The following is a 72,089-nucleotide window of genomic DNA, read 5'->3' as shown; positions in this document are numbered from 1 at the left end:
TCCCTGGATCAACTTGTACTACGAGCTATCCATCATATCCCTGTTTTTCCTCACTTGCTAAAAGCCATCCAAACCCTTCTTAAAGCTATCTCATGTATCAGCTATCATGACTGATTTAGGGAGAGAATTCCACATCTTCACAGCTCTCACTGTAAAAAAACACTTCTGAATATTTAAACGGAACCTCCTTTCTTCTATTAAGAATTTGTATTTTTTAATGCAATGACCAGTCAATGACCTTTGTGGTTTATCTATTCTAGCAACTTAATTGTTTTATGTGGTTACCAATTATGCATTGCCCAAATATCTGAAAGAATTATGGCACTCGTGGGTACCAGAATTTCTGTACATGGGGGCAGTCCACATAGTAATAAATGCCCAACTTGAGAAAGGTTAATGTAAATGTAAAAATGTGGGCTTTGCCTAATTTTTTGTCCAAAATAAGACCTGTCAATGCAGATTTCCATTAACACATGGGGAATTGTTTATTGTCTCTATGTGGTCTCTTGTCTATTTCTACCTTTATTGATAGGGAAATATGTAAGAATTCAAATAGATGGTTGCCCAGTTAGTAAACATGTACATCTATAAATACCCTTGTAATAAATTACATCTACCCTTGTAATAAATTACATCTATAAATACCCTTTCTTAAAAGGGACCCGTCAACCAAAAAAATATTCAAAATCCTATTTTGTCACATTAGTCAAGCAAAGTGAACTTTAATTACACTATATAAATTATTTGAATCTTGTTTCCTTCAATCTGGAAATTCATAATTGTAGCAAGCAGGCAGAAGCCATTTTGTGGATACTGTTATTAAGGCAAGTCTTGCATCATCTCAGAATCTTGTTTGTGCACCAGAATGGGGGACCCAATGTCCATCCCCATGCCCTGGCTACACAATTAAATGGTGAAGAGAACAGGGGAATGTGTGGAGGGCAGTGCCATCTGGGAAATGCTAAATGGAAAGTGAAAGTAATTGTCTGCCCCGCCTCTATGCCTAAGTAATAGAGGAGGGGGAAGACAATATTTGATTGACAGCTGAGATTTTTACATTTGTTTACAACAGCTATGAATGCTTTGATAAAAAATAGAAATTGGATTTTACATTTAATTTGAAAGGATTTTTATTATACAGCTTTTGTGTCTGGATGACAGGTCCACTTTAAAAACATATAAACTTTATCCAGTCTTTGAAGCATTTTGCAGTAGTGTTGTATTGATGTAAGGAGGAGGCCTGTAGTAAACTATTAAATGGTATTAACATAAACTTAATAACAAGTATCATGCATTTTTTGACTGAAAATGTCACAATACCCAGCAGTTAAGATACCAGGATCAGTTACATATTTCAAGAAAAGAGAGAAGTTCCATTGGGGAGTTTTGAAAAAGTAATGAACTACAACAGCCACCGGCAAAACTACCCATATTTGACTCTTTTAAATGAATCCAAGAATAGAAAATAGCAGACGAGAAAGCACCTCAACATCCATAAAGTAAAAAATATGTTTATGTTGAGGTCTTAAATGTAACAAAGTAATTAAGGAGAAAAAGAAAAGAGTAAAGTTTCCTTTTCCTAAAGTTAATTGGTTTTTTTAAATGTATTAAAAGAAATTGTTTCGAAACAATTGATGGGAAATGAATCAAATAGGGACAAAAGCATTTAATATGAACCAGTAATGAATATGGTCCACTGTGACTGACAAAATATCTTTCAAGGACTAATATGTAATACCTTTAGGATAATAAGGTTTTTTCATTCACCAAACACAAAAGAGAATACTTTTATTTGAATCAAACTATAAAATACAATTATCTTTCCTAGGTGTATCGCTTAATTTACCTTTCATTCATATAAAAATGATAAAGGGAGGTACATTTATCAAAGATCCAATTTCGAATTCATGTGAGTTTATAAAAACTACCCAGTGGTGGAACTACCAGGGGTGCAAATGGGGCAGCTGCACATGGGTTCATGCCCCTGGCCCTCTCTTGTGTCTCCTTTCTTCAGTGGAAGGAATGCTTGACCCAGGTGAGTGTCCCAAAATCCCTTGGCATGCCCTCAGTGTCATCTGCAGCAGCAGCACAGGGAGAACTACTATCGCTGCTACTGCTGCCTGCCTGCAATGAGTATGGGCATGGAAGGCGAGGAGCGAAGAGCAGTGGCACATCCCATCACAGCTGCAGGGGGCACCAGTCATTATTGCGCATTATGGTGGCTCCGACTGCCTAAAATGTGTGGGGAATGCCCCCCATTTACCAACCCCAGCTTTTTTTGTATGGGATCAACTGGATAGGAGTGATTTGACTGCCAAGGAATACACAGCGGGGTAGCTAGGGTGGGGGACATGGGCTCCATTTCTTTTATCCGCGGGGCTGATGGTGGACGCTGCTCTCCCTTCGCCTCATCACTATAGTCTAATGTTTTCATCAGTGGGGCCCAGGGGCCCTCGGGCACCCACAGTGCCTCCCCCATGAACGTTCTGCCCTGAGCCATATGACAGAAGAAGAGAGGACAATTATCATGACAGTGATGGACCGACAGGAGGAGGAGAAGGAAGATGTTCATGCTAAAGTAAGGGCACATTTATACAGTATACATTAAATGGACAAGTGTATGGCAGGAGGGTGACATTACATTCAATAGGAGATGCAGCAATTGACTGCTATTGGCTGGTCTACTCTTAACACATTGAGTGCCAGCCCAGGGCTACAAGGTGCTTAGGTACATGGCTCATGTTATGTGAAATCCCTGCCATCCACATCACTTAATATAAGTTCTGGGGGGTTTATACATGGAATTGTCATGTGCCATCATGATATAAGTTCTGGGGGTGTTTATACAAAGAATGGCTACCATGTTATCTTGCTATGAGTTCTGGGTTTCTTTATACATGGAATTGCCATGGTGCCATCTTGCTTTGAGTTCTCGGGGTACTTATACATAGAATTGCCACTGTGTTCATTCTGCTAAGTGTTTTATGGGCATTCTAAATTAAATTGCATCAGTTGCTTTTTTTCAGAACACTTAGATACTTTAGAAAGAGCTAAAATAGATGCTTAGCCATCTATATATTCAAAGTGGGCATGGTCTAACTTTATTCAGGCTCTCTGCAATTCATATTCCAATATTTCATTAAAATCAATTCATAGTTGCTAGGTTAATTTGGTCACTAACAACCAGACTGCTGAAATTGCAAACTGGAGAGCTGCTGAATAAAAAGCTAATTAAGCAAACCATAAATAAAAAATTAAAAAAAAAATAAAAATAAAAAAACAGTTGAAAATCACTCTGTGCACCATATAAAGTTAATGTAAAGGTGAAAAACTCCTTTAATGCTGCACTGATTACCCCTTGTCATTAGTGATGGGCGAATTTGGGGCGTTTCGGTTCGCTGAAAAATTTGTGAATTTACTGCAAAATTTGCGAAATTGCGAAAAATTTACGAAACACATTGAAGTCAATGCTTAAAAATTATTTTGACGTGGGTCAACTTTGACGTGAGTGACAATTTTGACGCGAGCGCCAATTTTTATACGCATGGTCCAAATGCATTAAAGTCAATGAGCACCTGAATAATTTTTTTCAATGTGGCGGATTTTTCGCCATCGAATAGTTGCCGCATTTTCGTGAATTGATTCACTTGCAGCGAAATGCGGAAATTAGCCGCAAATTCGTGTCTGCTGAATTTATTTGACCATCACTATTTCCTTTTACTCTGTGATAATAAAACAGTTCCTTGTACTTTATCCAAACTAAGATATAATGAATCTTTATTGGAAGCAAAACCCACTTGCTGGGTTTATTTAATGTTTATCCGGAAAACCCCAGGTCCTTAGCATTCTGGATAACTGACCTCATACCTGTATTATAATCAAATGAAAACTGTACCCTTCTGAATCATTTATTCTTTGTATGCGTACGCCAATTTTTTTTTGACGGAGCAGATTTTTCACCGGCACATTGTCGCCACATAATCAGGAATTGATTAGATTGCAGTGAAATTTCGCTGCAAATTTGCGAAACGGCGAAAAATTTGCGAAACGGTGCTGGCATCTCGTTTTTTGGACGCCGGTGAAAATTTGCCAGCAAAAATGCATCGGCGTCCAAAGAAACAGACCCCGAGAATTTTCAAGGGAGTCTCGCTAATTTATTTGCCAGCGGCGAATCACAGGAATTTGCCGTGAATTTGCGTCTTGCAAATAAATTTGCCCATCACTACTTGTCATTAAAGCAGTAAAAAATGTATTTCAGACTCTTGTGCTTATATCCTTTGAGTATGGGACCTGTTATCCAGAATGCTCAGGACCGGGGCATTAGAAAAGTCTATTAGAAAATCACATAAACATTAAATAAATCCAATCGGCTGGTTTTGCTTTCAATAAGGGTCAATTATATCTTAGTTTGGATCAAGTACAACGTAGTGTTTTATTATTACACAGAAAAAGGAAATCATTTTTTAAAAGCTGAATTATTTGATTATAATGGAGTCTATGGGAGACTGTGTTCCAGTCCAATGCACGAGGGGGGGGCTGGTTGGTGTCGCAGAGTGGGGGCCTAGTTGTAAATTTATGTACCAGGGCCCTTAGGGGTCTATTTACACCACTGAAACTCCCCTAAACACCCATAAATCCGAAAATTAAACCAATCAGAATTTATTAAAAAAACACATTTTTTACTCGGATGAATGAAATTGACCTGAAAACTCCAATCCAATTCAAATCAAACTCATTTCGAATTTCAAAAACTCAATTTGAGTTTTTTCTCTGAAAAAAATACGAATGTCAGGAAGGCTGCAACTAACTCAATATTTATCCCTTGATCTCTCCCATTGACTTAAACAGCAATTCGGCAGGTTTTAGGTGGCGAATAGTCGAATTTGAGTTCTTAAAGGTCAGATTTTTAGGCTAATTCCAGTGCAGACCACAGAAACTTTCAGATATGATAGGGAACTCTCCCATTGATTTTTATACAACCTGGGCAGGCCTGTGATGTCAGGTTTTCAGGCATAGAGGAGGGGGCACCAGAATGGGGGACCCGATGTCCATCCCCATGCCCTGGCTACACAATTAAATGGTGAAGAGAACAGGGGAAAGTGTGGAGAGCAGTGACATCTAGGAAATGCTAAATGGAAAGTGAAAGTAATTGTCTGCCCCACCTACATGCCTAAGGCATAGAGGAGGGGCAGACAATATTTGATTGACAGCTGAGATTTTTTAAATGAGCTATGAATGCTTTAATAAAAAATAGAAATTAGATTTCACGTTTAACTTGAAAAGGACTTTTATTATACAGCTTTTAGGTGTAACAGAAACAGAAACTTCCAGATGTGATAGTGACCTCTCCCATTGACATATATATAACTTTGTCAGGTCTGAGATGGCAGATTTGCAGATTCTGACTTTTGTACAGTAGCGGGCTTTAATAAATCTCAAAAAACTCAAGTTTTATTAAAAAAACCTGAAACTAGAGGTTTGCTCCAAAAATCCAGACCGGAGTTTAGTAAATAACCATCTCAATGTTGCCTTTCTAGGGGGCAATGTTTGTGTCTTTTAGAATTTACAGTACAGTACAGTACAGTAGTGTCATTGTATAGTGTTGCTTGTCCCAGTCTGATTGACCCCAGTGGAGAATACCTCTATATTAGTAACCTATAATAGCCAGGTAAATTAAAGGGCCAGTGACATTTAATTCATGTATGCCTTTGCACAAAGCAAAATATGTTTAGTGACTGTAAGTTAAGAAAGGTCAGTTACAGTTTACTCTGTATTTATTTAATATCTTACATTAAAAGGCTAAATTAAAGTTTATTTAGTGGATCTTTTTTTTTTACTATGTGTATCTGCTATTCTTATTTTTCTCAACTTCATTAAGTTGTTAAAAGGTGAGTATGCCTGGAAGATTTAATTTTCTCTAGCTCAACTTCAAAGGTTCTCTATAGTATCCTTCAGGAGTGGAAGTCTGGAAGCTTCTTAACTTGCTTTTGATGCTTTCATTTAATGAGAACAATTCACAGGAGATACAAAACCTACAAAGCATCAAATGTGCCTTATTGATGTCAAGAGCTGAATGCAAAAATGTAACATATTCCCCTTTCATCAAATGTTTCATCTTTAAAGCAGACAATTCAATTTTAACATCTGTGTGATGTTTATAAAAATTATCATTCATTCTGTATGTTACAGGTAAAAAGGGTCATGTGCAAATGTAACATTTGCAAAACCTCTGTTATTTAGGTCACATGTAAAATTGCAAAGACTTATTAAGAATACCTAGGAGCAAAAGGCACAAGCAATCTTTGAGAGAACCCAGATTAAGTTTGTGACAAACAACCTTGGCAATCTTCTACATGATCAGGCTATTGAAAAGTAGAAAAACTTCAGCATCTAAAAGAGATTAATGTTTTTCTTTAATTCAAAACTTCATTCAGGTAAAATGATGAAGAGGTTTTCTTGGCATGAAACCCTGCTTGATTAATAAACTCATGCAGGGCTTCGTTAAAGATTGCACATACCTAAAGGCACTGCAATCTTTAATTGGCCCACCAATTCTCAGTACTCAGGATAGTTACGAATGTTTATTTAACACTCACCAAATATGCACAAGAAACTACCGAGCACTCTTTCAGAGAAAGGCTGGACTCCATAATAGAACTTGACTCTGAATATAGCCCTTAGGAACTGTGCGTTCCCAATGAACATCAGGATGCGGCCTGAAGGTATTTTTAGTACCCAGACCTCGTTTATGAAGCAAAACTCAGAGAAAAGGCTATTCAAATAAGTGAGGTCATTTATTAGACAAAGAAAAACAAGACAAGAGTTTTGCCTAGGAAGTTGCCACAATCACACCACAGTGTAGTATTTAAGTGTGACAGGAAAACTTCCCAAAGACACTCCTCTTACAAAAAGCTTTTATACCTTTTTACAGAGCATTTACCATAAGAGCAAAGGGTACACGGATATACCATACATGTCAAAAGCCTCCTTCTATATTAGTATACATTATATGTAAGCTTACTATAGTAAATATTGCAATACCTGTTACACCATTTCCCTGATTCCAACATACACAAACCATAAAATATATGTCTGCTAGTTTGAGACAGGATGGGTGTTTGCAGTTCTGAAGCAACACTTCTGTATCTCACTGTTGTTTGACTTCTGTCTTGACCTTTGGTCAGTATGCCATTGTATGATTATCTGAGACCACCATCTCCCCCCCTTTCACCTATTTGCCTTGGGTTCAGCTTCTGGGTATCAGAGTGGGGCTCTTAAGACTTGATATTTGATTTATATTATTGTACCCTGTATACCAGCTGTTACCCGCCTCTGATAGGGTGTTCTCATTATTTTATTGTCAATATCATTATTTTATTGGCAGGCCGGGCTGCAAGCAGCTAACATTTTGCCTAGCCATAAATCTGGGCCTGGAAATGACACTATAAATATTACATGTGAGAAATTATCAGCAGCACAGAAACAAACAGAACTCTTGACTAAGGTTGAAAAAGAGGGCTGAAACAATTTGGTTTTTTTGCAACTCACTTACAATGGTTGTTGCTATGGCTTAGGTGTGCTAAGCTCTATCAGATAATAATTCTCTAAATCAGTGGTCCCCAACCTTTTTTACCCATGAGCCACATTCAAATGTAAAAAGAGTTGGGGAACAACACAAGCATGAAAAATTCCCTTGGGGTGCCAAATAAGGGCTGTGATTGGCTATATGGTAGTCACTGTGTGGACTGGCAGCCTACAAGTGGCTCTACTTGGTACTATACTTAGTTTTTATGCAATTAAAATGTGCTTCCAGGCCTGGAATTCAAAAATAGGCACCTGCTTTGAGGACACTGACAGCAACATCCAAGGGGTTGGAGAGCAACTAGTGATGGGCGAATTTATTCGCCAGGCGCAAATTCGCGGCGAATTTGCGCGATTCGCAGCCAGCGAATAAATTCGCAAAACGCCTGCGAAAATTCGCGTCAAAAATTTGCCGGCGTCAAAATTTTTTTTCCGAAAAACGCCCGTTTCGCGAATTTTTCCCCGTTTCGCGAATTTCGCGCGAAATTCGTGAATTCGCCCATCACTAAGAGCAACGTGTTGCTCACAAGCTACTGCTTGGATCACTGCTCTAAATACTACAGTGACAACTCTCAGGACCCATTTTGGGGATTCAAAGCCAAAATATTTTTATATGCTATACAGCTTGGGATACATATGCTATACAGCTGGGATACAATGATAAAAAGGAATACAATGGATTACTGTTCCCGTAGGGGTTGGAATGAAAACATGTGCACTAAAAAGTGTCTAATATTCTTGATCTAGGATATAGGTCCAGAATGATCAAGGGTACAAAGACATTTGAAATGTAATCATCTTTGTCAGTAAATTTAGCAACCTTGTCCCTCAAAAACATATGGATGGTGTTTAGCTTAACACCTATAACTGAAGGAGTAATGCCACACTCTTTATTTTTATACTCCAAAACTGTACCCCCCTAATTTTTGCAAGATATTCCAGAGTTACAGAGCTACAGCTTCCAGAACTCAATACTAGCTTAGCACATGCTAAGTCCTACTAAATACAAAACACACCTATAGCACCCTTATATGTTTCAGGGTGCGAGCTGTTAAACAATTGCTTTATACAGTATAAATAAATACTGTAGCTTGCCACAGAAGTGATTAAAGATCCTTTAACTGAACCAATGGTTGTGAAAATATGAATTCATGGTAAGAATGGATTAAAAGATAACTGATAAATTATCCCACTGAATTCATATTTGTATACTTTTATACAATAATCAATAATGTGAGAGATGTAAAAAAAAAAAATAATGAAAATGACTGATGTGTACATCCTTGAAATGTTATATTCAATTATTCTTAAAGATAACTAATTCCTTCTGGGGAAGCCACACACTGAACTTTAGCCACTGGTATTATGCATCTTGTCATTGTGCTACACAAGAAGAAGAGTCTCTATTCCAAGAGAATAAAAACAGATAGTGGCATAAAAAGTGAAAAGTGCAATCCAAGATCTTTTGAAAGTAACCTCTTAATAAATGTATCACTAATATTAATTTCAAAAATAACACTATGACACCTAACAACAATATAGATAATTTTTTGACAAAAGTAATTAAATAAAAATATAATTCAGTAATAGAAAAAAAAAAAAAGACTTTATAAAAGACTTGCAAGTTGATGCACGGAGCACATATTTCACAGGCAACCTAAAGAAAGTAGCTGCTATCGTAATGTTGTAAAAATTATATACACTATCTTAAATACCATCTAGTTGGTTTGGCGACTTATTGGGCTTTATATGGGTTCTTCTACTGCCCTGTCCTGACTGAAAATGGGGCAGATATCTATCAGGTTTGAATATCCCATCAGGCATGAACCAAACTGGCACACTGATCTAATCACTGGTCTGGTGGGGGGGGGGCAAAAGATCAGATCATACCTATTTGGCCCAATATGTTGTTGCTCAAATTGGGTTTTGGATCTTAATGTTCATATAAGTCACTCCTGTCAATGAAACACCATTATATAGTGTAACCCTTCCTCAACCACTCTGTAGAATAGGATGTACACTCTCTTAAATAACCTATTCATAATCCAGGGCCTGAACTCCCTTTGCTATGTGTAAGGTTCTGGGAACTGGGATTTTTAAGGCAATGCCTCCACTTAGTGGGCACTGAGGAATTACACCTCAGTACCTCACTAGGACAAACCACACAAGTGCAACAAACAGATATAACTTTTGAAGTTTATATGAATTGAAGAAATGAAAAGTGCAATCACAACAATTTACCGATTCCCTGTTCTAAATCCAACCCTGGTACAGTCTTCACCAGGACACATTTTCTCCACTCCAAGTGGAAAAAGACCATCTCGCAGTACAGTCCCTTCCCCCTTTAACTTCTCCATGCAGCTCTACCTACCCCAAAGTACCTCTCTCTTTGGACAAGGCAGTTGCTCCCACGTCTCAGACACACAGACAAGACCTGTCCTCATTCAGGGGACTCACACAATGGAAAAGGCTCCCACAGCTTCTACTTAGAAACTTCTCGTCAATCAGCTGAGCTCTGAGCATCCAAGCTGAGCACATAAAGCCTTGAGCAGCTCCTTTGAGTGTCTGTTGGCAATACCAGGCAGCCCTCTTCTTTTCTCTGCTGCCTCTAGGCTCCAGACCTCTCCTCCAGATTGAGTTCCACACAATACTCAGGTCCCAATATCCTCAGTTCACCAAGGGCCTCGTCACCCTTGGGGCCTTTCCTTTACTGGGCCCCAGGATCCCAGCAGCATACACTCCCACCTTGAGTAAAAGGCAAAGGAGGTAGAGCATATGGTGCTTCGCCTTTATAAAGACTTATATAAGAGTGACACCTTCCGGCCAAATCGGAGAATGTCAAGGGCACACTTCAATTTGGAGAAACACTCCCTCTCCCATCTCTAACAGAGGCCCAACTCTGGTCACACCAGATGATGCAAGAACTTACCATGATGGTCTAGCGGGGGTGTGACAGGGACCTTGCTCTTGATATTTGCCTTGAGACCTTATTGCCTGTGTGCTTTGACCTGGGCTGTTCCTTGACTTGCTAACTGCTCCTCCCTCCTATACATATATGTTTGGTTCCCTTGCTTTTCCAGAACTCTCTCCCTGGTTCTCCTGCAATAAGAGCTGGCAGCAATCTGAGTAGCAGAAGGCTCCACCCAAAGCCAAACGTGGCTACAAAAGGCAGAAGAGCAGAAATCTTGGAGTTAGTTCTGGGTTTGGGATACCGATTGTTACAGAGGATTTCCAACCAGTAGGAGATTACAACATAGGGAACGTTAACCCTATGGACCCCTATAATAGTTTTGGAAATGTTTTGGAAATTCATGTCATTGATATGGGCTTCATTGAATTTAAATAGATGCCATATTATATGGTTAGAGAGCTATATAAATGTTGTTATCACACATCAGGCTGAATAGGTATATTTTTACTTACTGCAAGTTGCAAGTGATTTTTTAGAACTCATTCTCAATAGGAAAATGGGTGTGGTTGGGTCAGTCAAGTGCATCCATGAAACTACAGTACCTTAATCTGTATCTATAAAATCTGTTTCTACATTGTATTTGCTAAGTGTGCCTCTTCAACTTCAATGGTGTGGGTCTTAGTCAATGGTGATGTGCTATTATTCTGTCCCAACACCTTCTTATACTAAGAACTGATCTTTATCTGCAAGAATTTGTTCTTAGGTATTATTCATATCCTTTTAATTATTTTTTTATATAAACATTGTATTTGGACTTCATTTCTCTTGTGTAATATTTTTTCTATGATTATCTGGTAACAGCTGTTCTCCCACAGTCAATCTTTTTATGTCTCATAATTTCCTGTGATGATAAACAAGCACCTGCAGTATATTAGTGAGAAATTATTTTAGCTTTCGCATATCCGTCCATCTGCTTCTATCTCACTGCTTTAGCAGACAGGCATTATGTAGCGTCTAAGGAAACAATATATTATATAAAAAAAAAAGTTAGCTAATTAATGTTCTAAAAAATGCAAATAAAAAACTGAATGCAAAACTTATACAGCACTTTAAGTCTAATGATGGGATTTCTGTATATGACTGGAGGTACAGTACTATGGCAAAATATGTTTGCTTTTTTCTTAGGTTTGCTGTCACTCCAGATATGTACAGATGTCATGCCACACCATCCAGTTACCAATTCAACCTTTTTTTTGTTCTGAAACTTCTTTTAACTTTTTTTTCTATATCTGTTTCTTCAGAGATCTAGAAAATGCTGAGTTGAACAAGTTTTTTAAATATATTTTCTATTGCATAAATTTTCATCGATATACAGTACTACAGGATAATATCACATATTATTGGGTACTGGGTATATATTAGACACAAGTGCCAATTAATAAATCAAATAAGAAAGACAAAAGTAAAAATAAATCCTTTAAATATACTTTTATTATTACTGAATATTATAACAAATTTACTGCTGAATGTTAATAGTAAAATTGATAAGTGATTTATGGTTCTCTCTCTCTCTCTCTCTCTCTCTCTCTCACTCTCTCTCTCTCTCTCTCTCTCTCTCTCTCTCCCCCATTTCATTCAGTTTTGAGAACATAGTTTAATCCTAACAAGTGAGTGGCCTAAATTATAACATAACCCTGCAAAGCTTTTGATTTGCTTACACAAAGAAAGTTAATCTCTTATATTTATACTTTTTCTTACCCCCTACCTTTGAAATACTTATTTGTGATGAAGATACATGCCTTAAAATATGTTTTTTAAAGTTTAGAATGATTTTTGTGTTGCAACTGATAAGTCAATAGATTAAGTGAATGGTGAATGAAGGATTCACATGAAGGTGCATTAACCAAATGCCGGATATGAGTACTGTGATATTGTGATAGCCACTGTGTTTAGGCCTAGGGCATATGGATATGTAAAATGTCCTTATAGCCTGGGCAAGAAGGGTTTAAAGTAAAGACAATGTTAAATAATTTGTGGCTTTATTAGGTTATTCATTAGTCACTAAATGTATTTGACAAATAGGTGATGTAACCAACCAGCTTTTACCACAAGATTTTTTTGAAACACCTGTTTTTTGTTGAATCTTTTGACATGATCATCTTTTAATTTCACACATGAAACTTTCAAAATTACTAAGGGTGTCATAAGTTGAGTACCTCTCTGTATTATATTTCTATAAATGCATTTTTAGCCTCAATTTAAACCAGAAACAACTTTGTGTTATATTAAGCCTTGTTAAAGTATTAGTCAGAAATAGGAAGTAAACAGCTGACTTATAAATTATTTTTTAAAAAAGGAGATACATTAATAATAAAAGGCAAAATAACCATTCCAGCACTGCTGCTTGAACCTAGAGTATGGTTTCATCAAACTGAACACTATTAAGGGAAGCACATTTGTTCATACCTGTGAATGTCCTGCATGCAAAGTGAACCCATCATTGAAAAATATATTCAGGAAATATTTGATTTAAACTTCCAAAATTGTGACCTCTTCAAAAACGGAATATACTTTACACAATGATCTTTAATGTGCCTTAAAGAAGGGTTAGTGATGGGCGAATCTAACCCGTTTAACTTTGGCAACAATGTGTGAAACGGCAAAAATGTTGTCACATTAAAGTCAATCGGTGGTTTTTTCGTGAGACAATTTTTCAAACTGCACAACACTCATCCCTACAAGTGATATTGTTTTCATACAACATGGCCAAAGAACATAATCTTGGCTAAATTTGTGTACTTAACAGTCCTATGCTGATGAAGTAGGTTTACACAAAAATAATTATTATATTTTAACAAAAAAACCCCGAAAATCTTGAATATCTCTCAATTATCAGCAAGACAAGAAAGGAAATAACAAGATTATTTGAAAAATGCATCCTAAGCCTAAAATATGTCTACAAAAGTCTGCAGTAATTTTTGTTTTGATTTTTTTACCACTTTTCTCTTACTAATTCTTTAGAAGACAATCACATCAATGTAACATTATTTTGCTAGTTCCAGCAATTTCCCAAAACCAGCAATTCCAACAGGTTTAAAGAAAACAAAAGCTTTTTAATTTCCTGGATAGTTATAGAGGATTAATCTGATTCCATCAAACAACTGCATTGCAAAAGCCAGGATCTCTCTTTCTTTGTTGTGCAGCTCAACATTGGATGATTACAAGAATATTATTCTGTGTGTTGCTAGGAAAGAAAATAACCACCTCTGACTGATTCAAAAGATATAATTTCCCTTTGTGGAAGATAAGTCTATGCCATCTGTTTGAGAGAAATAAACAGAACTGGTAAGGATGGGTATTAAATGTATTTTAGCATCTGTATATTTTAAGTTTCACAGTCAGGAACTCAAATCCCAAAATTAAAAACATGCACATATAATGTACTGTACATATGTCATTGCAAACACGTAATTGTGGGATGATCATGGAACACCTAAAATTACATCTAACATAGACCAAATAGTGGTTAAAGATATAATGATCTTATACCAATTTCACACCACTCCACTATTGGAAAGAAATCCTGGTACTGTTCACACCAGGATGATATGAGACAGGGATTCTAAAATAGAATGCAAAAGAAGAGCACACATAGAACAGTATTATCTTAAGTAATTCAAAATAGTAGTAGTAGTAGTAGTAGTAGTAGTGGTAGTAGTAGTAAAGAGCCACGTATTTGCCATGTATTTGAAATGGTTCCTGGAGAAGATGCTTCAATAGAGCCAACACTATGACACTTTTCAAGATTACTGTTTTCGGCTATATTCTCATACTGATACATATAATAGTATTTATTCTTTGCCCTATAGTTTCCCTTCAGTCATTCACCAAGTGATACATTAAAAATATAAAGCAAAATATAGTATAACATTGGTTTAATAAATGTTAAAATCACCATAAAGGTAGTATCCAATGTGTCAGACTTCTCTGGAACCAGGAAGGAGTCTCCGGTGGAGTCGGAAATCACACTGCTCCAAAACCATCACGTTTTGAGGCCTCCCTTGACCGCTTCCACAGGGTGGATGTGGGAATTTGTGTGATTACCACACCCACCCTAAGAAAGAGGTAGAGGGAGGGTTTTGGAGACAAAATTTGCCCAAGTGCAGTGACCCATGGCAACCAATTTAAACAGGTTACCAATAAAAGCTACCAGCTGGTTGGTTGCCTTTGATAATAAGAACTGTAGCAAATTTACACCTTATATTACATAAAACCTTAAGCACCATTCAACCCATAAGGTGCTAAGCTATTCAGTCTTTTTATCCATATTGCTTATTTTTGCAGGAGTAGCTTCTCAGTGTTTTCCAGTCTTGTATGATATGTTTTTACTTACAGCATTAGTTATTGTTACTTTGATTGATTATGCTCTAATTCATGGAATGTACTGCTTGTGGTAAATATTTAAAAGTTTTCACCAAAATGTATTGGAGTCAATGTGAAGGTGAAACTACATTGCAGTTAAGGTAAATTTGCAATACCATATACTGTACATTTCCCTACCTTGCTAGGTTTCGTAGAAAACCTGTGTCAGACTGAATGCCGTTCCGTAGTTGGAAAAGGAAGACCTTACACAGTATTTGTGCTGATTACGAAGCCTTGCTTTTACTTCTTTATCTGGCACAGCCTGGTTGTTTTTTGTGGCAGCTGTTAGGAGAGTCACCTTTACAAATTATATTTTCACAAAGATATTTCTAATAAAGTATTTTTGTATTTGTGTTGTTCAACTGGATTGGATTTGGAAACAAGTCATATAAGAAAGAATATCCATTGACTCCAATGCATTTGCCAAAAGACATAACACAGAGTAAATTACCATTGATTCCTATACATTTGTTGTGGAAAAAAGAAATGAGAAAAAATGCCCTTTGACTTCAATGCATTCGTCATTGGAAAAAATGCCCATGGACTCCAGTGCATGTGGCTTTAGCAATTCGTGAATTTCTTTGGCAAAGCAAAATGGAGCAGTTTGGCTCAACACTAAATGAGACCCAAGAACAACATTTTATCACAAGATGTAACAATTTAAGGAATCAGCATCACAACACTATAAGTTTTTACAATACATTAATATTTCAAGCATGAGGGCAAACATAGCATAATCAATATACACAGTAGCAAAGATTTAAAGTTCCAAGTGTTATTACTAAAATCAACTGAATACAACTATTAACAGATTACTTATACTCAAATAGTAAAAAATAGACTGCTCTGCCAAAGTATGAAAGCATTAATGCATATAATTTATGACCAACATAAACTAAAGCTCTCCTTGAAAAACTCTCTAGGTCGCATATGACTTTTCGTATTCTCAAAAAACCTTCACTTAATCCCAGCTCTCCCACCAACTATCCTCCAGTTTCCCTTCTTCCATTTACATTCAAATTGCTGGAAAGGCTTGTTAACAGCAGCATCTCACTCACAACTCACTTCTCGACCCCTTTTAATCTGGTTTCCTCAAGGCTCTGTTCTTAGCCCTCTACTGTTCTCGCTCTATACTACTTTTTTTTAGCTAGGAAAACTTATAGTCGTTTGGACTTCAAACACCCAACTCTACTTGTCTACTCCTGATTTCTCTCCATCTGTCCTTTCCCAAGTTACAGACTGCCTCTCTGCTGTCTCCTCCTGGATGTCACAGTCCCACCTGAAACTGAATCTTTCAAAAACAGAACTGATTATATTTCCACCAAGATCTTCCTTGAATATCACTCACAGTAAACAACACCACCTTTCATTTGACCACACAGGCACGCTGCCTAGGAGTTATCCTAGATTTACAGCTGTATTTTCACCACATATCCAAACACTTGCAAAATCTTGTCGTATTTAGCTGCTTAAAATTGTCGAATAAGACTATATCTCAGTTCACAAGTTGCCTTTCCCAACGCCAATCTGTTCTAAATGCTGCTGCTAGACTCATTCATCTATCTCACCACTGAACATCAACTGCTCCCATATACATGTCCCTTCACTGGCACCCAATCTCCTCTAGAATCAAAAGCAAACTAATCACATTTACATTCAATGCCCTTAACAGTGAAGCCCCTCTATATATTTCATCTCTGATCTCCAAATACACTCCTTCACGCAACCTTTGCTCTGCTTCTGACCTTTGCCTCACTTATCCTCTCATCACTTTGCCCAATCTCATCTACAAGACTTCTCTCAGGCCTCTGCTTTTCTTGGAACTCTCAGCCTTGAGCTGTCAGACTTTATCGTTCTTTCGAAACTTTCAAATGCTCCTTAAAAACCCATCTGCTTATTCAATGTACCTTAATTAATCAATCATTGTTGTATGATAAATCACAAAATTGTTTCTAAAATCCTAATGTCTCAATTGTACCCTAACCTTTAGTTTGTAAACGCTCACATGTAGGGCCCTCTAATCCTCTTGTACTCTGAAAATCCTTATTCACTATTTATAAACTAAGGTAAAGCACTGCATAACTTGTCATCACTATATAAATAAATGATAATGATGATGATGTTGATGATAATTGTTACTTTGCAGATAAAAGTTAAGTTAAATGTTAGTCATTATTAAGTACTCTTTCCCACATTCTTTATCAGAATGCTGCATTTTCTTATTCATTCTTGCATTCTTTCTCAAAGACAGGAGAGCTCATTTTTAATCAGATGTCAAACATTTGCCTTTTACTGCCCACAATTGATTGGAATTCATTAGAGATTCATTATGTTCCATATGTCATTTGCTATTGATAATCTTTACCTCAATTTACTCTGGTTTTTGTCATCAAAATTATATTAAACTCCCATAATTTCACAGAAGTCTTGTCTTTAATAATTTATGTGTGTTGTACAATGTTAACTGCCGTGCACATACATTAATCTCTGACATTGCTGTTAAGTGATGTGAGTCTGTCCTGGGTTTAATGGGACCAGGTATTATTCGATATTCATGAAGTTAGAGAAAGGGGACCTGTGATAATCATTGCTTTCTAAAGGGCATATAGGTAATTTTAACATCTCACACGCTATTCTTATTCTGCTGAAAAAGTGCCTGAATGATGTTTTTATGATCATATGATCAGCTACAAGCAGTTTTTAATATAATGTATAAAATTGTTGTACAGGTATGGGATCCATTATCCGGAAACCTGTTATCCGGAAAGTTTGAAGTACAGCATGACTCATAGGCTCCATTTTATCCAAAAAAAAAAAATCTCCTTTTAATGATGGGCAAATCTATGGCATTTTGCTTCACCAAAAATTTGTGAATTTACTGCAAAATCAGTGAAATGGCGAAAAATTTACGAAACACATTGAAGTCAATGGGGGTAAAAATAATTTTGATGTGTCTCAATTTTGACGTGAGTGACAATTTTGACGCAAGCGCCAATTTTTATAGGTGTGACTATTTGGCCCAAGTACATTAGCAAGTCAATGGGCATCTGAATAATTTTTTTTCGATGCGGCGGATTTTTCGCCATCTAATAGTTGCCGCATTTTTGCGAATTGATTCGCTTGCAGCGAAATGCAGAAATTAGCCGCAAATTCGTGTCTGCTGAATTTATTCGCCCATCACTATTTCCTATTATCCTGTAATGATAAAACAGTTCCTTGTACTTTATCCAAACTAAGATATAATGAATCATTATTGGAAGCAAAACCCACTTGCTGGGTTTATTTAATATTTATCCGGAAAACCCCAGGTCCTGAGCATTCTGGATAACTGGCCTCATACCTGTATTATAATCAAATGAAAACTGTACCCTTCTGAATCATTTATTCTTTTTATGCGCACGCCAATTTTTTTTTGACGCAGCAGATTTTTCGCCGCCACATTATCGCCACATATTCACAAATTTATTTGATTGCAGCAAAATGCGGAGATTAGCCGCAAATTCATGTCTGGCGAATTTATTGGCACATCACTTTTTTTACTCTGTAATAATAAAACAGTTCCTTGTACTTTATCCAAACTAAGGTATAATGAATCCTTATTGGGTTTATTAAGGTCGTCATGATTCCTTGTTAAATTAAAAGGTAGTGTTTTCAGTATGACATTACAAATGGTAAACATTGCAGTTTATGCAGAAAAAGGAACATATTTTTGTCCGTTGTTTAAAAAAAAAAAAAAAACAGGTGAGGTGACAGATGTGATGGATGAACTAAGATAACATTGAATATGCAATATTATAGAATTTACTACTCAACTGCTGCATATCATCCATGGAGGTTTTGACCACTGGGATACCATTAATATGTCAAGTACTGTATTTGCAGTGGAAGCATTCATACTGATGACATAATTGCTTACACTTGGAAGATCCTGTGAATGAACAGTTACTTTAACAAATGAACTAATGGTCACAGCGAAGGTGAAAATAAATGAATGGAGCTATTATATGGTAGTATACATAACAACAATTTCTGCAGCGTCTTTATTGTATGTTTTGGTCCTATTTCTGTGTATTTAATTTCCTACTCCACCCTAGCTGCAGGGGTTATTTTAGGTCTATACCTGGTCCTATACAATGATATTAACATTAAAGGGCAGTATATTGATTTTTCAACATTAGTGCAATGAATAGGGATTACCGTATATACTCGCGTATAAGCCGAGTTTTTCAGCACCCAAAATGTGCTGAAAAACTCGACCTCGGCTTATACGCGGGTCATACGCACATACTGTAGCCAATCCCTCACCGGATACTGTAGCCAATCCCTCACCGGATACGAGGCTCCTTCTGCGGCCCCAACACACCTCCCTCTCCCATAGCGCATCAGGACTCTGTGACTGACTGTCACGATCGCCGCCCGGAGCAGGTCCAGGAGCTCCGGGCGGCGCGTCCTTCCCTGCCGGCGTCCTTCCAAAATGGCGGCGCCCATGGCCGCCACGTGGGTAGAGGCGCCGGCGCCGCAACCCACGTGGCGGCCATGGGCGCCGCCATTTTGGGAGCGATGCCGGCAGGGAAGGACGCGCCGCCCGGAGCTCCTGGACCTGCTCCGGGCGGCGATCGTGACAGTCAGTCACAGAGTCCTGACCATATTCAGGCATGGAGGTAGCAGGACCAGGGCCCTTTTGTATAAAGTGTTGTGTTATTTCCCAGCACCCACTGCTAGCCCTGTATTCTATATGGATTATCTTCTCCCTACAGGAACCAGCATGGCAGCACCAACTGCTAAACAGGGGCTTATTTATAATAATGGCATTATTGGACCCCCTTCCCCCATCCAGGCCATATTCTCCTAGAAGAGTTTGTGACCAAAATAAGCAGAGGAATTTCAAAGCTCTTGCTGCGGACTGTAAACATTTACATGTGTCCTGCACACTGTTGGGGCCGCAGAAGGAGCCTCGTATGTAGTTGCTGCATCTCTCCATCTCTCTGCCCCTGGTTGAGTTATAAGTTATTTTACTGTGACTGGTGTGCTTACAATTTTTTTTTTTTAAACTGTGGGCAGGCCTACCTTTCATTGTTATTCAGTGGGTGCAGGTACAGATTGATTTTCAATCAGCCCCTAGGCTTATACACGAGTAAATACATTTTTCCAGTTTTCTTAGGTAAATTAGGTACCTCGGCTTATACACGGGTCGGCTTATACACGAGTATATACGGTAGATGAAACATACCATAGGTAGACAATAAGTATGGTTTGGCTATTTTTGGCATTTGTCCCTGACTGATCCCTACAAGCAGAATCAAAAACAATCAGCAGTCCACTGAGAAGCATCTGTATAATGAGCTTTATATAAAACCCAAGCAGGATGTAGCTGGAGGAAGTGAGGGGTTTAATTATACAGAGAGCTTCTCAGTAGGCTTCTGATAATTAAAATAATAGGCAGAATTGAACTAATGATGAAAAATGGGGCATACTGAAGCACTTGGTGTCCCTTAAGAAAGGAAAGTTATTTAACAAAAGGAGAGGCTATGCTATCTGCACACCTCTGTATTTATTCTGAATATATATGTACATTTTAATTCTCCTGTTCATTTTTGGAGAATAATATATTTTTATGTATAACGTCAACCAATCACACTGAAAACAGAGCTGAGTCTCAACCTGATGCATTGCCTTTAGCCTACTAATGAATGTACTAGGGCATAATGGGATGCTTTTTCTGGTCAGTGTTTTAAAGGGGAAAACACAATTGTTTCAAAGGGTAAAAAAAATAACTAAATTTTTTGTGATTTATTAAACCCCAATGCTGCTGCAGAATGAACAGTACTGCATCTCAAACCTGCAGAGGTCATGTAGAAGTCAATGGGAGATGTCCCATTTACAATTGGAAGATATCCTGATCTGTGCTGGGTTTCGCTCAATAATCAGAAGTGGTTTTCTGGCAATAATCCTAAAAAGTTGCAGTTTTTTGATGTCAAATGTGACATCTAACTAAATAACCTCTCCTAATCCTAGAGTGATCTATAAAAGAGTATGCTATCTAATTACTGGGGCCAATGCGACTAGGGTCGACATGTACCCATTCCCTTCCAGCCTGCTTGGATGGGCTAAAGTAATGGACCCAGACCTCATGGTTCCCAAGACCTTTATACTACTGTACAGTGCCATCTGATGTACACTGTGAGAACTACAGGGGTTACATAAGCACAAGGTCCCCATAAGGACCTACTTAAGTGTCCATATTACTAGGGATGTGCCTGTCTGTAATGAGTAAGGGTGTCTACATTTTCACATATTTACATATGCATAGGAGGGTAAAGGTTTTGCATACCCAGGCAGTCCCCATAAGGATTAAGACAGCTATGGGCTCATCATGTTTTGCAGTTTAGAGGGGGAGCTGTTTCCCTATCCAAGTCAAAGTGTTTCCTTTGTAGCAGGGGTCCCCAAACTTTTTACCCGTGACCCACATTCAGATGTAAAAAAAGCTGAGCAGTGCAAGCATAAAAATGTTCTTGGGTGTGGCAAAATACAGTAAGTGCTTTGAGTGGGCATTTTTCAGCCTACAAGAGGCTCTGTTTCACAGTACATCTGTTTTTTATGCAAACAGGGAGCAACAGCCAAAGGGTTGGGATCACTGTCTTGAAGTCTTCCAGTTTCCCAAAAGGAAAACAGCATATGCTTGATCTCTTTGGACCCAACTTATTGAAGGGTTGATTGGTGTCTGGTGTGCCAGAGGTGGAGGTAGGCCTCAGAAGTTGTAGTCATTTCCAGGATAGATCTGTAATGGCTTGTTTTAGGAATGAGAGACAAGATGAGTGTAGTGTAGTTAGTTATAGCAGCCCAGGTTCCAATAAGGAGACCAGAACTAGTCTCTAGTGCAGGTGACGAGTTCACCGATTCACCGAGTACTAATTCTGAAGTGTTGCTAACACTATACCTAAGTGTCTGAAGTTTCTATGAAATTATTGTTGATTGTGACATCTGAGCCTTACCACCCAAGCAATTGTGCAAGATCCAACAAACATACTTTAGCTATAGATATTGTCAGATTAAATTTTGTGTGTGTGAAGTCAGCATAGCTCATACTTTCTCCATCAATTTAGCAAGGGCCCACCAGAGAGAAAGCCCCCATTAACACATGCTCTACCAGGACTTTCAGGGAGTTGTGACTTTTCTGGCCAAGTCTGGGGTAATCTATCTGGAGTTTATGTAGAGTCTGAGCACCCCATCCTTTATATAGTGTTACATATGCAGCAGTTTATCAACATACATTACACAAAATCAATAGAAATATAACTCAAATCCCTTGCAAAAAGTTTCAGTTTCTAAAGATTTTACCAATTTTTGAGGGAGAGGGAAATATTATTTTAAAAGCCTAAAATGAAAATTACAGCATTCATTACAAACAGATTATCCCTGACCTGAGAAAGTCTGACAACTCAACATTAGTAATAAAATGTAATCAGATTTTTTTTCAATACCAAAACAACTTTTGTTCCAGTTTTATTTTCTGCAAACTTCTACCTCCATTTGCATTAGCAAAAATCATTAATTAGTGGAGAAGAATGAACACATTTGTCTCTGGAAATGTGATATTCCTAATCTCCAAGCACATATCCTGATTATGAAGAAGCTGCTGCAGAGCCATTTCTTTATCATTAACACACGATTCATTCACTGATATTTTATAATTAAAAGCTCTCACATTAACGCTTTATTTAAATCAAGTGCTTGAGAATTTCCATAAATATAATTACTACAAGTTATGAGCAAATAAGATATGCTCAATATGTTTCTAGTTTTCCCAACTAGTGTTAATACTAGTAGCAACATTATGGATTTTCATTGGGTTTTATTGGTTTTTTTAGTTTATAGATACTAGTGTACATATTTAAAAATTTTTTTTATATATTACAGGATTTTATGATCAGCGGGCAATTACACATCATTGGTTGAAAAAAACTGTGCAGGATTCAAACTTTTTTAAAAAAAATTGAAACTAAATTAACAATCATCAAAAGTTAATTTGCACTGTGTTAGCATGCTTTAAAGGAGAAGGAAACCCTAAAAATTAATAGGACTAAATTCTATGCTAGTTGCCCTGGTTTCTGAGCTGCCATATAGTAATTATCCATATTAATTACTAATCCGCCTTATACTGTGACATTTATATTCTATGTGTACTGTATATTTTGAGTTGGTCCCTAAGTTCAATATGTGACAGCAGCACAGAGCATGTGCAGTGAATCAGCAGAAAAGAATATGGGGAGCTACTGGGGCATCTTTGGAGACACAGATCTTTACTGCTAAAGGACTGTGGTTGTCTAGGGTTGGTACAGAAGCTCAAAACATAATGTACAACATTTCAACATTTCTTTAGTTTAACTTTCCTTTCCCTTTAATAGATTTTTTCCACTTCTGTGTTTTTATCCACATAAGGATTCATTCAAGATTAATTTCTGTAAATATTTACTGTCGGTAATTTACTTTACCCTCGGGTGCCAAGGGGGTTCAAATGTGTACCCATCAGTGCTCACCGAAGAAGCACTTGTGCCGCTCTGCTTTCTGTGCTGGGGACACGTAGGGGGTGATGGTGGGGACTTAGGTGCTTCCCCCCAGCTGCCCTCATACTCACCAAAAATCACACAGATACAAGTGCTCTGTGGATGGATCTTAAGGCTCCAGTGTGGAATTTGTAAATGTGGGACAGTCATTTATTACTGGGAGACCTTTATCTAACCATGATAATACCAATAAACAGTATTGATTTACTGATTAGTGAGATGTGAAGCTAAACTGCTCTGACAGAATGCAATGTACTAGACCACATTGATAAGGAATCATCAAAGGTGAAATCTAGCCAAAGTCCTGCTGTGCAGCTTCATTATCATTAGGTCTCTGCCTGTTTTTGTTGCAGTAACCAATACCTGATTCTTTTTAAAGTATTCCCTCTATAAAAGGACTTATTTATAGATCATGGATATTATTGCAAAATCTTATACTTCTTGACACATGAAGATATTTCTACAAATATGAAGCTGCCCTAAAATGGGTCAGACATTTTTGCTCTGCTTTTGTGATGTGATCACATCTTTTATGGATGACATCCAGTGTGGTGAATCAGCATCATCTATTTTTAAATCTGCATGCATATGTACTTGCTGTCAGTGTACTCTAAATACCATTAGGCTGTGGGCAACTCCCTGCAACTCCCAGCAGTGTGTAGTGGCCCATAGGATTCAGGTAGATCCTATGTGTCTCCTGGTGCACAGATCAATCAAGCTAAAAGTAACAGCAGTCCAGGTTAATTGCTTCAAAAAAGGCAGATAATATTGCTCACATCAGTCATGCAGTAAAGCTGTCCAAGTACAATCACAGAACACAGTGGAAAACCATCACACTTTATGATATTGCCAGTAGATCTCTCTAAGGGGGTAGTGCAGCCTGTCTTGGTGATTTTTCCCCAGCACTAGGGATCCCACAGGCAGTGTCGGACTGGGCCGGTGGGACAACTGGAAAAAAGTCCAGTCCTGTTCCCCTGTTCGGGTGCCCCCTTAAAAAACCTTTGCCACTGCGCCTCAGCACAGGCACGCAGCATGATGGCATTCATGCAGGAGCGCACCAGCATTCGCACAGGCATGCTGAGGTTAGCTGGGAGGGGCCCCAGTTGACTGCCTGGAGGGCACTTCATGTGGCAGACCCAGTGGGCCCCCATTGCTCTAGTCCGACCATGCCCACAGAGTATCTTGCTCCTTGGCACTTTCGGTGCTCCTGAGCTTACCCACTCATTTACCTGTTTGGCGGCTTGATCACCGCAAGGGTGCTAACCCAACTACTACTACTACCACCAGAAAGCTGCTCACAAAAATAATCTGCCACTATCTTTTGCTGCTAGAGCGACTATAACATACACTCCTACTGCTAAATAACCTTTTACTAACTTGGGGCTGTTAAATATGGGATAAAGTAATTGTGCATGTTTCCTGTTGAATCTGCCAATGCTGTTCTACTACTAGAGTCTTATGTATAAGGCTTCATGTTGAATCTGCTGTTATGTTTCCCTGCTACATTATCTTACTATGTTATGGAGTTTACTTTCTGTTAAGCATTACAGCAATTACTCCTGCAGCTACTTATCTGTGTGTTTCACTATATTCCATGGATACAACAAAGTGGCAACAAGGAAGAGATTTTAGGAAGATCTGCTGAATGTGAGACACCAAAAGCTGCAGCTAAAAAAAAACAAAAAAACAGGAGGGTGAAAAAGTTTCTGGGTTTGTAGCAGAGTTAAGGAAACTGGCAGAACACTGTGATTTTAAGGATGGACTAAATAATGCACTAAGGTACAGATTTGTATGTGGATTATACGGTGAAAACATACAGAAAAGGCTGCTAACAGGATAAAATTAAGTTTAAACGAGCAATAGAAATTGCAGTAGCAATGGAGACTGCTGCTAAGGACACATTCGAATTACAGAACAGAAGCAATGCAGAAACACTAGAGAAAGCAGCAACTGATGTGCATAGAGTGGGGGCAGGTCAAAATAAAAGATATTCTAATCAGAATTCCGGATCCTGCTACAGATGTGGCAAAGAATTCCATAATGCAGCAACCTGCAAATTCAAGAGTGCTTACTGCAGAAAATGTAATAACAAGGGCCATATTCAAGCAGTGTGCCTAAGTGACAAAAGGAGCTTCCCTGTTTAAAAACAGCCTTTTACAAATACACATGATGATGATAATGCTTGTTTAGCTGATAGCACTGATTCAAAACTTGGAAGTATTGATGTTTATCATGCAGATACCTGTGACCGCTCTGTCATCTGGCTAACACCAAAAATAGTTGGTATTACAGTTAAGATGGAATTAGACACAGGGTCTGCTGTTTCAATAATAACACATAGAATAACACCCAGAATATAAAAAGTTGTTTAAAGACACAGCTCTTCAGAAAACAAAATTGCTACTAAAAACATACACTGGACAGAAGATAGTGCCACTCTGAATTTTAAATGCTGAGGTAGAGTACAATAATTTTAAATGCCAGCTGGACTTATATGTGGTAGAGGCAGGTGGTCCTGCATTATGGGGTCGGAAGAGGTTACACAAAATGCCCATTGACTGAAAATCCATTAGTGTCTGCTGATAACACCAAACCAGTGGAAAAATTAAAGGCCATTTTAGCTCAGGCCTCAAAAGTGTTTAAAGAAGTCATGGGTACTTTAAAACACATCAAGGCTAATATATGCCTTGAGGAAAATGCACAGCCCACATTTCACAAAGCTTGTCTAGTGCCTTATAGTATTTGTCCAAAAGTGGAAGTGGAATTGGATCATCTAGAACAAGATGGAGTAATTTCAAAAGTCTCTTGGAGTGACTGGGGCACACCTATTGCGCCTATTATAAAGAGGGATGGTTCAGTTAGAATATGTGGAGATTTTAAAGTTTCCATTAACCGAGTTCTACATTCTGATAAGTATCCCTTGCCTTTGATTAAGGATATCTTTGCCTCTCTAGTGGGTGGACTCTAGTGGGTGGACTACAATTCAGCAAAATTTATCTTGCCAAACCTACAAATGGAGGTGGAGGAAAATGCCTTACATTACATTACAATCTACACACCAAGTACTGTAGCACCTGATGAAGGGGCTTGGCCCTGAAACATTTGCCTGGATCTCACCGTGAATAAAAGAAAACCATTTTTTTGCAGACGTATTAAATAGAGTGTGCCTTTGTTCTTACTTTTGATCACTTATACAATAGTGTGGACATATTATAGATGCCAGTGGCTTGCACAAGTCCAGAGAACATCCAAGAAGTGTTACAAGCACCACTGTCCAAGGATGTAAGACAGCTTAGATCGTTTTTTGGGTTTATTAATTATTACAGCCAGTTTGTGCCAAATCTTGCAACTGTGCTATACCCATTAAATCAATTGCTTGCAAAAGGTAAAAAATGGGAATGGAGTGTACAGTGTGACAAAGCCTTCAAGGAAGCAAAGACATTGGTCACGTCTGATTATGTCCTTGTGCATTTCAATGCTTCCTTGCCATTAAACTGGCATTTCCCCAAATGGCATTGGAGGTGTGATATCTCATGTTCTTCCAGACAAAAGTGAAAGGCCTATAACATTTGCTTCATTGTCACTCACAAGTGCAGAACACAACTATGCACAGATAGACAAGGAAGCACTTAGCCTCCTCTGGGGAGTGAAAAGATTTAACCAATTCTTATGTTGGGCGGAAGTTTATACTCGTAACATACCATCAACCATTGGTTCACCCAAAGAAAGGAGTCTCTGCAACAGCTGCTGCACGTATGCAGTGCTGGGCTTTGTTTCTTGCTGGTTATGACTATGATATTGAGTTCAAGCGGACAGCGGCACACGCAAATGCAGATGGACTGTCACGTCTGCCATTACCAGGTCAAGACACTTCTGAGGAATATGTTAATGTGCATCAGATTGTCTTCCTCTAACCTGTAAAATGATTGAGAATGAAACCAAAAAGAGATCCCACTCTAGGATGTGTCTATGAGGCAACTCTTAAAGGCTGGAAGTATACAGACAAGGTCCCACTAATTCCTTGCTACTCACGCAGACATGAACTGACCATACATGAAGGATGTGAAATGTGGGAATTTGTGTTATTATTCCCTCAAAGTTGCAATCAAGAGTACTAGATGAGCTGCATGAAGGCCATCTGGGCATAGTAAAAATGAAGTCACTTGCTAGGAGTTTTGTGTGGTGGCCAGGAATTGATCAACAAATAGAGCAACTGGCAAACAAGTGCCATGGATGTCAAGAGGTGCAGTCTATGTCACAACCAGCTCCAGTTCATCTGTGGGAATGGCCCTGTGCTCCTTGGCAATGTATACACATTGATTTTGCTGAAGTTTTTCATTATTATGGATTCACATTCTAAATGGCCAGAGGTTTTTTGCATGAAGTCTACTAGTACCTCATATACTATTGATATATTGAGAACCTTGTTTGCAAGAACTGGAATACCTGAACAGATTGTCAGTGATAATGGTCCTCAATTCATTTCTGAAGAATTTCAATTGTTTATGAAACATACTAATTCAAATCCATACCATCCTGCAACGGTTAGCTGAAAGATTTGTACAAACTAAGAAACAGTCACTGCAGTGGCAGTGGCACAAGACAGTGGATCCCTGCAGCATAAACTGGCAAGGTTTTAGTTATCCTATCTGCTACTTTATCTTACTGTGTTATGGAGTTTACTGTGTTATGGAGTGTAAGCATTACAGAAATTACTCCTTATCTGTGTGTTTCACTAAATTCCATGTACACAAAATGGACCTGATATTGTCCAGAGCTTATCCTGTATCTACCTACCCACAAGGTGGGATCCAGGAAGAGATCCCGGTGCACATGTGTGTTATCCCTTTTGAACTTTTAAATACATAGTTGCCCAGGACAATTTAGGTGTCCAAATACAGAGGAAACTGTTTGAGTAAAACAGGAGTGCCCATACTTTACTAATGCGAGGTCTACTTTTAGTGATGTTGTCCCATTATGATCTACATCCATAAAACCATTGTTAGCATTATGTTCCATAAAAACTATTACTTAAATATTGATTTATGGGAAAATGTATATTGCTATATTTTACAACTATTCCTTATGTAACCTTATACTGTATAAATGTCTGAACGAAAAGCATGAATTAGGAGGGTGATTAAGACAAGCTGTTTGTGGACAGTGTCTTCAGATCTACTGATCACAGCTAGGTCTACTGGTTAATGATGGGCGAATTTATTTGCCAGGTGCGAATTTGCAGTGAATTTCTGCGTTTCGCTGCCGGCAACTAAATTCGGAAAATCTCTCCGAAAATTCGCCGGCGTCAAAATATTTTTGACGCTCAAGACAATTCTGACGCCGGCGGCAATTCCGACGCCAGCAACAATTCTAGGCACCCATTAACTTTAATGGGCACCAACGCTAGAGTCGGAATTGTTGCTGGCGTCAAAAATATTTTGACACCGCCATCAAAATTTGCGTTTCGCGAATTTTGCGGGAAATATTTCTGCGAATCGAAACAGGAAAAATTCAGCCATCACTACTACTGGTAGATCCCGATCTATCTTTTGGGCACCCCTGGAGTAAAACCATACCAAACCTCAGGGTCTCTACATTAGCAGCCAGAATGAGTCCCAATCTATGTCCATAATAGCTTGTGTCTGTACCCGTGACAGGTACATATCTAAATGATATTGGTCACTGTCATTTTAGCACGACTGTATTTATTGAAACATATAACAGTGACATTTTTAATAACTCATAAGCAACAGTAGTATTCAAACTTGAATTAAATGTATGGCTATTAGAATACCCCATACATTTTATGTGGAATATTGCTTCTAAAGAACACAATTATTTGTATGTTTCTATCTTGCTTCTTGTTTCTACAATTAATGTGTAGACAGTCATACAAATAATTGTTCTTATTACACAGAACTGCATTCGTCTGTTTGCTAAATTCTGTTACTTTGATTGCCTCAGCACAATGGCGCAACATTTTCTAATGTGCTAATAATGAGCAGGACTTGTCATTATCGTTGTGTGACGAGAAACTGTGCGGTTATGGCACACATTTTATAAACAGCCATGAAAAGTGTTTGTAGAACGGCTCATGTCACAGAAACAAAGTTGTGACTTCTTTCTTTAACTCACTTTTCTTTTTGTAGTTTCCAAACATATTACTTTTGCAAAGTCTGTGTCAGTCTAGGCAAAGTAAAAGATTCATGAAAGTGGCAGCAGGGCCATGCCTAACTGAGTAGCTCTTCTTTTTGATTGAAATAGAAACGAATGCTACAAGAAAGCATTCACACATCAAGAAGCATTCCTCGCGGATTAATTTAAAATATGTTCTTTCAGATCATGCTTAATAGTTAATTTTTACAGTATCTTCAACTCTTTGAGTTAAAAATGCATGGAACTCACATCACCAAGGCTAAACAATTTTTTAAGGTCTGTGTAACATGACATGTCCTTGCCTACATTTCTGCTATAATAAAGAAACAAACCAAGGGTACTTTGTAATAATAGGAGAATGAATGAAGGTCAGTGTATATTTAGCCTATGGAAACAGGCTAGGTCTTTGTGACAGCTTAAGAATGATGCATGCAGTGTATTCCCTTGTGTCTTTCAATCACGATGATCTAAAGGATACTGCATTTCTATTGAACTCAACATATTCATTTGCTAGTGTACAAGTGTCAGAAAAAAAAATCTCATTACTACGAAATGCACAATAAGAAGAGCAGTTAGAAAATGTATTGCACGGGGATGAAGAATATAAAACAAAGCAAACAGTAATTAATACATTGAACCACCTGCTGTCTACTGTATACAGTCTCCAAGTTTTCCTCATCAGCCAACTTAACCATGATACGCATAAAAGAATATCATGGTTATAACAACCTTTTCGAGGAGGTGAAGGTGATTAGTTATAAAGGATATGATGGTTCTTAAAGTCTATCCATCCAAAGTCACAGTCAAAACAGTACTAGACAGCAGTGCCAGACCGAGCAGGCCATGCGCCCTAGGCAACCTGGCCGACCGACCACCCTGCTCCTCCCCCCTCCCCTGTGCGCATGTGCGTGCGCATATGCACGTGTGCGCATGCCCAACCGCAACTTTGCGCACCAACGGCAGGACTAGGGCAGAGGGGAGGTGACAGAGGTGGGAGCGCAATTGAGGGGGGGGGGAGAGTGGCAGAGGGGAAGGGACAAAGGGGGAAAACTAAAGAGTGATGGGAAAACAGAATAGGGGTAGGCAGAAGACAATTTAGGAGGTACCTGCTTAGCCCCCCCCCCCTTTCATTGCACCCTAGGCAGGTGCCTCTTCTGCCTACCCCTAGTTCCGGCCCTGCTGGAAAGTCAGAAGGAGAAAATCAGAATATATTCTACATTTTGGTTTAAAATATTAAATATGCCACTCTAAGTGCTTGATTATGATCCTACTTTGCTCTATTCAACCATTTACCCCCAATTTCGTGGTGCTAGCCACCCGAGCCGCTATTACCCTCAGGGATTGTACCCTGATTAGTATATTGCGGCATTTAGGTACCCCTTATTCTTCACTTTCTTTACCTTTTGCCCCTTTTCCTACCCCCTTGCACCCCTCCTTCATTTTACAAGTTAACGGCAAGTGTGAGGAAAACTTTGCACATTGGCAGTTCTCACGTTTTGATGATTATGGCTAATAAAGGTGCTATGGAGGGGAATATATTCTCCCTTAATGTTAATGGACTGAATGAACCAGTTAAAAGGACACAAGTATTTCAACAATGCAGACGACAGAAGGCTTTAATAGTTATGCTGCAGGAGTCTCATTTTAAGGTCAATCATATGCCAATGTTTAATTTACGTCATTATCCACAAGTATACATGAGTAATAATCCGGTTAGGAAATCCTTAGGAGTGATGACTCTATTCCATAAAGATCTCCCTTTTAAGCATTCTGAAACAATTTCTGATAAAGAAGGCCGGTATGTTATTGTGAAAGGGAAAATTGCTGACCAAGGGGCAGATTTACTAAGGGTCGAATATCGAGGGTTAATTAACCCTCGATATTCGACCAGGAACTAAAATCGTTCGACTTCGAATATCGAAGTCGAACGATTTAGCGCAAATCCTGCGATCGTTCGATCGAACGATTAAATCCTTCGAATCGAACGATTCGAAGGATTTTAATCCAATGATCGAAGGAATATCCTTTGATCAAAAAAACGCAGGCAAGCCTATGGGGACCTTCCCCATAGGCTAACATTGAGTTCGGTAGCTTTAAGCTGCCGAACTAGGGGGTCGAAGTTTTTCTTAAAGAGACAGTACTTCGATTATCGAATGGTCGAATAGTCGAACGATTTTTAGTTCGAATCGTTCGATTCGAAGTCGAAGTATTAGTCGAAGGTCGAACTAGCCCATTCGATGGTCGAAGTAGCCAAAAAAACACTTCGAAATTCAAAGTTTTTTTAATTCGAATCCTTCACTCGAGCTTTGTAAATGTGCCCTCAAATGTGTACTATTGCAAATGTGTATGTCCCAAACTCAGGTCAGGTGGAGTATTTAAAACGCTTTCTTACGGTTCTAGAGAATTGTAAAGAAGGTCTTATTATTTTAGGGGGTGATTTTAATGTTGCATTAAATCCCTTGGTAGATTCGTCTTCCCAAAAAACTAATATCTCGTATAAAGGTTTAAAGGAAATTAAAAAAACTCTATCAGAATTACAGGTGATAGACATATGGAAGGTACTCAATCCGACGAAGAAGGATTACACACATTTTTTGAAGGTTCATTCGGTTTATTCACGCATTGACTATGTTTTTGTATCCCAACATTGGTTACGAATATTTCTAAAAGCCGACATAGGAAACACACTTTTGTCGGATCATTCTCCTATTATTGTAAAATTTACTATACCAAAGACACTGAGGGCGGAATTCACGTGGCGATTTAACGAGTATCTTTTACATACAGAGAGTAGAAAGACGCAAATACAATCTTGGATAGAGTTAATACTGCAGACTAATAATACAGCAGATGTTTCCCCGAAGACACTTTGGGAAACGTTCAAGTGTGTCCTCAGAGGTAATTTGATTGCCATGGGTAGTAATCTGAAGAAAGAAAGGGAAAAAGAATTAGCGTCCCTGTTAAAAGATATTTCACATTTGGAACAATCCCACAAGGAAAATATCGCTCATAAGACACTGGTGGCTCTGGAAAGTAAAAGACTACAACTTAGGGCATTACTGAATCTGAAAGTACAGAAAAGCTTCATGAGGTCCAAACAGAGATTTTATGAATTAGGAGATAAATGCAACAAGCACTTTGCTAGGACAATCAAAAAACTGCAACCTCAAACGCACATTATGTCGATAAAGGACAATAGGAGCATAGTACATCATGATACTAAGGGAATAGCAGATTCTTTTCAAGAGTATTACCAATCACTATATCATTTAAAAACCCCGACATTGCAGACAGAAGCATTACATAAACTGAGGGAATTTCTCGAAAATGCAGGTATAAGTAAACTACCTAAGGATAAGAGTCAAGAGTTAGATATCCCGTTCGAACAAAGAGAAATTGAAGAATGCATCGATTCACTGCCAGTTGGGAAAAGCCCGGGACCTGATGGATATATAGCCTCGTTTTACAAAACATTTAAAAAAGACTTAGTTCCTCTGCTCCTTAGTTATTTCAACAGTATTACAGATAATATTAGATTTCATCCGCAAGCCCAGGAGGCACATATCACAATCCTCCCCAAGCCAAACAAAGATCCTCAACTCTGTCCGAGTTATAGGCCCATTTCCTTGATTAATATAGATCTTAAAATATATGCCAAAATTATTAGTAATAGGATAAAGAGATACTTACCGGAACTTATTCATACTGATCAGGCGGGATTCACACCTAAACGGGAGGGAAAGGATAACACATTTAAAGTAATTTCATTGATGAAACATGCCCAGGAGAAAATAATCCCTACAATCATTCTTACTACAGACGCCGAGAAGGCGTTTGACAGGGTCTCTTGGACCTTTGTCGAACAAACCTTATACAGCTTTGGTTTTGGCCATGCCACTATACAGAGAATTATGGCTCTATACGACAGCCCCACCGCTAGAATTAAAGTTAACGGGATACTCTCCTCTAAAGTACACATACACAATGGAACACGACAGGGGTGTCCTTTATCGCCTATTCTTTTCATACTGGTCGTGGAAATACTTTTATCTCACATCAGAAAGGACCCCGATATATCTGGTGTCGTTGTAGGGGACAGGGAGTATAAATGCATGGCTTTTGCCGATGATTTGCTGCTATATATCACGAAACCAATTATTTCTCTACCGAAAGTAATTGCTCTCATGAAAACCTTTGGTGAATTCTCTAATTTTAAAGTGAATTACAGTAAGTCTGAGATCCTGAATATTAATATTCCTGAATCCAAATTGTATGGTCTGAAGGCTAGTTTCCCCTTTACATGGGCTGAGCCAAGTATTAAATATTTGGGAGTCATAATTAGGGCGGATACAGGGAAACTATACCAAGACAACTATCTTCCGCTCCTAACATCCCTCCAAAAGTTAGAAGCAAATTGGGAAATACTTAAACTGTCATGGTTTGGTAAGATACAAGCCGTTAAGATGATACTCATGCCCAAACTTCTATATCTTATTCAAACTTTACCAATAATGGTTCCTAACTCATTTTTCCGATCTGTTAAGTCCATAATTTCTAAATTTGTTTGGGGTAAGAAAAATCCAAGATTGAGGCACACCATACTAATAGCCACAAAAGAGAAAGGTGGTTTAGGCTTACCTGATCCTTACTTGTATTATATTGCCACTCATCTTGTCCGAATCCTAGATTGGTCATCTAATAATAAAATTAAACGAAAAGATTGGTGTGAACTGGAACACATAATGATAGGCTTCCCGTTGGCTAACTACCTATGGATTTCTAAAGAACACATTCCTAAGGCAATGTGGCAGCACCCTCTGGTGGGGGCTACATTGAAAGTATGGCATAGGAACAAATTTAGATTTGGACTTACAAAAATTCCCTATATCCTACAACCGCTAATGTTTAATCCTGAATTTGCTCCAAGCTTGGAGAAAGGGTCATTTACCAGATGGGGATTATTGGGCTCCAGAGAGACCACGCTAAGTGACCTAATAAAAAATGGAAAGACCATTCCCTTAGCCGAAATACAAAGGAGATGGGGAAGGCACCCTAGAGATGTTTGGGGCTTTAATCAACTACACGTATATCTCCAATCGAAGGGGTCTCAAGATTGGCATAGACCGGAAACATGTTGGGAATCTCTATTATCTTCTCCGATAAATATCAATAAACCACTATCTAAGTTGTATAAACTCCTAGTAGAAGCTTTGGCTACAAGTCCAGAATCGCAACGCCAAGATTGGGCTAAAGAACTGGGTATTGATATAACAGATGTTATGTGGAAAGAATCCATTCAATCTGTCTACAAAACATCTAAAGCTGCCAGAACGAGGGAGGCTATGTACAAACTACTTACATGATGGCATTATACGCCAATGCAGTTAAAAAAAATGTACCCCAATAGTACAGGGCTTTGCTGGAGGTGTAATACATATGAAGGAAATCATACTCATGTGTGGATACTATGCCCTGTTATACAGACATATTGGGAAGTGGTTCTTGAGATTATGGGTAAGGTGACAGGTCAGAAAGTTTGCATTGATAAACCTGAAACAATCATATTAAACAGGCACTCTGACACTGGGAATATAATAAAAGACCCTCTCACTTTACATCTTCTCCAAGCTGCTAAGGCATTAATCCCCTTAAAATGGAAGTCCATAGAAGCTCCCTCGTGGCGGGAATGGCTATCTAAGGTTGAAGAAGTGAGACAAATGGAAGAAATTACATATTTAATACATAATCAGACTCCCAAATATTGGAAAATATGGAACCCCTGGGTAGAGTTCTTGAAGTCCTTATAACAACTTATTTGAGTAATACTGTCCGACATTTTGCCTTCCTTATGAACTACTCCCCTGAGAGTATGCTAATATGCCATTGCCAATTTTGAGCGACTGAAAATTACTTTCTCTCTTTTTAGAATCTATTGTGAAGTGTTGATAAGTATGTACATGTGATCATATGACCTGTTTTGCGTAAAAACTTGTTGTTTCTTGTAATTCTTGTACAAGATGTGAGTTTGTTGTGGAATTTTGTTACCCTCCACCCCCTCTTCCTTCTGTAACTCCCCCTTCCTCTATTTTTCTTCTAATAACTCCAAAATAAAGAATTGATAAAAAAAAAAATATTAAATATGGGTTTAAAATGCACATTATACTTTCTATAAATTTCTCAAATGCAGGCACAAATCAATAACAAGAACTGACAAATGAGATTTATACATAGCATTTGAAGGTTTGACCTCTGAGAATTCCTCTACCAGGTTCTCCTCAGAGACTGCACTGCATAAGTTGGCTACACCACTTATCTCTGGATGTGCAGGCATAGGTGTTGGCAAGCTGCACACTAAATAGTATATGCGGGGAAACCACGGCGCAAGGGGATGGTTTTCATGAGGTACCATGGACTTGTGTGAAAAGCGAGATTTGTTTTGTACACCCTAATTAAATTACAACGTCACTTTAAAGAAAGAGAGAGGTATAATTACCTGATTATGTATTTACTGAAGTTAAAAAGGAGTAAAACCCCTCTCTGTCTAGTTGCCGACCAATTGTAAATACCACGTTAATTGCCAATATCTATATTGTTCAGTTCTTAAGTTTCTGATAATTAAGAACAATTTCAATAAGTATTTAAAAAAACCCTTGTTTTGCTAGTGCTAGTGCAATATTATTCTAAATTCATAGTTAAATTAAAACATTGTTTTAATTTAACTATGAATTTAGAATAATATTGCACTAGCACTTTAATTAATCAATTTGAATCGCTTGAGTAATTTATAATCACTTAATTTAGTATACTATAAGTAACTTTTAATCATTACTTAAAGGCACAAAGCACCTAGCAGGGCAATCACTTCCTGGATTCAGACACTAATCACGTAATAACGAATCACAAGGGTTTTTTTAAATACTTACTGAAATTATTCTTAATTATCAGAAATAGTGATGGGCGAATTTATTCGCCAGGCGCGAATTCGCGGCGAATTTGCGCGATTCGCGCCGAGCGAATAAATTCGCCGGCGTCAATTTTTTTTTTTTTTACGAAAAACGAGACGCCGGCGCCGTTTCACGAATTTTTCGCCGTTTCGCGAAATTCGCAAATTTCGCGAACGGGGCCCTAGGGCCCAACGATCGGATCCTTCACGTTCGCAAACGGGCGGTCGGATCACGGGACCGCATCAACGAACAGATGCGGCCGCGATCCGACGGGATTTTTAACCCCATCCGATCGAGATCTGGCCGACTTTCGGCCAGATCTCGATCGAGGAAGCCCATCGGGGGCCCCCATACACGGGCCAATAAACTGCCGACTCGGTCTGTCGGCAGCTTTTATCGGCCCGTGTATGGCCACCTTTAGAATGATAGCTTTCCTTGTCTCCTGCTCTGATCTGCCTTCCCTCCCTGCAGTGCCAGAACTAGGGCCAGGCAGAGTAGGCGCCCGCCTAGGGCACAATCATGGGGGGGGCACACTTTTAAGGAGAATTTCCTTTCTTTCTTTTTTAAACCCTGATTTGCTTGGCCTTTAATAGTTTTTCAACTTTATAAACCCCCTGTTCCAGACAGAATCACTCCCCAGCTCCCTTTTGGCAGCTGCTGGCACAGGTACATATTTGTGGGCAATATCTTGGCTGCTACTTGCACAGGTAAACAGATGATATGATGGATATTCAGCTGCTACTGGCACAAGTACATATATGGAGGCAATAGTGTGGATTTTTTGGTTGCTGCTGGCACAGACACAGATTGGGGGCAATATAAGGGATTGGTTGCTGCTGGCTCAGGTACATGGGGCAATATGGTGGCTGCTGGCTCAGGTACACAGATGTTTGAGGGCAATATGATGGATTTTTGGCTACTGCTGGAACAGATACAAATTGGGCAATATGATGGATTCTTTTGGTTGCCGCTGGCATAGGTACAGATTGGGGGTAAAAATATGATAGATGTTTTGGCTTATGCTGGCACCGGTACAGATTGGGGCCTGGGGGTAATCTGAGGGATTGACTGCCATTGGCATAGGTACAAATGGAGGCAATATGATAGGTGCTGGCACAGGTACAGGGGGCTCTATGACTGGTAAGGTGGGAAATGGTAATGTAGGACTGGGTGGGGGGCACTGATTGAAGCCCTTGCCTCGGGTGCAAAAATACCTTGGCTCGGCCCTGCCTCCCTGTGTGTGCCATTCTCTGCTTGCTCAGTGCTGCTTGTGTGTTCCATTCTCTGCTTGCCCTACACTACCTTTGGAATGTAAGCCTGTTAGGGGTTTGTTCTTGGGGTTTGTTAGCATTTGGAAATTGTTGTTAAGGGCCCCTAAGGTGTTTAATCATGTGTTGGGGGGTTGTTGTATTATCCACAAGGGAGGATGAGGCATATGGATTTAAGGTATGTTTTTAACATGACTTCAATTTTCACATATGAGTGATGAGGGATTTCCCTGCAGTGAGCACCAACCATTTGGTTTTTTGGTGTGCTATCACCATTAATGTGGATATGATCTTAAAAGTTCTTGTGGTAATATGGGTGTGGTTTACAGTGGTGTGGTTTAAAATGGGGAGTGGCCAACACTGACTTCCATTACCGGCCCTCCTCCACATAGGCCGGTAACATGTTGGCCGTCGGTACCACAGAACTTGGACAGCACTGATATACACTATAGTAGTCTTTCTTAAACAACCAAACACATAACTTTCAGTTAATAGTGCTGCTTCAGCAGAATTCCACATTGAAATGCATTTTTCAAAAGAGTAAAGATTTTTTTATATTTAATTTTGAAATCTGACATGTGGCTAGACATCCTGTATTGTCATTTTTCCAGCTGCTCCCAGTCATGTGACTTGTGCTCTGATAAACGCCAGTCACTCTTTACTGCAAGTTGGAGTGATATCACCCCCTCCGTTCCCCCCCCAGCAGCCTCACCACACAACAATGGGAAGGTAACCAGAAAGCAGCTCCCTAACACAAGATAACAGCTGCCTGGTAGATCAGCACTCAGCAATATAGTAATATCGAGGTCCCACTGTGACACATTCATTTACTTTGAGTAGGAGAAACAACAGCCTGTCAGAAAGCAGTCCAAGTGCTGGCTCTTTCTGAAAGCACATGACCAGGCAAAATGACCTGAGATGGCTGCCTACACACCAATATTACAACTAAAAAAAATACACTTACTGGTTCAGGAATTAAATTTTATATGGTAGAGTGAATTATTTGCTATGTAAACAGTGTAATTTAGAAATAAAAACTACATCATAAAAATCATGACAGAATTCCTTTAACCACCTAAATTCTGTATTAATATCCATGTTTGCCAGAAAGAGTTGAATGGCTGAATATTGTAAAATGTTGTCAACAAAATACTTTTTTAGATTTGTATACACATTTGTTTCATAGTTAGAATATTTTAGGGTATTAAAACAGAGCTTTGGCATGCCAGGTCACTTTTTTTCTGTATTTCATTTTCATGTATAAAATTATGTAAAATGAAAATGTATTTTTACCCAAATAGTAGAACTGCTCCTTCAGAGCTTGGGCAATGCCATTGCTCCTTTAAATCAAAATCACTTTTACTAGCGGTAATAGTTAGATATTCATCTTACAAATGACATTTCCTAAACTTAATGGCCATTTTTGGTCTTGCAAACGGAAATAAGTGGAGAAGTCTTCAGTGGGAAAATGGTAATAACATAGGTTAGATGGAGAGAAGGAAGGGATGATAAATGAACTAAGACACAAACTAGACAGTACAATTCTTTCTTTTAAAAAAAATAATCCACTGCCTGAACTTTTTCATCACATTAGCAAAAAAAGGAATTTTCTGTTTGCCAGTATAAGGATCATTGCTTAACATATAGGGAGTTACTAGAATGTATTTAAATCATTTAATGCTCATATACTGTTTCACAAAATGTTAATTTCTAAAGAAAAAAAATGTATTTCAAAAGTAACCATTAATCTTCTATTTATATTACCTTGAGTTGGTTAACCTCTGTGTAAGTGCATTTTCACATGGAATTGCAGTTTCTATTGCATTTGAAAGCTGAAAACATTTTTCTACTGATTTCAATAATTTTAACTATTTCACATTTGCATAATATTAAGAAAAAAAACTTAAGAATAATAAGAAAAGAGAATAAGAATTCCTATATTCTAATATTAAAGAAAGTGATATTTTCATAGGACTTTTGCATTTTCCATTGTCAGTGGAATTGATAATTGTATAGGGAATCTTAGGGGCCCATTTACTTAGCTCGAGTGAAGGAATAGAAGAATGGTCGAATATGGCTACTTCGACCATCGAATTGGCTACTTCGACCATCGAATTGGCTACTTCTACCTTCGACTACTACTACGACTTCGAATCGAACGATTCGAACTAAAAATCGTTTGACTATTCGACCAATTAATAGTCGAGGTACTGTCTCTTTAAAAAATTCTTCAACACCCTAGTTCGCCACCTAAAACCTACTGAGGCCAATGTTAGCCTATGGGGAAGGTCCCCATAGGCTTCCTAACAATTTTCTGATCGAAGGAATATCCTTCGATCGATGGATTAAAATCCTTCGAATCGTTCGATTATTCCTTTGATCGTTCGATCGTAGGAATATCGCTAAATCCTTCGATTCAATATTCGATACAATTCGCCATTGTACTTTAACTGCACGCCATATGTTAATTAGCCAACGCTAGCATAACTTCGAACTGCTGAGCGTAATTTCGCTGGTGTAATTTCGCCAGTGTTCGTTACCCTGTGCACAACTTCGGATCTTCGTGAATTAGCGTTGTCCAGGTGAATTTACGTTAAGTGTTGCGCTGTGCGCAAAGCCAGCGCTGGCAAATTTTCACCAATTATTGAATTTGCCCATAGGGGTTATCTACTAAAACTCAACCAAAGCTCCCCTTAATTTACCAATAAAACACCTCAAAAAAATCAATGCGACAAAAACTAGTAACAAAATCAAACATCCATTCAAACTTATGTGACTTTTTCGAATTATCACTCCAAATACCCAACTTTATCGAATTTATCAAAAACCAGTGCAAACAGCCCAAAACTATTCAGAATCCTGAAGGGAAAAATATGTTCCAATTTTAAAAAGGGACCATCTGCCATTGACTTCTACATGATTTAGCCGGAGTATTTTCAGATTTGGATTATTAGCAGCTTCAGAGCATAATAAATCTTGAAAAAAAAATTGTAAAGGTATTTTCTCCTTAACTCAACCAGAAAAATTCGAGGTTTAATAAGCAGGCCACTTAAAGTTATAAACACAAATATAGCTAAAGCTAATAAAAAAATAAAAGGAACATAAAAACATTAGGCATACATTATCTATGATCTGATACCTTTCTGTAGAATAAATAATAACTGTACCCCCACTGCTAGTGATGTAGCCCCCACCTGGACCCCCTCAGGCACAGGAAAAGTAAGTGCTGGGGGTGAGGACAGCATCGCAAAAGTTGCCTCAGGGCAGCACCAGGACTTATAGACATTTTGGGGCAAATTTACCTAGGGTCGAATATCGAGGGTGTCAGCTTACTTGGGTGCCACCTGGACTTAACGAGGGGTGCAAGGCGAGATGTTCTGGCTGTTGAAGGGGCACGGCTGTTTAGCAGAGTCTTTAGGCCGAAGGTCACGGTACAAATGGAGCAAGCGAGAGAATCGTCAGACAGGCAGAGTCGAGGCAGGCAGATATCAAGAATCGTCAGGCAGGCAAGGGTCAAAACCGGGTAATCAAGCAGAAGGGATCAGGCAGAAAGAGTAGTCGAAATGCAGGCAAAGGTCAGAGTTCGGATATCAGAATGGTCAGGAACAGGCAGGGATCAAAAACCAGGAATCACAGATAAAGTTTTACAAGAACAAACAGCACAAGGCTTCAGGAACCACTAGACTAACAATTCTATCACGGGCAATTTAAAAACAGCCAGACTGGGCTTTAAATATATTTGAATTTCGCGCCCTTGCGCGCTGACGTCATACGATTTAGCGCAATTCATTCAATCGAACGATCGAAGGAATAATCGTTCGATCGAACGATTAAATCCTTCGAATCAAACGATTCGAAGGATTTTAATCCATCGATCGAAGGATTTTAATCCATCGATCGAAGGATTATCCTTCGATCAGTGAAGACCTTCCCCATAGGCTAACATTGGCCTCGGTAGGTTTTAGGTGGCGAACTAGGGGGTCGAAGTTTTTTCTTAAAGAGACAGTACTTCGACTATCGAATGGTCGAATAGTCGAACGATTTAAAGTTTGAATCGTTCGTTTCAAAGTCGAAGGTGGAAGTAGCCCATTCGATGGTCGAAGTAGCCAAAAAAACACTTCGAAATTCAAAGTATTTTTCCTCTATTTCTTCACTCGAGCTAAGTGAATGGGCCCCTTTATATTATATTTTTACTATATATATAAAAAACAGTCACAATATTAGATATGAACTACTAGATATAAAATGATTCATATATTATATATATATATATATATATATTTATGTCAATGCTTTTTTATTTTGATAGATACGATATCTTCTTAATATTGTTATATGGTACTGAGGTGCATGCTATTTTAAGAACACTGGCTGTTGGTAGTCACCTATATACAGTATGAATGTTTCTCTGAGAAAGCCAAATGCTATTCTGCCTGCAAAGAATTAGACTGGTGTTGCTGATCTCTTTCCATTCCTTTCTTACTCCATTATGTTTATATGTACTGTTAGTCTAAACATTTTGCCTTGTGCCCACACTTTGACATAAATGTCTTGTAGCAATTATAGCTCTAAGGCAAAGAGAGAATTTGTTTAGCAAGTATCCTAGGGTCAGGTATAAAACACTATATTCTTCAGGTAAACCTGACTAAATATGTCCCAATCGCTCCTTGCTACATTACCTTAACCAGGAGAAGTGATGAATTCACTTTTAAATTAGTAAAAAATGTACTTCAAACAACGTCTCTACCTGTGGGAGATAATGGTGACACACAGGATAATAGCTTTCTTTGAAAGGTTGCTACACAGGTGAAACAGCTGGAGCAGGAAAGGAGCAACCGGAATAAAATGCTGACAGATGGCAGATTGGATTGACTTTTAAACATAATGATGGGTTCGAAGTGCTAAATGTAATATACTGATGGCTAATAATTTCTCATCATGACAGGTGAGCCCTTTAAACATCTGACAAGCCTCACAGCAGGGGAGAAATTCATGCAAGGGCTAACGTAAAATTATACAACTTAAAAAGAGATTTGTCATTGCTCATGAATTTAACCAGTAAAACACAGAGTGACAATTTAAACACAGACTCTGAAATATAGGTCTATATTTAATGATCAAACCTTAAACTGGAAAAATACTGGCCCATACTACATGAGACCCTATTGTTAGGCTAGCATAGCTAGGTAGGAAGCAAAGGCCTATGGTAAAAAGGAAAAGGAAAATACATTGTTTAGATGTGCATTAACCTGTCAACACTGGGGGTTATTTATTTAAGTCTGAATGCTAAAAACTTAAAAAATGCAAGTTGTTTTACTATAAAATCCAAATTTTTAGTAGAAAGAAAAACTAGAATTTTTTACAGTATTATACCCTGAGGATGCAAAAAGTTTAAATCCGAAAATACTCTGTATACAAACTGTTTGAAGTCAATGGCAGAGGTCCTATTTGCAATTTGAAGATATTATGGTTTGCAGGGTTGCCTACAATAATCCAAACATTTTGGGCTTTCTCCGCAGATTTCACCAAAAATTCTGACATTTCGGGTCTCAAATCTGAATAATTTGAATTTTTTTGCGCGACAAACCAAAAACGTTGCAGTGGTTTTTTTAATGATAAATAAGGGTAAACCGTGGTTTGTAGTTTGGACTGACGTTTTTTATTTAAAAAATCTGAAAAGAGTAAGCATCAGGAGCAGTTTTTTTTTCCATTTTTTCCTATATTTTTTCCCTAACATGTTGATTTTATTTCATATTTACATGTGTATGTGAATTATTTGTGGTGCTTTGTGATGTAGTTATTGCTCCAATTTAAATTTCAGCCTGTTCTGCAGATGGAGGTATTCTCTGTTTGAAAGGTGAAACAATACATAACCCTGATTATATTTTGGACCATAAATTTAACAGCTTCTAGAATTCCATTGTATGGTCAGTGGGTTCCTATCTCAGATCTATTTGCAGATTCCCAGGACTTCACCAGGAGCGGTATAATGGTCCTTTCAATCATGCAGTGGTAAGTCAGTTTACTTAAAACATGAATTAGAAGGTACATGGCACTAGAAGCTGGACCCACATTGTGCCACGTTTGCAAACTCAGGTTTCTTCTGTTGCCATGTCATACTTCTTGCTTCATTACTTAACCAATGCATTCAAATTACTCTGTCAAATCCAATCCACTATTGTGCACTAATGACTTCAAGTTTTTCCATTTTGTCTTCCTTGAAAAAAAAAAAAAACTGCTTATGACAACTATGAATTACCAAGCCTTTGTGTAGTTTGTCTTTGATGCAGAAAACCTTAGTGCAGATCCTCTTCTTGGGGCCATCATGATTTTAGGCCCCCACAGGTTAGATTAATGACTGAAACAGTGGACTGCAGACATAGTTTATATAAGTGTCAACATGTTGGTATTGTCATTGGCTAGATTCTCCAGTAAGTTGACAGCTGTGACCTTTGTTGTCAGTCAAGATTGTGAAATTGTTATGGATCTTATAAGTAATTAGAGAGAAGAATGACTCCATGGACACTAGTGAAAGATTTACATGAATATGTTATTTCAAAATTCAGCAAATCTCCCAGAAATAGGGTGCCTGACAGAAGAGACAAAATATGTTTTGAGTATAGTGTTAAACAAGAGAGGAGTTATGAGACGGGAGTGAAAACACATAAAAGGGAAATCACATGCATGTGGTCTGTGCATTTAGATCCAGTCATTTTGTTTTCTTGTCAAAGTGGACGTTGGAGCTCAATGTCAGTTGCTCTCTAGAAACAACAAGAACTCTATTATAGAAATGGTAGGCATCACTGACAGATACAAGTATCAAGTTTACTCATTTAGCAGAATATTTAGCCACAAACTGTGTTTGCTTCTTTTTTTACCAGAAGAATGGATGTGACACAGCACTACAAGCCTTTAGACCTGGTTGTATGATAACCAAAGTGTGTGTGTGTGGGGGGGTGTAACTTGGTGTAAACCCTTTTCTATTTACAGAAAATAAGAATTTGAAGATAAAACACAAGGAGGCATGAGACAATAGAAAAACACAAAAGAACAGAAACAAGGACAGTCTATTAAGTAGTAAATTAAAGAAAATAAAAAATGAAAATAATCAACTAATGAAATAAAAACAAAATAAAGCAAAAATTCCCCCTACTCACATACAACAATTACAACATATACACCCCCGCAACATTCACATTTTCACAGTCTTCCTCCTGCCTTCTCCTCGACCACGCTCCTCTGTGCTATGCCTCCTCTTGTTAAATCTGAGCTCTTGTTCACTCCTGTCTGAAAAATAGAGAGTATGTTCTTCCATTCAGCACTTATCTCATTGTCTGTGGAAATTCTTGACATTCTGTGACATTCTTGCTTTTCTGAAAAATACAGTATACCCTGTTCACACTGTAACCTCCCTTTTGTCGTTGAAACAGAATGTTACTTTTATTTCAGTTTTACTTCACCTATTGCCTTATCCACACTAATGAAATAATGTTCCACTCCTTTCTGTGACATGCAGCTGGCCTCCTCCACTCTTACCTCCCCACCATGGAAAAAAAATGGTTGTTTCTTTCCCACATTTAGCTCTGCCCCATAAAACAGTGGTTTGCTCTTCTTCTCCAGGGTTCCAACCAACCTCACTAACTGAACTTACACCTCATTAAGAGCAGATATGCTTACATGTAAAGAAACTGGGGTTTAGAATGCCTACAATGATCTACAGTATTCAGAGGAAGGTCATTTCTGAGAAAATGTATTAAACATGACCATAAATTTGTTGCCTCTATCTAGGGAATTAAAAACAATATCTAAATGATTGCATGCATATTTTGATAAAAGCAGATAATAGTGCAGCTTAATCAAAGCAATACTTTGCTTAAGTAATATTGAAATGTATATTCTCGGCGGCAGTTCCTCAAAAGAGATAAAAAGTTTCCAAAAGTCACCAAAAGTCACAGAAAACATTATATGCATAAATTTGCATTTAGGCATTTCTAAAATAACATATCTTTTTAGCTTCCACGTTTCTTTATTTCAGTTAGAAAGCACAAGAGAAAAAGGACATACTCTGTGCACATACTGAACAAGTTGGCATTTTCTTAGTGTGAGTTTGTAACAGAGAACAATGAATTAAAATGTTGAATAGTGTCATTGATTGACATTGCAATAGGGGAACCCACACATCTTCAGCTTCAGCTCATCTTTAAACTTTTTTAATGTGAGGGCCAGATAAGAAAAAAAAATATCTGCAACATTATCTTAGTTTTACAGAATTTTTAAATTCAACTTTGGTTTTGTCAAAAAAGATTTTCACTTATCCAGGTCATGATATACAGTATCTAGTAGAAATATAAATATACAGACATATTTACCCATTTTGAGCAAATTACGAATGCTGCTATACATATGTACTAATTTTGAAATACCCCTAGGTTTTTAACCAGCATATTTCTGGCATATATATCTCTGTGTGGATCACACAGTACATTTATCGGAAATCAATTTGTTGTTCCAGGCAGACTTCCACCACTGTCTTGTTACATACTAAGGGAGAAATTAGCAGTTGACTAAGCTACTAATTATCTTCCATGTAAGATACTGCTTGATTGTTAACCGTATAAGCATAATTGTAAGAACCAGAATGAGGGAGAAACTTAGACAAAATAGACATACCTACAACGCCTTTCAGGCTGTATTCCACAACCTGATGAGGTCTTACTGCAGAATTTCCTAGAGAGTGGACAAAAAAATGATTGGATTTCAGGGGTTTAACTTATTTCTAAATGGGAGTCAAGATCAAGGGGTCCTAATCCACAGGCTAAAAATTCTGTAATGGAGAATGCTATATACAGTATTACCGAGCTCATAGACCCCAAAACAGTGTATACAGTGTTTTTTTCTTTGATTTTCCAGAATTCTTTGAGGTATAGTATGGTGCCGAGTAGTGATAAGCAAAATTTTTTCACAGTTTTCGCCATGAAAAAGAAGCCCGTAAACTGCAATAGGTAAAAAAAAAATTGTTGCATGTAGACTTCAATGCATTTGCTAATTAGCGAATTTTCAGTGAAGAGAAACAGGTAAGATTTGCCCATCACTAGTGCCGAGACATAGGCAAATTGGTAATTGCAGGGCCATTATTAAAAAAAGGGACTCAGACCTTAGATTGAAAACTATAGGCATGCTATTATTAGTGGTAGAAAAGATCTTGGGGGAGGTAATAAGTAATACAACTTACTGGTTAACTTAAGGAATACTGGTCTGATCATAACAGTTGTACTTGGATATAGAACTGGCGAAAGAATAGTTTACAAAGAGTGGTAAGTGTTTTTTTCCTTTTAGGGAAAACATTAAAAAATGGCTATTGATTCCAATGTATTTGGTGTGAGCAAAAACTCAATGAAAAATGAACTATTGACTCCAATGCATTAGGTAAAATTCGGTGAGATGGGGCAACTACTTAACTGAGAAGGGGATACAAACCGTATAACTCTAGGCAGTCAGACAGCCCTTACTAAAGCACCTAAATTGATGTCTTGCATTAGAAATGAACTAACTCAGGGGGTAAAACCTCATTTTTCCTCTTTATATGTCCCTTGACTATGCAGTTCAGGTTTGGGCCACAGTCCTTAAGAAGGATAGTAATGAGCTGGAAAGATGTAAAAGTAATTGAACAAATAAACTATGAGGAAAGATAAGTTTGGGGCTTTTTTCTCTGTAAGGGGTCATGATTACACTTTACAAATACATTACAGGGCATTATAGACAGATAGTGGGGGGGATCTTTTTTCACATAGAATCAAACAATCAGAGGTATTTATATTTTATTTTTTTGTTCAGTTGGGCAGAGACTCTTTTGGGGAGGAAAAAAATGAATTAACACACTGCGAGATATTGTTGGTTACCAATTTATCTGATAAAAGAGACAGTACATGATAAATTTTGATATTCAAATTTTTGAATTTTTTCTTATCAAATTTGGACTATTCCCTTGTCACAGTACACATAAAATAGCTCAAAATTCATTTTTTTTTCATTCGAAAATTCACCTCAACCTTTGATAAATCTGCCCCTTAGCCTCTGTGGGCTCACATCAAAAACAATAATACCAGCGCTGTCGATTTTACAATTACCAACTAGCGAATTTATTCAGCAGACGAATTTCCTTGTTTCGTCAATGCCATCACTGTTCCCGATAGCTCTGTGATCTACAATATACCATGCATTTGTTTACGTGGGCACTGCAAATATTAGCAAAGATGCAACAGTGATTCTGAAAGGGTTAGTTTTGGGATTTTATGATTTTAAGTGGGTTTTTAGAAAGAATGTTAAATGCTGGGGACTTTCTCTTTGGTATATCACTAACCAATTTGAATTTTTAAACATTCACCTGGATTTAGCTTGCATTACTGTAATTGTATTTAAAGCTACAGCTGTCTTATAAGACCTTTGGAATGAAAGATGGCATGATTTAGAAGCAATGCTAAAAGTATACCTAGGGGCAGGCTGCCCACAATATTGCTATATTATTTTATATAATATAATCTATGTGAATTGCCAACGAGGGCATTTAAAGCCTTAATGTGGCTATTGTTTTTCTTGCTCTGTCGTTGTATCAAGTGTTGTTACCAGCTAGTAGGGATGTAGCGAACTGTTCGCCGGCGAACTTCGACCGTTCGCGTCCGCCGAATGTTCGCGAACGTCGCGCGACGTTCGCATTTTGAGTTCGCGTTCGATTCGAATACAAATCGTTCGACCATTCGACCATTCGAATTCCTTCGACCGCTAAAAATCGAACGATTTCCATTCGTTCGAACGATTGTAAGCATTCGATCGAATGAAAAGCATTCGATCGAATGCTTCGATCGTTCGATTCGAATGAAAATCGTTCGATCGAACGATTAAAATCCTTCGATCGTTTGAATCGAACGATTTTAGCGGGTGTTCGAAGTTCGCGAACTGTTCGCGAACGTTCACATTTTTTGCCGGTGTTCGCGAACGGCGTTCGCGAACACCAAATCGGCAGTTCGCTACATCCCTACCAGCTAGTTCTCCAGTTCACTGGATCATATTCTTTTGCTGCTACAGACATACTTCTAGGGGATTCTTTACTAAAACTCAACTTTTTCTTAAAACAAACTCCACCTAACTCCCATTCACGAATTTTGCTTATTTATAAAGAAATCAGATTGAAAAAGTCGGGTCGAGAAAAAAACAAAAAATTGTATGACAATTCGAAACGTGCAACTTTTTCAAATTGAGGCTAGACAAACAAGGATTTATTGATCTTTCAAGCATAAACCAGCGTCAAATACCCCAAAACTCCCTAAATTAATAAGATAAAAACATCTTCAAATGTTTAAAGGGACAGCTGCCATTGACTTTTACAATAATTTGACAAGTTTTAGATGGAAAGAAAAAAAGAAACAGTTAGGGCAACTCTGCTCTTAAAACATGCAGAGGCATATTTATTAAAGGTCGGATTTTAGTGGTTTGGGCAGTTTTAGAAACCAAGACTAAATTCACAAATGCTAAAACCACTATTTTTCATTGAATTTATTAAAAGATCCAACCATAAAAAGTGCAAAGGAATATAAAACGCTGAAAAATTAAAACTGCTAATGCCTCAAAAAGCTCTAAGAATTCTAGTTTTTTGGACAATTCCTAGCAAACAAGAAAATCCAAAAACCTCTAAAAGTTTGAACTCATTTAAAGCGGTCCAATAAGATCAGTGCAGCTCCCATTGACGTCTATAGCACTTCAACAACTTTAATTGGTGAAGTTTTGCATTGTAGGTTTTCTTGGTTTTTACACTGTTAAATTCAAATTTTTACAGCTTTTTAGAAATATGGGAAAACCACAAATTTTTCGAGATTAGTAGAAAAAAAATCGTAATTTGATCTTGTTACATATGCATTGAAATATGTCTTTCCAGTCCCCATAAGTTACAGCAAGCTTTCGATCTCTGTACTGTACAAAGTCAGTACAAACTGAAGTCCCGTTCCATTTTGATTGTAGAATATTCATTTTTAATTTGCTAATTTGTCTGAATCCTAACAAGATTACAACACTTATGTGCAGATTTATCAATTTCAAATTCATTTGAATTTTTTTTAACTCTAATAAATTTGAATATACTCACAACTCGAATGGGAGGTTATTTAAGGAAAAATTTTAATGTCTAATTTTCGATCTAATAGTCCCGAGCTGAAAATTCTAATTGAATTCGAATTGTATTAGAATTATAGGAATTGAGTTTTCCTCTGAAAAAAGAACTTGAATGTCAGGAAGGCAATTAACATATTCAAAAGGTTCAACTGACTTCTGCCATTGACTTTTAAATGAACTCGGCAGGTTTTAGGTGGCAAATATTCGAATTAAAACTGTTTCCATGGTCGAGGAGTGATACAGCTCACCTTCAAATTTATATTCAAATTGGCAGATTAAAATTTGAATGTGTGAATTCAACACCAAAAAACAATTCTAAATTTCCAATGCGAATTTACTGTTCGACCCTTAATAAACCCTCCCCTTAGCATGTGCAATAGTGTTTTTTGTTTCTACTTTTTAACCGCTGAAATATTACGTTTATTAAGATATGTTTATCATTAAAGGGTTATTTATTATTTAGTCTAATTTTTTCTAGTTGGACTTTTAAAGGGGAAATTAGTATATTATTGAATAAGTTTCATTCAACAATACAAATAATTCATGATTTTGGGCGTCGACTGAAAAATTTGCAGGTTTCGGGCGTTAAATCCTAAAAAAATCATATGATTTGGATTTTTTAACCATTTTATCGGGTCATTTCCTGCACATTAATTTTTTGTGAAAATGTATTGATAAATAGGGGGGAAAGTCCATGCGGATTTGGTCAGATCCTAAATAAGGATTTTCAAATCCTACATATCTGTTATAAATGTTGTCCTTTGTGCAATGCAATGATGTATCTGTTAGAATGTTTTTATGCATGCATGTTACTGTATTTGGAATTATGTTAATTAAATTGTGTGTTTGATGGTTAGTTCATCACTGCTATAATTTCTTTCAAGATGTTTACTAAAGTTCAGTGTTTTAATACACAGTAGACTGTTTTATGCGTCTGGTGCTGTTTTGATATGCAGCTGACATAAGAGGGACACTGAAGTCCCAAATCAATTTCATTTAATCTGTATAAGATACTGTGCAGGGATGATGCAGCAGGTAATAAAATATATGCCATCCAAAGTAGTAAAGGACGCATACACTTTCTTAAAACAGTAACACGTTTTGCTTTGTTTATTCAATGATATTCACAGACATAGTACAACATCTTGTACAGGTATATGACCTGTTATACAGAATGCCTGGGACCTGGAGTTTTCAATAATTTGGATCTTCATAACTTAAGTTTACTAGAAAATCATGTAATCATTAAATAAATCCAAGAGACCAGTTTTGCTTCCAATAAGGTTTTATTATATCTTAGTTTGGATCAAGTACAATGTGTACTATTTTATTATAACAGAGAAAAAGTAAATAATATTTTTAAAAATTGGATTATTTGGATAAAATGGAGAATATGGGAGATGACCTTTCCATAGTTCGGTTCTTTCATATTACATCTCCAGAGCAGAAAGGCCAGAAAAGGAGATGATGATATAAAGGTTAGTTTGTGGGATCTGGAGATATTTGATGTACTTGAAAATTTCAGAGCAATGCCACAAAGTTATACTTGCAGACATTGTTTGTCCTTTAAAGAAGAATGAAACCGTAGTATCATCTGCTTTCTACTAGCATGGTGAATATGAACATAAGTATATGTGAAACATACTACATGTATAATGCCCATTTTCTCAGCTTACAATTCAGTATCTGCTTCCAGTTATACATCTGAAATGATTACCTTTTCCTAAATCAGTCATTTCACCAACATGGAAATGGTACTAGTTTTTATTGGCAAATGTTCATGTGCAATGAAGACTTATTTCCTCTGATAGTTTTGAAAAAAAACTGCACTGCCATGCAGGGAGGGTTGAAAATAATTCTCATGCATGCACATACATTTGGATAAGGTGCAGCAACTATTGTCATCATGTAGCACCAGAAGGAAGGAGCAATAACCAAACACTTGATAAAGGGTCCTTGATGACCAAAACATGGCACAATAAACATTTAAATATGCTGCCGTGGTTTGAAATCCCAACTATACCCTAATCATTTATTTTGTGTTTGGCTGCAAATCAGGTGCACATTTGCATGTAACATCTCCAAATTATGGGCTTCACTTTCAGAGTGCACATTCAAGAAGGCATTTGCATCTGACTCACTCTTTGCAAGTGGTTTGCCTAGTGATGCAACACAATTGGTATTACTGGAGCTACCACCTGCTACATGGTGGAGATAGTTCCAGAAAGTCAATAGATGTAATTGTGCACCATTCATTTTACAAGGCAGGATAGATGCACTGGCAATAGTTATGGGCGAATTCGCGGCGAATTTGCGCGTTTCGCCGCCAGCGAATAAATTCGCAAAACGCCCGCAAAAATTCGCGGCAAAAATTCACCGGCGTCAAATTTTTTTTTCCGAAAAAACGTACACCGGCGCCAAAAACGGGCGCCGTCGTCAAAAACGGGCGCTGGCGTCAAAAACGAGACGCCGGCGCCATTTCGCGAATTTTTCGCCATTTCGCGCGAAATTCGCGAATTTTCCGGCGAAGCGAAACGGTGCAAATTCGCCCATCAATAACTGGCAACGATGTGAAATTTCAGGACCATGTTGGACACAAGTATCCTAATGATTTGCATCAATATGTACCCTCTATTTTGTCAATTTAGAACAATAGCATGTGCAGGTCTGTTCTAATGTTACACACTTTTGATCATGATATTATAATCATATATATAAAATATGGGCAAATTCACCAGTAAAAGGAGGTGAGTTCCTGTAGAAGTCAATGGAAACACACAGCTGAAACAACTTATATGTATTATTGTTTATATTTACATTTATTTCCCCAGTGTATTAAAACATTTGTTTCCTAGCCTTATTGAAAATTAATAAAAAAATTCTACCTTTAATAGATTTTACCTCATGTAAAAGATTTTTCTGCAGGAAAACACGAATATTATGCCACATTTGTTTTCTTAAATAAGATAGTGCTAAAAAAAATGATCATAAATAAATGTGTTTTCCCTTTTATCTCTAAAATTATTAGACCTTCCCCTGCTGATGTTGGGATTACATTAGCCTTTGATATACTTCAAGAAGTCATCCAAGCTACAGATTTATCAAAATGTGATATTAAAGCATAGATTTATCAAAATTCAAGTTTACGCAGTATGGGAGCTTTTTCCTACCATCTCAAATTTGAATTTGGGAAGATTTATGAAAAAACTTGAATGCCCAAAATTCGAATTAGAAACGTTGAGAAAAAAACTCATTTTGATCAAGTTCAAGGTCTGAAAAAAGTTGAATCAATCGAATTGGTCAAGTTTTTGCTAAAAAATACTCAAACCACCCACATAGCTTGAGCTTTGATCAGGACAACCCCCATAGATTTGTACATGACCTTGACAGGTTGAACCAGTCAATTTTTTTTATGCAAGTTTTTTGGCCATAATAAATACCTGACATTCAAGTTTTTTTTAATTAAAAATTCGAATTTGGAAAGTTGTGTGAGAAGAAAAATTCCTAGGGGATTTTTAAAAATGTATTTATCAAATGGTAAACTCCATTAATAAGTACGATTCTAAAAATCTAAATTCTAAAAAAAAGTAGGGGAGTTTTTCTGTGTTGAGTTCTTAAAGAATCTGCATTCCACAGTCTCATTGCCCTCACCATAAAGAACCACGTTCAGTGAAAAGAAAGCACTAAAGTCTAAAGGGTTAGTCTGTAGTTATAATTTGAACACAAATTTTGTATTCAATGAATCAGCTTCACGTTGCCTGCAACTCATTAGTGATGAGCAATTTTTTTTCACCAGGCATGAATTCATGGCGAAAATCCGCATGTTGCCATCTGCAATTTTTTTTAGCAGAAATTTGCCAGGAAAAAATTCACTGCAACAAAAAAGTTGCAGAGACAAAACTGCTGCTGAGAGTCTCCTTAACAAAAAAAGGGCCATTGACTTTAATGCATTTGCACAAAAAGTCACTGAAGCAAAAAGGTCACCACAAGAAAAAACATCCCTTGACTAATTCATTTGGAGTAAAAAATAAAAAAAGTAATGCGCATAAAAGATTATTGCCCGTAAAAAAATTGTTGTCACCTATTGACTTCAATGTGTTTTTCGTGAATATCTTGCTATTGGATTTTTTTAACTTGATGTTGAATTTTTTAGCAGTTTTGCCGATTTTTCAGCAAAGCAAAATGGAATTGATTTGCTTGTCACTACAACTCAATTCTTTACAAAGCTATTCTAAACTTGTCCTTCCTAAGGTCATTGATCATATAAACTGTTATTTGCTCAGTAAATATAGCAATATTATGTGCAAACTTAATTGACTAAGTCAATAGCCTTTCCCAAAAATGCTGTATAGGGGAGGTAAGAAGTACAATGCCAGTTTTACTGTATATTTTTTTTGGAAGCATGGATTCAGTCACAGCCATATGAAATACATTTTTTAAAGGCTATTCAGACCTCAACCACTGAACAAATGCTTTAGGTTTTTTTTTTCCGTTTTATAGAATTATTTTCTATTTTGATAAAGTTTTGTTCTTCTTAACTGTAACAGGATCTTTAAAGGTAAAATGCCAACCTGGGAAGTTATGATGATGTTATAGCAATGAAAGCTCTCTGTGGGCCTGCTCTACTACAAAGGGGTCTGGAATTGTGTCAGTGACTAACATCTTGGTGTTCTATGGTTTGGTGAACTCAGAAGGTCTTGTATATTACTGGATATAGTATAGACCAATCCAGGTTCTGTGTTGGATTTCATTGTCCACAAGACAATGAACAGTTGTTGTCATTATTCTTAATGAACATTTTACATTTGTTGCTCCATAATTCTAAAGCAATTCTCCACTGTGTGCTTCTCACCAAAACCTCATGAAGACCATATGTGACCAATGTGCCTGTCAGGTATGTATTGAAGTATAGTGGTAAATTGTACTGTATTGATATTTTTAATCATACCCACCTAATCAAGCATTTTTGTTTATCTGTAGCTGAGACAATTATTTGATTGTTACACATAGGGGCAGATTTATCAAGGGTCGAATTTAGAAGTAAAAAATACTTCGAAATTCAACCATCGAATTAAAATACTTTGACTTCGAATATCGAAGTCGAAGGATTTTTCCCCTGAATTTTGTAATCGAATGATCAAAGTAAAATCATTCGATCGAACGATTCGAACGATTTTAGCGTATGATCGAATGTTTCGAACGATTTTAGAGTACGATCGAACGATTTTACTTTAATGTGTAAAGACTTAGAAAATGATTGTAGAAGGTCCCCATAGGCTAACATAGCACTTAGGCAGGATTAATTTGGCGAAGTATTGAAGTCCAAGTTTTTTTAAAGAGACAGTACTTCGATTATCGAATTTTTAAATATTCAAACTATTTTTAATTCGAATCGTTGTCGAAGTAAATTCGAAGTCATAGTATCCTTTTTTTTACTTCGAAAATTCCCTCTAATTCACTTCGACCCTTGATAAATCTTCCCCATACTGTTGCTTTATAAAAGTCAATAGTGTTATCTAAAACAATATATATATATATATATATATATATATATATAATACACAAAAGCCATGAATATCTTGTAAATTATATCCTTATAAACGGTGAGTTCTGATGTCATCAGTTATAAACGGTGAGTTCTAATGTCATTTCAGTCACATGACTCATTGAAATTCCACAAATTCCTCGGAGTTCCATGACCTGTATAAAAACACTCTGCCTTCGGCCTTGTGTTTTTATATGGTCATGAAACTCCTCGGTAACTTATAATATCCTTTTATTTTACAAGAGGGGGTACTTTATTCACTATATATATATATATATATATATATATATATATATATATATAGTATATATATATATACTATATATAGTGAATATACTATATATAAAATGTACTATATATATAGTACATTGAGACTTGAGACTTCTTGCAAACAAAATTGAGACTTCTTGCAAACAAAATTGGACACAACCTTTTACTGTCCTGCTTGGAAGGATTGAACAAAAGAAAATATCAATATTTTTAAACTTTGTGGAATGTGAATTGATAGACAAGGTTTATCCTTGCTTTATGTCATTGACAAGGAACAGTATAACAAGGGATTGTTTGCCCCTCAGGCAATAAAGGGGTTAATATATGTCATGGCTTATATTTCAAGAGCTTGTCAGCATCCATCAACCCTATAGTGTGTGCTGTCTCTTTTGATTTAATATTTTGCAGAATTCAAGCAGAATACAGTCATTTCTCCCTGAAATGAATATTTAATATCTCTGCTCAAGAGCATATCAATTTCAGGACACCCAGAAAAAAAACATATTTATGCCTGAAAGGTAAAATATTTGCATTGATGTTCATCAAAATCAGTTATTCATTCCATGCCAGGCACGCTTCTCTTTGGAAACCTGTGAAGTAAGATTCCTCTGTGACATTATGCTAATTTGGAAAAAAATGAAGTCTCTATGCTAAATCAGCTATGAACGTCTGGAAATTGCAAAGTGTATGAAATCATAACAAATGGAAGTGTGATAGGTTTATGACAAGGGCTGCATATGACTGCTTTTTTTTCCCCAGAAGAGTCTGCAAAGAGATCAAAGCCTTTAAATCAAGGCAAGTGTTCCTAGTGTGAAGTCACCACATCATCTCCAAGAGAGTAAGAAACCGGAATTCCCACCGGTTTATCCATCTCATCAGCTCTGCTCTGAAATCTAGCGTCCTGGATTAAGACTTTGAAAGTTTCTATTACCTAGGGATTCTGATCTTTCTAGCGTAGCGTTTGTGTTTGTCAGAAGCATCGGTTTCTGTGGAAAGGTGACAACTGCTTGTCATGAACAGTGTGTGTGTCAGAGGGTTTTGTAATACATCTGGGAATACATTTTTTGACTCGGCTAACCTGTAGGAATCTTCCTCATAGCCATTAGTTTGTCTCAAACACTTTCTTTGAGTTATCTTTTCTTGTAGCTTTTAACTCTGCTTCTGTGCCAATTGTAGAAACCAGTCATGATAGAGCCAGGACCATATTCTATTATTGGTTTTGCATAAATATTTCTCTAACAGGCAATGACAATGTCATTTTGAGTATATTGTCTCTTTGAATCAGTGTATGTTCAGTAAATATGAATTCCTTATTTGGAAGCTACGGTTGCATTTTGACAGTATGAATTGTCATTAAAATCCCCAATATCCTACCACAGAACATAAGGTAAATATTTAAATAAACCCATCCCTCTTTTCTGTTTCTTACCTTTTTACATTTAATATGCAGTCACGTCTTTAGAATAGAGTGATATCTATGACAGTGTACTGCTACTCTTCCACAGTTAACTTTACATTAATATGGCACAGTGTATTTTATAATTGTATGAACTACGTTTGCTGTTTTTTCTGTCTTGTTAAATTCTGTAGGGTCCCTAGAAAAACATAATGCAGAATACTTAGGGGCAGATTTATCAAGGGTCGAATTTCAAAGTAAAAAATACTTCGAAATTCGACCATCAAATTAAAATACTTCGGAGTCGAATATCGAAGTCCAAGGATTTTTTACCGAATTTTGCAATCGAGCAATCGAAGTAAAATCGTTCGCTAGAACGATTAGCGTACGATCGAATGATTTTACTTTGATGTTTACAGACTTGGAAAAATGCATTAGAAGGTCCCCATAGGCTAACACAGCACTTCGGCAAGGTTTAATTTGGCAAAGTATTGAAGTCGAAGTTTTTTTTAAAGAGACAGTACTTCGATTATCGAATATTCAAACGATTTTACTTCGAATTTAATTCGAAGTAAATTTGAAGTCGTAGTATCCTATTTGATGGTAGAAGTATCCAAAAAATTACTTAGAATTTAGAATTTTTTTACTTCGAAAATTCCCTCTAATTCACTTCAACCCTTGATAAATCTGCCCCTTAATGATGAGTGAAATTTTTCGAGCATTCTGCCGCAAAAATGGCACCCGATGGGTGAGAAAACTTGTCCCACAAAAAAAAAAATTGAAGCATGACAAAAAAAATGTTAACCCCCAAAGACTTTAATGCATTTTGCATTTTGGTGAATTTTTTGCTGTTTCACAAATTTTTGTTGAATTGAAATAGGTCAGTTTTGCTAATAGAATCACATCAAGATACATTGATAAACATCACGGTCCTATTTTATATAGCTACACTGCTCTGCAAAAAACGGAAAGGATACAGTCGCCCAGGTTACAAAGGTATTTTCTTTTGCTATTCTCCGCACAGCTTGTTATGACTACCAGGGTTGGAACTAGGAGTAGGCTGAAGAAGAGCATGCCTAGGTACAACAGTAGTGGGGGTGCTAGGCACTCACCTTTTCTGTCTGCCAGCCCTTAGTCCAGTTCTTTGAGTCCTTGAGAAAGCATAAAGCATAAATGCGTAGAAGTTTGCTCTGCTCGAGTCACGTTGGAAAATCAGGCATGATGACACAGGATGCAACATTTGGATGGTGTGATATCAAACTATGCCCAGCAGGGAACAGAGAAGCAGAGCTGCCTTGTTTTAAATTTTAACTTATAGAACCCACTGGGAGCTAGGTTTTTATATTGGTGAATTGTTTTATTTGCGGGGGGGGGTCCTTAGTGCTATATTAAACTGCAAAGTAAAAGTTTTAGAGGGGGGAACTCGTTGTAAGTGACCCTATATAAATATAAAAAGTTCTATGTGCAGGGAATCCCCATTGTAATAGCTTTGATTGTGCAACTGTTTTAATTCTTTCCTGATAATTTGATTATTTGAGGATAAATGCTGTCACATAATCAGTTGGTATAGTGCATTTCATAGTTACAACTGATTAGTACTGTTCACCATGAAATATCTTGTGGATATTTAAATAAACTTGGGAATTGACTTTGATTATAAATGTGTGGTGTTCTGATACAAAGGATGGCTAATCTGGTATATGGCAGTGATGGCTACATGTTAACATTGAAATAATGTTGCAATAGTAATGTCCCTACCAGCCTACACAATTTCCTAACAAACTGCTTCTAGTAACAATTACATCTGCAAATAGATTAAACTGAAAATAAAATACTTGTTATAAATAATATGATGCATTGCAAAGTTGCTTAGAATTAACTATTGCTTTAATTATGCTACATTTATAGAATGCATTTTAATCCCGGTAAACAGTTTATAAAGTGTATAATAAAGTATAAAGTGTATAATATAACTTTTTCAGTGTGTATGAAATGCAAGCTTTGAGACAGTTTTCAAAAGGTTCTTTCAAACCTGCGAGCTATTGATATTTTGGAGTGGAAAAACCTGACTGATATGTGACTGATAATGTATAAATGTGCTGATTGTGGATTAGCCAAAATGACTTTGTGGTGTTCATTAGTGATGGGCGAATTTCTCCTGTTTCGCATAAAAATTCACGAATTTCCCGCAAAATTTGCGAAACGGCAAATAATTCGCGAAAAATCGTGAAATTGGATAGTTTATGAAAAAGAGTTCACTAAAAAATCGTGAAATTTGAAAGTTTTCACAAAAAAATCATGAAATTAGAAGGAGTTCACTAAAAAATCGTGAAATTTGAAGGTTTTCACAAAAAAATCGTGAAAATCTGACATTTTCATGAAAAAATCGTGAAAATTGTAAATTGACGCCGGCAAATTTTCACTGGCGAATTTTCACGAATGTACTCGCTGGTGGTGAAACGCGGAAATTTGCAGCGAATTCGTGCCAGGCAAATTTATTCACCCATCACTAGTGTTCATCCTTTTAAAGAGTTGGCCAAAGCTTGCTTGTCGAAGAAAAATATAGCTATATTTCTTATTTGTAAGCAGAAGAAAATTGCTACACAACTCAATTAAGCATGGCATCACAAACAGCAGTGCAGTCTAAGGGCAGGATACATGGGCGATTTTGCCGCATCTGACGCGCTGTGCAAAATCGCAGGTGTCACGTCGGATGCAACGGAAATAATGTAAGTAATTCAATTGTCAGATCGTGTCGCATTGTTGATGCGATGCAATACGATTGTCGGATGCAGACGCTGCATGCCGCAGCGGATCGCGGTGGAATCGCACTTGTAGTCCTGCCCTTGCAGGATCTTTTCTTGCAAAGAGCCAAATTAAGATTACCTGAAAGTGGCCTTTTATATCCAAAACTCCCAACATGCTTTACATTTACATGACATCACAAATTGTAAAATTAAACAAATATTAATTTTCATAATAATGAGACTTTTTACATGTACATGTACATAATAACACACAAATCTTTTCCAAAAGAAAAGGGAAAAACAAATCTAAACCAGCTGTGCTACTACCTGTGCACAGCTGCCAAAAATTAAGACACACCTTTATGTTTTACCGAACCCAGAGTAAACTGAACAATCTGTTTGGGAAAAAATAGGAAAACACTGTTTTTAATTTTAGATGTTTAAAGTTTGCACTTTTATATTCAAAAATGTTTTGGATGTTTTAATGGCAAGTTAAGAGTTTAATGCTTAAAGGGATACTGTCATGGGAAAAAAAATTTTTCAAAATGAATCAGTTAATAGTGCTGCTCCAGCAGAATTCTGCACTGAAATCCATTTCTCAAAAGAGCAAACAGATTTTTTTATATTCAATTTTGAAATCTGACATGGGGCTAGACATTTTGTCAATTTCCCAGCAGCCCCTGGTCATGTGACTTGTGCCTGCACTTTAAGAGAGAAATGCTTTCTGGCAGGCTGCTGTTTTTCCTTCTCAATGTAACTGAATGTGTCTCAGTGGGACATGGGTTTTTACTATTGAGTGTTGTTCTTAGATCTACTAGGCAGCTGTTATCTTGTGTTAGGGAGCTGTTATCTGGTTACCTTCCCATTGTTCTTTTGTTTGGCTGCTGGGGGGGGGGAAAGGGAGGGGGTGATATCACTCCAACTTGCAGTACAGCAGTAAAGAGTGATTGAAGTTTATCAGAGCACAAGTCACATGACTTGGGGCAGCTGGGAAATTGACAAAAAATCTAGCCCCATGTCAGATTTCAAAATTGAATATAAAAAAATCTGTTTGCTCTTTTGAGAAATGAATTTCAGTGCAGAATTCTGCTGGAGCAGCACTATTAACTGATTCATTTTGAAAAAAATTTTTTTTGCCATGACAGTATCCCTTTAAGGAAACAACTTATGCTTAAATGTTTCATAATTTCAGATCTACAAACAGATATCCACATGGCTTTTAATTCTTTTGTTGCCATGTTGGAAACAGAAAATAAAATGTTTAAATTATTAGAATTGTGTAGGACAGACATGGAGTAGAAAAGACAGAAAAGAAGGAACATGTTGTACATAATAGATATTTCAGAAAATAATAATTAAACAACATGACTGTTACAGACCTCCATCACTCAATCTGGTATCAATGTATTCTGGAGACATTGGGAGACATTCCTATATTATAGAAAATATGACAATATGTTTCAGGCTTTTTATGGCAAAGCTACAGAGTTCAGTGCCTGGTGGTGGTAAGGTTCATGTTGGGTGGCATGCTCCCTGTTTTATAAAAAGTGCTCAAACATTTGTTTTAAACTTTTACTGACAAAGATTGCAGACATTTCTATTAATTTATTTTATACAGATAAGAAAACCTGCTCCTAATCATCCATGTAGTACAAAATGTTCAAAGATATTCAGTAATGAGCTGCTCTTTAAGCTAGCTGGCACAATCCCACAGGTAGTTTCTTTTAATCATGGTTTATGATTAGTTTGCCTTTAGTTATTCCCATATGAAATATACGCTACACCTTTGCAATTCACTGAAACATGCATACTATACTGTACTATAAAATGTAATTCACAAGTAGCTGGCAATTTTAACACTGATTTTACAAAGTTGTGGTGTGCAACTAATGTATGTTATGACACAATAGGAAATTGCTCTACAGCTGCTGCAACTGACTAACGAAATAACACAACAGATGATGTAGTTTTACTGAAAACTATTTAAATTATACTGCCAACATTGTAAAAAATGATAGTTCACTTCAATATATTAGACAACAAGCACTCTTTAGAAAGCTGCAATTTTGTTGCAAAGGGACCCTTGTAACTGTTTACTCGCAGTTAATAGTGATGGGCGAATTTGGGGAGTTTTAAAAAAAAATTTCCCGCGAAATTTGCGAAACGGCATAAAAATTTGTGAAACGGCGCTGGTGTCTTGTTTTTGACGACATCGTCCATTTTTTTGGACATTGGCGTCCGTTTTGGCAATATTGCGCCAGCGTCCAATTTTGTTTGACGCTGGCAAATCTTTGCGGCAGTTTCGCCTGGCGAATAAATTCACCCATCACTACGAGTTCATAAGCAGAGCTTTAAAAATTGTAGCCTAAAACTGGAAGGGCAGAAATATACTGGCCAATCCATGTAAATTAATCAGTAAGGAAAGCACTGGATCTATAAATGCAGGGACTGCATGACAAGGGATCTGAATGACCAGCAGCCAGATTACACTGGTTTATATTTCAGCATTGGCAGAATCAGATGCAGCTGTGATTGGGTGAGAAAAAATGAGTTAAGGCAGGGGAAAACTGGGCTGTGGATGGAGAAATAGAGGGATGTGATGTCAGGGGAAGAAGCAGTTCACTTCCTTCTCTTCTGAGCGGGTAGAAACATCCCACCCACATTCGTTTTTTGCATACATACTGAAAAACTGCCAGGCGTTTTCTTCATTATGTTCTCATATTATCTATTAGTAACTGAATGGAGATGTTTTCCTGCATGTACTGTTATATTGTGGTTTGGTAGTGTTATACAGTATAAACATGAATGTCAAATGCTTGATTCAGGGAATGTTTCCAATCGCCACTGGGGTCAGGAAGGAATTTTTTCCCTCTTGAGTCATAATTGGCACTGGCTTTAGGCTGTTTTTTTTTTGCCTTCCTCTGGATCAAAACAGTGGATATATGATAATGTATTTTACATTTTATTTGTCATAACAGCAGTAGGACCTTGCCAGAATACTGCACAAGTAAGTTTAGAAGAGGGAGAAAGGAGGTTTTCTCCTGCGACTGCACGGTGGGTTGATACAGATGCTACTACTGCTTGTGCTAGTTGACAGCCTACTTGGATTTCCTATCATCGAGACACTGCAGATTCAGGGTAAAAAAAAAAAAAACTACAGCCATCTCAGTTATTTATTAAGGTCTCAAAGTGAAACACATTTTTAATGACTTCTCATTGAGAATTTTTGTTAAAGTTACACCTGGAAGTTATCTTACGCAGCACAGTTACAATAGAAACAACAAAAGAAAACTTTGGTCCAGATGAGCTCCTGCAGCTGTATCTACATTTTAGATCCCTACATCTGTAGTACTGTATAAAACAACAGGACACATATCATAATTGAAATCACTGTTAAGTGCCTGCTCCATTTAGTATTTTTTTATCTTGGCTCCAGGCTCGGGTTGATAGAGAGAAGCCTCTTCTTCAGACTGGTAAGTTTATGCTTTCCTTTATACTGACTGAACCATCTGTTGCCTCTTATGCACTAGCGTGTGACCTGGGGTACACATGCTCTGATACTGAACTGTCAGTGAATTTTTTGTTATATGCAATGCTCCCCATTTATATTTATTTTCACTAGCACAAAGCCTAGGGTCAATACACACCTTGGTTTTTTAGTGAAATACTGAGTTTCTGTGTATTAATTCAGCATGCTTCACATGTGTATATATATATATATATATATATATATATATATATATATATATATATATATATACATACATACCATAGAGGCAAAATAATTATGAAATAAATAAAGTATGGTCACTTCGACTTCGAAGAAAAAAATGAGACCGACTGATACATTTCCGTGATTGAGAACCCCGGGTATGTATCCATGTATTGGCTGTACATAATGTCCCAATGTTATTAGGGGCAGAGAATTTATACACCCAGGACCAGGATGTAAAGTCCAATTGCAAGGACATTTTACATCTACATCCAAATATGTAATTTATGCACTAACTTATCCATTTGGCTACATCTATATTGGAGAAACAACCCAGATGGTCAAGTCTCATATTTCACAACATAAATCTTTAATTAATTTGGGGAATAACAGATTGCCGGTTTTGAAACACTTTGATATGAGTCACAATGCAGACCAATTGAAATTTATTGTATTGGAAGGGATTCCACCACTCAAGTATGGAGGTGATAGAGAGCAGAAGTTGAAGCAGAGAGAGATGTGGTGGTTATACAAACTAAATACATTATCACCCAATGGTCTGAACAGAGACAATGACATATCTTTTTCTATAAATTAAAGGTTCATCTCTGATATGTTTGCGTTAGAGATTTTTGACACAAGCTAAGGGAGACACAGAAAGGGTTAACAACACTGCTGCGTCCTTTACTGAGTAAACCCAATGTCATTTCCTGTTTGAGTGTTTTAAATGTTTGGCTTGTACCCGTGATATGTAATCACTTGTTAAGCTTGAGAAAGGGCACAATGCATGCCCGAAACTTGCTGATGGAAACATTGTTACAAACAGGTGACTCGTGTTGCAACTTTTGTAATTTTTAATACACTATTTTTTCACTTTTTGACTAATTGAGTGCTGCATTTTTCTTGTTTGGACTTGTATATCTATATGAGAAGGATACAGAACTTCCCCTTTAAGGCCGTGCACCAATAACACATAATCAAGCTGTAATCAAGCTAGTGCTGCTGTATACTTGTTTTATATATATATATATATATATATATATATATATACAGTATAGTAAGAACTGAAGATCGCACTCGCAGGTCTTATGAACGAAAAGTATCCATTTATTCAGTGGACAGTCGCTGACGTTTCGGCTGATACAACTCACTTTGAGAAAGGCTGTTGTATCACCCGAAACGTCAGCGACTGTCCACTGAATAAATGGATACTTTTCGTTCATAAGACCTGCGAGTGCGATCTTCAGTTCTTACTCTACATCCTACTCTCCACAAGGACTGCACCCAGGCATCATTTATGCTATTTTCGTGAGTGCTGGCTTTTCCTCTTCATTATATATATATATATATATATATATATATATATATATATATATATATATATATATATATAATCACCGCTTCCATAGGCACTCTCCATTCAATCGATCAGCCTACCGGGTGCTCATCCAAAGGGATATCTAATTTGAGCAAGAAAGAGCACTCACGGCCATATGTCTGCTTCAAAGAGTATATAAAAGTTTTTATTGCATAACACCAACGCGTTTCAGTCCAAAGAGGACCTGATGACGGTCCTCTTTGGACTGAAACGCGTTGGTGTTATGCAATAAAAACTTTATATACTCTTTGAAGCAGACATATGGCCGTGAGTGCTCTTTCTTGCTCAAATTATATATATATATATATATATATATATATATATATATATATATATATATATATATAGATATATAGATATATATATAGATATATATAGATATATCTATATATATCTATATATATATATATATATATATATATATATATATATATATATATATATATATATATATATATATATATATATATATATTAGAGAGAGACAATGGACAATGTTCCAAATAAAGATCCATACTGTTATTGAAACATTGACCAATAACCAAACTTCTAAAACATTGTTGTCAAATCCTATGGGTGCAGTTTGTTTGTGCTCTAGATCCTATACTTGAAACATGCACATGGGCAATAGCTGAGAGATTGATGTGTTTATATTTGAAAGATATTAACGGCTGGTTAAAACAATGCATTAATCTCTTTATTTCAGTGAGGTGTAGTTTTGTGAAAATCGTTTTGAAATATCAGAATCAAGAGAGGAATAAAATCTTTTATGTATATAGTTTACAATCACAAAAACCTCATAGCACACTGTTGGGTACATAAACACTATGCTTGGAGATGTAAATCAGCTTATGAAGCCTTCAAGTAGATTTCCTCCCATGCCTCCAAGATTTATGCTTTGATGAAAATCAATTTCAGAAATTCACAGTATGAATATTTTAATATCATATAGAGAATAGAACCATTCCATAATACTTTTTATTTGTATTTAAATGTAGAAATGCATGTATTTGTGAATAGAAATGAAAGTATCCTTAAAAATACCCAAAACATAAGATATTTCTCCTGTGGCTGAGGGTAAATAGAATCACTTCTTTTGTTTGTATTAATTTATCTGCATTCAAGAGAAAAGGAGTCAAAAGAAAAGATTCTTCATCTTTTAGAATTCTATACAATTTAGTGTTTTGCCACCAACTGAGAAAATGTTCCTTGTGATTTGAAATAGGTACAGCAAAATTGTTTTTAACTGTTGAAAGAGGCTGACCACTTTCTGGGGAAACAAAAATCTATTGTGGAAATAGGGAAATGCCTTCATAAATGAGATTTTTTTCCCCAAAAAATATGAAAAAACAAAAATCAGAAATTTTACGATTCCATAAAATATTTTCACATTTTGTTGCTTAGGAAAAATAAAAACTAAGAGTGATACATATGGAACATTTCTTGGCAATGTTTTTTTTACTCGTTGATAAAAAAAAGAAAAAAATGTAAATCTTTTAATATTTATTTCAAATAAATATACCATTCAAAAAAAGTTAGACTCAGTTCGCCCTAGCAACGAGGTAAAAGTTAAATTTCCAGATTAAAAGATAAGTACAGGCTCCGTTGTGGCCTGGACCTGCTGAAACAATCTAAATGCTAGTTAGAAGAGGTTAGGTGGCTAGAGGTGAGAAAACGCATACTTACTGCCCTCTTTCTGCCTCTTATGAATATAGAGCTGCTGAATGCAGGCAGTAATACAGTATGCACTTGGTGAAGGCAGGTCTCTGAATTCCATTTTTAGCACAGGGGCCTGCACCAATTTGTCAATGTCCAGGGCAGGGCACACAGTGCAAAAATTATAATGGATATTTCCTGTTCTTGGCTTTTTCACCCTGTCTTGGATGTAATTGCTGTTTGTATGCATAAACTACTACAAAAGGCTCTTGAATATACACAATCCTGAACACAAAATCCCAACAGCAGTACTACACATATACTGTTTATGTGGTTTACAAACAAATATACAATAGGTGTCTCAGTGCTCCATAGTCACATAGCTCTTCCCTCCTAAAATATCTCACATCATTAGTCGCTTTATTAAAGGGGGTGTGGCATATTAGAGAGACATCATGTTTATACTTTGCATTAATAAACTATGCATCTCCCATGCAGGGTATTAGGAGAAAAGAACTGTGGGGCTATGGAGCAATGAGACACGGCTTCTCTTTGTAATAAATGTGTTACTGTTTATTTATGTGCACCAAACATATGGTATATGTGTGAAGCAAATAGGATTTTGTGTTTAAAACATTACAACACACCGTGTCTTCTTATGATATATTTGGGAGGATTATACACTTTGTATTGACCGTGCATGCCACACCAAAGTAAAATATGTCCCAGCATTTATTCATTGGGAAAAATTGTGATTGAGAACTGTGTAAATGGCATGACATGGTTAGAGTTTGTGTACTGAGGTCAGATTCAGATAGACCAGGAGACATGACGACGCATATACAAAATATACACAATAAGTTTGGCAACTTCACCTGATGAATATTGCATTTGAGCTACTACTGTGTAGCTTTATAGAACTCTAGAAATATCTTGATTTGTGTATTTTGTCTGTTTTTTCCTGCTTAATGTGCCACGAAAACCACTGAGAAGCATGTCTAATAGCAGTCTTTTAAAGTATAATATTATCTTAAAAGTTTGTTGATTTTTTGAATACATTAGATTTTTTAAACCAGCAGGGATCTCATTTGTAAACTGCAAGAGTCATAAAGATATTAATAAACATCTTACAAAAACAATGAGGAGAGTAAGCACAGGATAAGAAAGTTTTTCCAAGGTCATGTCTCCCTGATCTACACAATATTTCATAAATCCTCATAAGATGTGAACAGTAAAACATATGAAACAGTTATTTTGTTACCCTTATGTAGTGCTGGAACTAGGGATAAGCAAAAGAGACACCTACTTGTGGTGCAACAAAGAGGGGGACTCTTGGTAATTATCCACCCCTAGTTTAGTTATTTCAGCCGCATGTCTGGTAGAGGAAGTGGTCACACATTGGGGGAGTGAAAGATAGAGGGCATGGCTGGCCTTGGGTGTCCCCCAATATGTAAGAAGGTTCTTATCTCTTCATCATTAAAGTAGCATGACTCATATGGACTGACAATAAAATACAGACTATGCAAATGAGAAAGGTAGGGACAGTAATAAACATTCACTTTTTTTTAGAGAAATGAATGCAAAGCAGCAATTTTTGCTAACCTGTTAAAATAATTTTTTTTGTTGGAAATTATGAAAAACAAGTTTGGAAAAGGTGGCCATCTCCTTTAAGTGAACATAGTTACATAGTTACATAGTTATATAGTTACATAGTTACATAGTTAAATTGGGTTGAAAAAATGACAAAGTCCATCAAGTTCAACCCCTCCAAATGAAAACCCAGCATTCATACACACACCCCTCCCTACTTTTAATTAAATTCTATATACCCATACCTATACTAACTATAGAGCTTGGTATTACAATAGTCTTTGATATTATGTCTGTCCAAAAAATCATCCAAGCCATTCTTAAAGGCATTAACTGAATCAGCCAACACAACAACACCCAGCAGTGCATTCCACAACCTCACTGTCCTGACTGTGAAGAACCCCCTACATTGCTTCAAATGAAAGTTCTTTTCTTCTAGTCTGAAGGGGTGGCCTCTGGTACAGTGATCCACTTTATGGGTTAAAAGGTCCCCTGCTATTTGTCTATAATGTCCTCTAAGGTACTTATACATATAAGTACTGTACATCATGTCATGTCCCGTCGCCTTTTTTCCAGAGAAAACAATCCCAACCTTGACAGTCTACCCTTATAATTTAAGTCTTCCATCCCTCTAAGCAATTTAGTTGCACGTCTCTGCACTCTCTCCAGCTCATTTATATCCCTCTTAAGGACTGGAGTCCAAAACTGCATTGCATACTCCAGACGAGGCCTTACCAGGGACCTATAAAGAGGCATAATTATGTTTTCATCCCTTGAGTTAATGCCCTTTTTTATGCAAGACACAGAATGACACTGCCCAGAATTAGACAACTTGTTATCTACAAAAACCCCTAGATCCTTCTCATTTAAGGAAACTCCCAACACACTGCCATTTAGTGTATAACTTGCATCTATATTATTTTTGCCAAAGTGCATAACCTTGCATTTATCAACATTGAACCTCATTTTCCAGTTTGCTGCCCAGTTTTCCAACTTAGACAAATCACTCTGCAAAGTGGCAGCATCCTGCATGGAACCTATAGTTCTGCACAATTTAGTATCATCTGCAAAAATAGAAACAGTACTTTCAATGCCCACCTCCAGGTCATTAATAAACATGTTAAAAAGCAAGGGACCTAGTACAGAGCCCTGCATTACTCCACTAACAACACTGGTCCAATTAGAAAATGTTCCATTTACCACCACTCTTTGTAGTCTATCTTTTAGCCAGTTCTCTATCCAGATACAAATACTATGTTCCAGGCCAACATTCCTTAATTTAACCAGTAACCTTTTGTGTGGCACTGTATCAAATGCTTTAGCAAAGTCTAAGTAAATCACATCCACTGCCATCCCAGAATCAAGGTCTCTACTTACCTTCTCATAAAAAGAAATTAAGTTAGTCTGGCAAGATCTATTACGCATAAAACCATGCTGGCACAAACTCATAGTATTATGATTTGCTATAAAGTCCAGTATCTTATCCTTTATTAACCCTTTGAAAAGCTTTCCGATCACTGACATCAGACTAACTGGCCTATAGTTTTGAGGCTGAGAACGGGATCCTTTTTTGAATAGAGGCACCACATTAGCAATTCACCAGTCTCTCGGCACTATGCCAGATCTCAATGAATCCTGAAAAATTAAGTAAAGAGGTTTGGCAATCACAGAGCTAAGCTCTGTACCCTGGGATGAATACCATCTGGCCCCGGACCTTTGTTAATCTTAATATGTTCTAGTCTCTTTTGAATTTCATCATGTGTGAACCATGCATCATTAGTTGTATTACTAGAATTGGGACTATTAAGAAGGAAACCTTCACTTACTGGTTCCTCATTTGCGTAGACAGATGAAAAATATGAGTGGTGGTTTATTTCGGCAATACGGTCATTCAGAGCATTGGAGAAATGCTTGTCTTTGGTGCATTGAGTAATGAGATCCTCTACCTTAGACACTAGGGGCAGATTTATCAAGGGTTGAAGTTAAAATTAGAATTTTGAATTGTGAAATTCAAATTTTTGAGTTATTTTTAGAGGAATTCGACTAGGGAATAGTTTTGATTTGAGTTTTTAAAAAAAATTCTAATTAGATTTTCAAAATGTATCATGTACTGGCTCTTTAAGACGTCCAGGGATCAATTTGGAGTTGTTTGCAGCCTTCCTTAAAATCAATTTTTTTTGGAGGAAAAACTTGAATCAAATTAAATTCAAATTCTATTTGAGTTTGCAGGTCGATCCCATTCACCCGAGTTTGAAAAACTAGATTTTTTTGAAAAAATGTTGAGTTCATGGGAGCTTGTGGGAGTTTGTGGGAGTTTTTACAAACTCCCATGAACTCTAAATTTGACCCTTGATAATTCTGCCCCCTAAAGTGACATTGTTTTTTATGAATACATCATTCCTGCACACTGTGTACATATCACTAGCAATATCAGCTACAAAGACCATTATCATCATTACAAAGGGGTTAGATCACATTGAATCCCTGCCACACATGCATATGCTCAAACATTTCCAGATTTTGTACAGTTGAATTACTGTGTTTATAGAAGTGTCAAGCTAAAAAGTAAACTCTATCACTCACTATACGTAACTACCATATGTGGCTTAATTCACAAGGTAAGGAAGTTTAAAGAATTTACGTAAAACAGATTCACTGCAAAAGTTGCAAATTGCAAACATTTTTACAAATTTGCACTAGAACTTTGCCATGCACTTTGCATGTTTTGTTGTGAAAAAAAAAATTTCTTCTTGATGTTAACATACTTTTTCATTGACTCCAATACAATCTGGTACAAGAACAAATACAGAGAAAAACTACAATATGAAGTGTGAAACAATATGGCTGGAGACTACAATGTATTTGGCACAAGAAAAAAAAAAATGATTAACGTGGTTATAAAAGATACAGAAAAGACAACTGTTCTTATCAGTGTTCTTAGAGGAATTTAAGACCCACTCAATAGGGGCATCAATGGTTCAGCTTACTCAAGTAAATGTCTGACACAGGATATGATACATAAATCTTATTCAAAATGAATGCACCAGGGCAAGATGGAATATACCCTCTATCTGATTTTATCATTCTCACTTTCATCTGATATGGTTCCTGAGAATTGGTGGAAAGCTAATGTAATTCCTATATTTAAAAAGGCATCTCTGTCTGGCATTTACAGATCAGTAAGTTTAACATCTGCGATGAACAGGTTATTTAAAAAGTTTAAGAGATAAAACTCAATTATAATCTAGAAGCTGGCACTAGGAATAGTAACCATTATGGCTTTATAAAGGACAAGTCGTGTCAGAAAAGTTTGAATTGAATCATTAATAACTTGGAAGAGGGAAGATGACAAATGTACTATGCAACTTAATTCATCCAAGATGTGGCATCACTGCAGCAGGATTTTGACAAACTGGCAATCTGGGCAGTTAAGTGGCAAACGAAAGTCAGTGTCGTTAAATGTAAAGTCATGCACCTGGGATGTAAAAATATCCAAGATACCTTTAATATGACTGCTGTAGGCAAATCCATAATGAAGAAGGACCTGGGGTAATACTCTGCAAGGTCCAACAAGTTTTTGAGTAGTATTTTGAGGAGCACAGATATGCATGAGTAATAACTTATCTTTACTATGCATTGGTAAATACACATTTAGAGTATTCGACGCAGTTTTGTTCTCCAGCGCTCAGTTTATTAGTATATAAGGTGCACAAGGCTTAACAAAATTAATATTGTAAATTAGAAAAGGATACGGCCAAAGGCAGAATAACTGTAATGTGCATTTATTG

Source organism: Xenopus laevis, chromosome 4S, assembly GCF_017654675.1.
Source record: "Xenopus laevis strain J_2021 chromosome 4S, Xenopus_laevis_v10.1, whole genome shotgun sequence".
Lineage (NCBI taxonomy): Eukaryota > Metazoa > Chordata > Amphibia > Anura > Pipidae > Xenopus > Xenopus laevis.
The sequence above is the reverse complement of the archived record's forward strand: the minus strand, read 5'-3'. Positions refer to the sequence as shown.